Source organism: Jatropha curcas, chromosome 3, assembly GCF_041381405.1.
Source record: "Jatropha curcas cultivar XTBG-Jc1 chromosome 3, XTBG_Jcur_1.0, whole genome shotgun sequence".
In the NCBI taxonomy this organism is placed as follows: domain Eukaryota; kingdom Viridiplantae; phylum Streptophyta; class Magnoliopsida; order Malpighiales; family Euphorbiaceae; genus Jatropha; species Jatropha curcas.
The window spans coordinates 12,296,140-12,365,704 of record NC_143153.1 but is presented as its reverse complement, the minus strand read 5'-3'; the positions used below and the strand labels follow the sequence as shown (position 1 = coordinate 12,365,704).

Here is a 69,565-nt window from a genome sequence, read left to right as displayed (position 1 = left end):
TATTATATGAATTAATTATCCAAAAATCAAGTATCATTATTATTATTGTTTTTATTGTTATGGAGTAAAATGGAGAAATGTTATGGAATCTAACTAAATTAATCAAAATAAATCGAACCGGACCCGAAATTCAAATCGATTTTTCGAAAACCACACGAATAACCTGAAAACCAAGTGAAAAACCTGCAAACCGAGCAAAAATCAAGCCAAATCGTTGAATCAGACCAAATCGGTTCGAATCGAACCGGAATGATCTAGAAACCGACATAATTTCTTTTTTTTTTTCCTCTCTTCTCCTTCTTCTTCTCCAGTCGCGCGACAGCCTCCTCCTCCCTTATTCATTGCGTTTTCCGGCCATCGACCACAGATTCCGACAACCAAGCACCCAAACTGCAAGTGCTCAACGATAGGAACCCACCTATGGTCTCCGTTCACGCAGTAGACGCCGGAAACGAAAGGAATCAGGCTCAAAGTGACGTTGCCCTCCGATTTCTCTTCTTCGGCGATTCTCGCCGTTTCGGGCAGATACAGCCGGCGAGAGGACCTTCGATCGACTCCTCTTGGTCTTGCGCGTGTTTTCCATCCCTTGGTTTCGACGATTGGGCTTCGGTGATGAAACCACCATTGATGGCGGCATTATGCTTCGGTCGGCGTTGGTTTGGGCCAAACGGACCATAGACTCAACGATTGGAGCATGGATTTGAGTTCTTGGTGAAATTTTGATTCTAAAGGTGTATGAAGTGCGTGATTCTGGGCAAGAACGACTTCTGGCCACTGTGCACGGCAGCTGGTGGCGGCGGTTCGGCGACCGACCGGCGACACTCCGGCGAGGCCCCGAGAGACAGAATTCTCTTCTCTTCACGCTGATCACGGAATCGTCGCCCGATTCTCAATTGGTATGTTCTAAGATCCAATTCTCAATTTTTGTATATAAAGAATTAATTGATTAATGAATTTAATTGAGTAATTAAATAGATTAAATTGAATAATAAGAAATTAGGTTATTGGAATAGCTTAAATATATATAGACATCTATAGTCTTTTGTAAATAAATTAGATTGGTTAATGTGCGGTAATTGCGATAGCGAATATGAGTAGTTAACTGGTTTAGGATTTTAGAATAATGTAATTGCAAATTCGTTTAGAACATTGTCAAATAAATTACATGAACCATAATTATAATTAGGAGGTTTAATATTGAGATAAGAATTCCTAACTAATATTGATGTAAGCTAATCTAGGAGTTTTAATAAATATTGTTAGGAGAAGTTATAATCTAAGGCTTAGACAAGTATATAGTTATAGGGTAATTAATAATATCATTGAATCATGCTTGGAGGTTAATATAAATTGTTAATTAGTTGATTTGGAATTATTAAGTGTATATATGTGAGTGTGATGGATGATATATGTAGGTTGAAGCGGATGGGTTGGTTGGATTGATTGCCCGACGGATGGGTTGTCTGAATTGATTGATCGAATGATTGATAAATAAGGTTATGGCGGACGGGATGAGTTGATTTGAATTGCCCGACGGATGAGCTTAGATATTATATTGTTGAATTGTGGTTTAGTCAAATTTTAGGGGAGGTGCTGCCGAAATTTCAATAGAACCTAGACTAGTTTTAATTAATGACATAATTAATAAGTTTAATTAGACTAATTCTATAACTTAATACATAATAAATAGAGTGCCCTGATTATTTATTATCTTTATTATTCATTGAATTATTTTCATTATTTTTTTTGTTATTTATTTTATTATCATTGTTTATTGTTAATACTATTTATTTATTTATTTACATTGATTTTGGATGTTTAATTGTGCATTGTATTACGATTTTTAATTGATTAATACGTCTACATTTGATTGCAATGTTTGATTAATTGTGTTGTGATAATGTTATACTTTGTTTGTGTGGAATTGGGATGAAGTGGGTCACCATGGGTTTGTGAGACTGTTACCGTTATATGGATCCTGATTACCGCTACCGTTATATACCGTTACCGCTATATGGATCCTTAGCCGGGTAAATGGGAGATCGGCGCCCCCGTGTGCACCTACCGTTACCGTTACCGTTAACCACAGCATGGCCTCTCGTCGTTGCGCACCTGATAGTCTAGATTTTATCGCAGCCCGCAGGGTGGCCTCCTGTTGTGTGCGCCTGATGATCTAAATTGGATGGAGACCACCGAGTTGCCTCCTGTTGGTATATATATGTATAAAAAAAAAGAGAGAATGGAAAAAAAAAATGAGAGGGCAGGTCAAGTGAGGATTAGACCGGTCGGCTAGTATGGGGGATCGGCTCCCTGGTGCACCTGTGAGTGGATGAGCCATGTGGGAGGACGGCTCATCGGGGTTTCGGTGACGCCACTGACTAATTTCCACGTGATGTGATTACAAGAAGATGTTAATGATTGTGGGTGCTGGTGATATACCATTTGTGTGACTGACTGCGTGAGCATATAACTAGTCGGATGACTAGATTGATATATTTATTCATTTGTGTGAATGCGTGTGTTGTGCAATAGGTATTACTTCTTAGAAGGCTCACATATCTTGTTTAATTTTTCAGGAAGTAAGTTTCTCTTTAATTCGGTTAAGTTATGTTCCTTTGCCGCAACGCTAGAAGAAAATTTTCCAGTTTCATAATTATTTTACTATGTAATTATATCTATAAAAAGCTATATATACCAAATAGTTAGTGACTCCGCAGTTGTAGAATTTACTTACATTTAGTCGTGTATTATCATAGAAGAAATTATTCTGTGAGCCCATATTAAAAATGTGATGTATTGTTAATTGGGCCTGAATTGTGGAATGTGGTAGCTAATAAATTTGGGCCGAGATGTAAATAAAATCTTGATGTTTATTTTTCTATAAATATGGGCTGAATGTTTAAAATTATATTGAGATAGTAAATTTTTAGTGTTTCAGGCTTACTACGGGCCTCGGGGGCCTTAAGCTTACCTGGGCTCTAGTGCCGGTCCGGCCCATGGAATCGGGTCGTGACAAAAGCCAAGTCAATAATAGAAATTACAAAGCAAATTAATCGTACTGACATCCAATATTGGTCAAGTGATGAGTTTATTCAAATATTTTGTTTCTCTATATTTTAAATTGTAAATTTAAAATTAATTAATTAATAAATAAATAAATAATATTAAATTGAAGTAAATTTCTATTCTCTACAAATAAACCCTCAATTTCACTGCAATAATACAAAAAAAAACATTTTTTTCTTTTTTCTCCTAAATAAAATATTATGAATATTTTATTTGAAAATTTATTTTTTAAAAAATATCTCCAATCAAATCATACAAAACATAAAGAAAAAAAGAATATATTTTATCTTTTTTTTTCTCTCTCCTAAATAGAATATTTTAAATTATAATTAAAATAATCATATAAAAATAAAATAAAATATAAAATTTTTAAATTCTCATTATCATATATATTTGTTAAAAATTAAATTTAAAAAGATAAAATATAACATTTTGAAATGCTTAATTATCTTTATGTATTTATTTAAAAAATTATTTTAATAAATTATATCCAATCAAGTAATAAAATATAATTTTCTAATTCGTCATGATTAAGGTTATGTTAGGATATTCAAATTTTATTGAGGGTGCTATCAGAAATCTCATTATTCTCTTATATTTTCACATTTATATATAGTATAGATTCTATGCAATATGTCAAAATATAATTTAATAAATTCATTTTATTTTACATATGTAATGTATAAGTAGATAGTACATAGCAAATATATATTGTACGATTAAATAAAATTGACCCTTTATTAATTAGTTAAGGAATAAAAAAATATTTTTAAGAAATATTTAATTTGATTGATTATATGAATTTTCTATTTAAAATTAAATTATATTTATGAAGATATAAAATACAAAATTATTATCTAATTTAATAAATTATGGTTCTATTATTTTGGAAATGCTTAGGAGGAATCCTATCCTAAGAAACGTAAAATGTTATATGCATATTACTTAAGGCTATGCATATATATTTGATCTCGAAAGCTAGTTATTTATTCTACATATAAAATTGAGTTTCTCTTTTGTTTTGCATATAAAAAGTTTTAAACTTATAAAAATTATAAGACTCCTATTAATTTATATTAACTAATAAAATTTGTCTATTAATACATATTATAAGGTATATATTAACTAATATTTAATTAGGTGGTAGTATAATTTTTTTTTTTTTGAAGAGAATAGGTGGTAGTATAATGTTATAATATTAGCTTGTGATTATATAATATTAGCCTGTATTTGTTCTATTTTACACTAATAATTGAAATTAAAATACACTCCTTAATTAAATAGACTACTAATTAAAATGAAATATATTATGAAAAATTTATTTTCTAAATATATAATATATTTTCTGTATTGTGAAAAAATCAATTAGTATACTTTTATTTCGATAAATTTTTTTACACAGAAGTTTTTCTTTTGACTCGAAAGATGGTTTAAATATTATTAGCCTCCATCAAAACCACGTCATGAATAAAATAGGGGTAGTTTGAGAACCAAACCATCGAATCAGTCGTAGAACCAGCAACTTGAGCTAATAATAAAACTCTTCAAATAGAGATTTACGATCAGCTACGATAGAACCAACATAGGAAAAATCTGCTTGCCGTGTATTCAAAGCCTGTATAGCCAACAAACTGTCACTCTCAACTACCATTGGGACATGCTGAAGTTATAACATCAAACACAAAAATAACTTGTGTTATATAGCATTTAATGCATTTGGTATCCATCACAATAGTGCATTTATATAAATAATTAACTAATAGATATTATTTAAAAATATATATAAAACAACATTAAATTAATTAAAGTTATACAAATAATTAATTAATAGAAATTATAAAAAATATTGTAAAAGAACGTTAAATTAGTTAAAGTAATGTAGAGAAATCGGAACCGAAACCGTTCGCCAAACCGAAGCTGGAACCGTCAATTTTCGGTTCGGTTCCGAAACCGTTGTCATGTCTATCTCCATTATGAACCAAAAAAATGTGACACATAAGAGAGTGGAAATAAGAATCTGAACAAAAAAAAAAGGGAGAGAGAGAGAAAAGAAAAGAATGAAAACAGATACTGAATGTATAACATTAATAGAATTTATTAATTCTACTGCCTCAATAATGGCGTATATTTATTTATTTATTTAGATTAATCTTCTCTATAAGAAATATTCATGGGATTTTCTACAATCTCCACCAAAAAAGTTATTATAAATGGTATAAAGTTATAGTTTATGAACCTGTTAAGTCTTTAATCACTGTCTTCAAAATTTGGCAAAATGGTGTGGATAAGGTGTGTCATATTATTACCTTTTTCGTTCCACTGCTTCATTTTTCGTTCTATCCTTTTTCTTGATTAAAATAGCTTATAGCGAGGATTGATTAAGTGGATTAAAAAGAAAAAAACTTATGGTTTGAAACAATTAAAGTTAAGGTTGGTGTAATTTAATTTTTTCAAATTTTAAAGGTATTTGTTTGTATTCTTTTATATTATTGCAATTAATTATTGCATATAATTTGGTATGTAATTATAATAATAAATTTGTTATCATTCAATGTTTTAGGATCTTTTCGGTTAGCTGTTTTGATAGCTATTAACTATTTATTAGCATTTAGCTGTTAGTTATTTGAGCAACTTTTTATAAAACGCTAAAAGCTACACATTATACAGTTAACATTTCATAAAACATTACTTTAATCTCTAAAAGTTAGTCTAAATGTTATGTTATCAAACAGTATAAAAAATTGCGACTTGAAAATTTTTATCGAACACAATCTAAATACTTTCTAGGTTTCCATGATTTTTTTTTTTTTAACCAATCAGACCTTAAATATATTTAGATTTATTATGTTTGTTTGTTATAAATTCGGAATAAAATTTATCAAGAATTGACCGTATATAAATATAGCTACGTTTGGTACTACTATATTCATTGGTTGTGGATACTATTATCTATATTTAAACAATTTGTAGACAGCCACCACACATGGCCATGTGTATATGTTCTATATACAGCCACGAAACTACAATATTATAACTCAAAATTCTATTTTAATATTTTTAAAAAATAATGTGAAATTAAATTCCTCAAAATTTTATTTATTCAATGTTGATTTTTTATTTTTATTATAAATGAGAATCTATTATATATTTTCATAATTTCATTTATTTGACTAAATTTATAAACTATCTCTTAAGCATTATATATGAAAACCCTAGATTATAAATAAATAAATCATAATTATTTATTTAAACCTTTTAAATAAATAAATTATAAATAAACTATATACGTACCTGGTTATTTATTTAAATAATTTAAATAAATAAATCATAATACATATAATAATAAGATTTTCAATTTAATCAATTATATTTATTTATTTAACTATTTAAATAAATAAATCATAATTAAAATAGAGTTATTTAATCTAAAATTTATCTTAATAAACTTTAAACATAAATAAATTAAGTTAATACTTAATAATTTAGATAAAATTGTAATTATATATAAATTACAATTTTGCGCTTAATGTCAAAACTTATTTATAATCAAGTCATACTTGATTTGATTTCTTGCTTTCATTTTCTCATATCCATTCTTATGTGTGTGACCTTCTAGGTTCTAAATATATTGATAACAAATATAAATTAAATTAACATTTAAAGTTCAAGTATATTGTTTAGCAACATGTCACGACTACTCAAATATTTGAAAAGTCAAAGTGGTTTGACTTATCCATTCAGTGTATGATTTATCAGTGTAATTAATATCCCTTCATCATTAATGTTATGATTTCGTAATTAGGCATAGAGTGTGTTTGATTTATTAAATCATGTTAGTTCTTTTAATCTTAGTCATTGATCATATGAATGAAATTCAAAATGTGATTTGCTAATTTCATTCTATCTTGTGCAATGATTTCTTAATCAATATTAATAAAAAACAGTTAGAACATTTTTCCTAATTTACCTAGGATAATGAATTATATCTTAATTACACAATTATCTCCATACAATTCCTACTATGTCCAATTAATCATTGCTTATTGAGGACAAATGAGATTTTTAGCCTTTTCGCGAATGACTAAAAACTAAAAACGGACTTGGTTTATTTTAATTTATAAAAATCGATTTAATATCCTCAAGTAGGTGATTTGAAAAGTTTTTTTTTATAAAAGACGACTCTTACTTTGATAAGAGCCTTATTTTAGAGTCATCACCCTCTTTAGGGAAAACATCACGAGTCAATCATTTCTTTGGAAATAATTAACTCGATTTTAACCAGATGTAGGTATGGGAGTTTGTTACGATCACGAGAAGGTGTTAGGCACCCGGATCGCCTGATCGGAGACCGACCTTCTTGGTTGTTCATTCATTCACAATTTTGATAATATGACTAACTTTAATTGAGATGCAAAACATGTTTTTATGCATTTTTTTAAACATGGCAATCAAGCACATTGATCCCAAACATAGCATGCTAGTCCAGTAAAGAAAGGGAGGAAGGATAAAAGAGTACAACCCATCACCTAATTTACAATCTACCCGTTAACTCATTAAAACTTCCAACCCATAAATAATACAAATAGCCAATATTAGGACCCATTATGGATCCTTTATGAGGACTCATGGTTTTCCCAAAAGTGATTTGGAAAGAATCGAATCGAATAAGCTTGATTGATTTTATTTATCAAAATGGTTTCTTTTATTAAACCCGTCTAATCCTCGAAAAAGGTTCTCTTACTTTGGTAAGAGTTTTATTTTGGAGTCGTCACCCTTATTTAGGAAAAATTCTCGAATTAGTTGATTCTTTAGAATTGACTAATCCGGTTTTAAACCAGAGACGGGTTCGGGAGTTACGTATGAAATGGGAAGGTGTTAGGCACCCATTTCACCCGATTAAACCGGCCTCCACGTTGTCCAAAAATTCATAATAATTAATAATGAGATTAACTTTTAATTGAGATGTAAAACGATTTTAATGCAATTTTTAGAAAGCTATGTCATTCATACAAATTATTATAAGCATAATAAACATGAAACATAAAGCATACACAAAAAATGAGGGAGGAGAAAAGAGTTACAAAACCATCCTAATAATACAATCAACCTTTACCCCTCTAAATTTCCCAAATCCAAGTTAATATTACAAACAAGCTTTAATGAGATCCATTACGATCTCTTACATTTTGTAGTAATAATTAATAAAGCACAACAAGAAATGGAAGATCCCAACAAACAACTTTTACATAAAGATAAACAATATTAATAGAGTAATAGAACATACTCTCCCAATCACTCACACTCACACATTCATAAAATGAAAATATGATGCATGTTAGAGGCATGAGATTAATAAATAAAGGGTTTAGCACAATAACAATTATAAAGCATTAAATTAAAGAGCATGAAATTAAATGATAGAAAAGTAAAATGCTTGTAATGTAAAGAATAGTAATCTAAGGATAAGAAATTAAAGGTTAATCAAGGTTTAAGCTCATGATCTTATTGTTCATCCAAGAAGATGAACAAATCCGTCAATCACAACCCTCAACCTTGTGTTGATGTTTATTTGATCCATCTATGACCAAATACACAACCCAAACCTTTAGGATTAGAACTAGGTCACTGGATCTCCGAATCGGAATATTTATTGAGCTTTTATACATTTAGAGCCCCCTGAATCGAAGGGCCTTACGCCATAGGGAACTATAGTGTGCGCCTTATGCTTATGACGCACGCCACATGTAGTGGCGTAGGGCCTTTCCTAGTTTAGGGAGGCTTTTGGGTTTAAGAGGGTAAAAAGAGGGGAATTTGAGTGCTTGTGGCATGAGCCATAGGCATGTGGCGCATGCCACAAGTAGTGGCTTGCACTATTAGCTTAGGCCGCTCACCATAGAGAAATAGAAACCCCTTTATGGTTGATCCTAGGTTTTCCTTACAACCAGGCTTAGACTAAATGTTTGAAATGCCGAAAAGAAAAAGAAAAGGACGGAGAAATGAAGTTGAGATTCTCAGAAACTACCTCTTGGGGATTCCCTTGAAGATTGGATAGAAACGGATGGAGGAACCCAACCCTTAGGTCCTTGATCCAATAGTCCGAGATTGAAGATTAAAAACATGTTTTTAGGATCCTTTGATTGATCTATAGGGTTTTTGTGATTGAATAAATAAAAATCTCAACTTTAGATCAAAGGGTAACACTGTTTGCCTTTGATCTTTTGCTTGAGTTTTGAAAAAGCAATAGTTTTCCCTCTAATCCAAAAAATCCTCCTTTAAGGCTCACCTCCATAAGGATGTGCGATTTTTCCCAAAAGTTATTTGGAAAGAATCTTGTCGAACGGGCTTGATTGATTTTATTTATCAAAATGGTTTTTTTTTATTAAACCCATTTAATCCTCGAATTAGTCATTTTTTATAATCGGCTAATCTGGTTTTAAACTGGAGACAGGTTTGTGAGTTAGGTACGAAATAGAAAGGTTTTAGACACCCATTTTGCCCAACTAAATCGACCTTCATGTTGTCCAAAGATTCACGATAATTAATAATGAGATCAACTTTCAATTGAAATGTAAGACAATTTTAATGTGATTTTTGGAAAATATGTCATTCAAGCAAATTATTACAAATTTGATAAATATGAAACTGTTTTCGTACCACGCCCCCCGGGTGACTCGAAAACATCCTTTTTATTTTTTTATGTTTATGTTGTTTATTTTGATGTGGAAAGTAATCTTATTATGAAAAGTGGTTATAAAACATTTTATTGGATATGATGCCGATAAATCGGTCTCATAAACAGTTTTTGAGTCGTCACCCATTATTTTGGCAATGGGACCGTTTTCAATTTTATTTTATAAAAAAAATGACTCCATTTTAAACCCAATTTTATTTAAGGCCAAATTATTAAAAAAACTGGTCAGATGCACCAATGCGATTCTGGGTAAGGGAATTGGATACGCCGGCCCGTTAGAAGCCGACGCCGGAAAAAACTGGCCTCTTTTAACCTATGATTTCTAATTTATTTTAGTTAGAAAAGCCAAATTATTTATTTAGTTAAACCCAACCCAAATGAATCGGGCCGAGTTCTTATATGGAAAATTACTTAATCGCCCCAATCAAATCCAATTATCGCATTTATAATCATTCAAACCAAAGCGATTAAATCAAATAAATGAAAGACTCGCTCTTGCCTTATGGTTCAAGGCGGGCAACAAACCGAACCTAAAATACATTCTACCCGATTCAAAATTAAACCCAAAAACCAAAAACCAAAATCATGCATAATTATTATTTAGCACCTAAATCACATTTTATTTTTTAATTTAATCCTAAACATGCAAATTACTAACAAGCCCATAAATTTAATTTCATTTTTCATTCAACCTAAAATTGTAAAATTCATACAAGTAAATATGCAAAATTACATTTTAGTACTCTAAACTTAATTAACTTGCAATCTGTTCATAATTGGACATCTTCGGATTTATTAGAGAAACTAAACTTTATTTTGTGCAAAATTTATTATTTTTTTTAAAAAAATAAAAATTATTTCTGGAATCTTAGAATAGCTGCGTCACGGATCTTCCAGTTCCGTGACAGATCTAATAGTTCCATAACGGAACTGTCCCTAAAACTTCAGATCCATTAGAAACTTATTTTAAATCCACAATCTAGAAAATAGAACACTGGGTATAGAAATAAAATTTTGGATATGAACAGATCCGTCACGTATCTTCTAGATCCATTACGGATCCGTTGGTTGCGTGACGCAACTACTCTGGCCCAAACTTATTTTTCAAATGATTTGTTTAGATCATTTTTTTTTATCTAAATATGCTTTAAGAAAACCTAAAATGACCAAAGATGAACAGAATACAGTTTAAAGAAGCTTAAACTACTAAAACCACATAAGTAAATAAAAATACAAAGAAGGGTAAAGGAGTTACCTAATCCTCAGATTGAGGAATGTAAGTGGCTTAAATGCCTTAACAAATGATAGTTAAGGCCTCCTAGAAGCTTTATCACCAAGGATTCAAACACTTATTCTTTTCTCTCTTGATTTTTTCTTTTTTATGATTTTGTTTTTACTTAAATTGATATCTAATGGCAATTTTTCTTCAAATGAACTCAGAAGAGTCTCTGCAGAAAAATATAGCCGAAAGTGAGTTTTTCGAAAAGCCCCTTCAAATGAGAGAAAAAGATCAATTTATCGATGTAGGGCAGAAGAGGATAGCTGCGTCATGCAGCTTACGGCTAGGTGACGGATCTGGTAGATGTGTGATGCAGCTTCCTTTCTAGACCATAGCCACGTGTCGCTCAGACAGAATAAAAAACCGTTATGTCGTCATTTTTGGTGACGTCATACAAATCCGAATTACATTTGGATTAGAGCTGCGTGACGCAGCTGACAGTGCTGTCACGCGCCTGTTTAACTGCGTGACGCAACTCTGACCCAACCAGAAACTTAAAATCAGTTTAATTTAAATCCTTGGATTAAAAGACTTCTATATAGCATTTAACCATTCATTCTGCATCCTCGTATCCTCATCGGATCAGGCGGGGGCATAAAGACACGCGTCAACAGTTTGCCCCCCCACTTTATCATTAATTTTGTAAACAATTAATGTTAAAGTGGCTCACTGACGCGCCTTCAATCTTGGGTTGAATGAAGTAGTTGTCTTGATCATCTGGTCACGTCCAAAGCTCAGTCTGATCGGCTTTGTTGGCTCCAGTCGGATCTGTAATCATCTCCAAAGCTCGGTCTAATTGGCTTTGAAGTCACCTCCGAAGCTCGATCTGATTGGCTCGAAGGATTTTGGTTATGTCCAAAGCTCAGTCTGATCGGCTTTGTTGTTCACCTCCTCAGCTGAGTCTGATCGGCTTTAGAGGGTTTGGTTGAGTTGACTTGAATGCTCTACTTGGATCTGTAATCATCGCTAAAGCTCGGTCTAATTGGCTTTGAAATCACCTCCGAAGCTCGGTCTGATCGGCTCAAAGGATTTTGGTTAGGTCCAAAGCTCAGCCCGATCGGCTTTGTTGTTCACCTCCTAGCTCAATCTGATCGGCTTTAGAGGGTTTCGTTGAGTTGACTTGAATGCTCTAGTTGGATCTGTAATTATCTCCAAAGCTCGGTCTAATTGGCTTTGAAATCACCTCCGAAGCTCGGTCTGATCGGCTCGAAGGATTTTGGTTATGTCCAAAGCTCAGTCTGATCGGCTTTGTTGTTCACCTCCTCAGCTTAGTCTGATAGGCTTTAGAGGGTTTGGTTGAGTTGATTTGAATGCTCCAGTTGGACTACATCAGCGTTCTAAGCGTCAGCAGTCATCTGGTCATGTCCAAGGTTCTATTGACCAATCAGTTTCGTAATGCATCATCACTAATTGGTATTGAGATTGTCCTGATCAGCTTCGTAATACACCATCACTAATCAGGATTAGAGTCAGCTTCGAAAAACCATCACTGACTCGATTAAGGATTGACTGCATCATCACTAATCGAGAAAAGGATCCAAACAGCTTCGCAATACACCATCACTGCTTAGTGGGACGAAACGGCTTCGAGAAACCATCACCGGTTGGCCTAAAAATATTTTCAAGAGAAAAGAGCAATTTCTGTGTACAAACAGATCTCACCTTTGTTAAATGTTGGAGCGTCACATGCCCCCATGCATTAATAATCATAAACTTTGAAATTTGAAATTTTGCATCAGGGTAAAAGATTTTATTTTTGCCCCAAGTCTGGAATTCCGTCCCGAGACCAAAAATATTATCTTTTAAGCAAACCTTGAAAATCTTATTTTTATTTATTTATCTATTATTTTATTATTTATTTTTTTATTCATTGCAAAAATTTTAGCAAAAATTTTGTTAAGTTTTCCTAGTCCTAAATTTTCAGGTATACTCTTCCTGATGCGGTGTTGAAAGAAAACTTACCTGAGGTATTTTGGTAAATTTGATGATTTTGCCTCCTGTGTGGCGAGTAGATGGAATTATTAAAGTAGACGAGCAACACACATTGCCCTTCAGGTCACCAACTTCAACGTTCACCATCGGGGTTGCCCGATGTTACTGCAAGCCTGGGCTTTAGATAAACTGAGCATGATTCCTCCAGTCCCAGCTCGTTCAATCCCAACTTATGGTCCTGCCAATTTTCGCACCCGCTCCTGAGGACACTTTGATTTTGGAGATACCTCGTGATTCGGTGGACTTGCCCTTGGTAGAGGATTGGACTGGTCACTGCCAGGAGCATGAACCTCAATTATGTGCTATATGCTAGTCTTGATCGCTTCATGGCCTACTTTCCAGACAGAGTCAATCGCCAGTATGGTGGCATTCAGCATGTTCCCAAAGTCCATTACTTCGAAAGCAGTCCCATGATGCAGAGTCTGTTGACCAACCTAGTTGATCGTTGGCGGAATTGGAATACCTGGTACATGGGTCAGGGGGGTGATGCATGACACCGTGACACCCGAGTATGCTGATTGGTTTTATTCCAAGTGATGAAACTGGGTCTTGGAGGGGTCGGTGTTTGATGATCCAACCACTGTGATGACTGCTGCTGCTGCTTTTTTTTTTTTGTTCAATTTCCTATATTTCGGAGGGCTATGAACTCCCAGTCATTGCATCCTTTTTTCTTTTTCTTTTCAATGAATAATTCCATCGGTTCTCTTCCTATTGATTCCTGTTTTCTGCACTTAGAGACAGCAAAAGACAATAACAAATATTTTCTTTCGAAATTATTTGCTGGATTAGCATTTGGGCCTCTTGCCCTTAGATTAAGAAATGAAAGCACATTAAAGTGGATTATTTAACTAAGGACGGAAACTTACATTTTTGAAAAAAAGATGGGGTGACCATTTTATCACCTGCAATATTCAGAAAGAGATAAAATATACAACTCCCTCATGTATGCATGAACCTATTTAAGTGCTAGGGATTTTATTCATGGTTTTTCTTTGTCGATCCTTCCAAGGAAATCACCGAGAAAATAGCATTTAACCTCCTGGTCGCCGTCCAAAAGAATCCAACACTCAGGCAGGAACAACAGCCAAAAATCTTCAAAACAAATGAGCAAATTCTGACCAAATAAGTAGAGAGGAAGGTCTTATAATCAACAATCATACCCCAGAAACAAAAGGGAAGAAAAACCTGAAAATCAAGCTCTTTATTGATCTTACTTCTTTCAACATCATACAGAAGTAAAAAAAACTATTTTAATACAATAGTCGTTCATTCTAACTACTCATTCGCCTATTCTCCTTCTAGTTAGGTTGATGGCATTGAGCAACCAGTCGCAAGTATGTCACAAATGCATGGCATAGATTTCGCATTTAAACACTAAGCACCATACGTTAATCTCATTTTTTTTTTGATGATCGAAATCATCATCTCAGACATAGAACCTTTTCATCTGGTCTTGATTAACGATCCGATTAAAAGGCTTCCCTTCCGTAGTGACCAATTCAGCGGCACCCTTGGCCAACAGCTTTTGAATTCTGAACGGTCCATGCCAGTTGGGTCTGAATTTCCCTCCAGGATGACTCTGGGCTTCGTGGTCTAAAAATCTGACCAACACTAAATCTCCATTTTTCAAAGCCCTTGGATGTACCCGCTTATTATAGAAACGAGCAATCCTTCTCTTTCTCATCTGATCCTAGAATCTGACATTCAATCTTCTGCCATCTAAAAGTGTCAGATCTTCATATCTTTTCTTGACCCACTCTTCTTCGGTCAGACCAGCTTCCACAAGAACCCTGAGAGACTTCTTTTTGAGCTCTACCGGTAACACTGTCTCCATCCCATATACAAGCTCGAAAGGAGAAGCTTCATTCACTGATTTGGAGATAGTTTGATGCCCCCAGAGTGCGAAAGGAAGTTTCTCAGCCCAGCTTCTATACTTCTCGCACATTTTGGACAGAATTCTCTTAATCTCCTTATTGGCGGCTTCCACTGCACCATTGGCTTGAGGCCGATAAGGAGAATAATGGTGATGCTCAACCTTATATCTGTATAACAACTGACTGACGTCTGCTTGGAAGTGAGAACCATTGTCTATAACTATGTGATGAGGAACACCATAGCGACAGAAAATGTTCTGCTCAATAAATCTAGCCACCTGTTTGGCAGTCAAAGTTTTGTAGGACTGAGCTTCAATCCATCTAGAAAAGTAGTCCACAGCGACTAAGATATACTGATGACCATTTGATGCTGCCGGCGTGATCTTGCCAATAACATCTATACCCCAGGCTGAAAAAGGCCAAGAAGGAGTTGTTGGATGGAGCTCAACAGCAGGCAAATGATTTTTATTATAGTGGTACTGACAGGCTTTGCAATGACGAACATAGCTGACACAGTCACCTTCCATCTGCACCCAAAAGTAGCCTTGCCTCATAATCTTTCTGGCCAAACTCATGCCACTCAAATGAGTACCACAGACTCCATCATGGATCTTCTTCATTATCTCTTCTCCTTCCTTCTTGCCTATACATCTTAGAAGCATTCCATTCCAGGCCTTCCTATACAGTTCACCATCGGCTAGGACATACTTCAAAGCCATTTTCCTTAGAACCGATCGGTCTTCTTTTGTTGCATCATCAGAAAAGGTTCCATCTTTCATGTACTGCAAAATATCCGTAAACGAAGGTTCTTCCTCTGACTCAACCTGATTCACAAAATGTTCTTCATAGCATGGCATATTTGCTGCGGTAATGATAAATGGCTTCTTTGGGATCTTACTCAAATCCTGCCACGCTGAGGCTAGGTTTGCCAAAGCATTTGAGATTCTGTTATGAGTTCTACTTATGTGAGTAAAAGTGATCTTGTCAAAGAGTGCTGCTTTCTTTAACAAGTATTCAATATAAGGCTTCAGCCTATATTCCTCAACTTTCCGTCTTTCACTGGCATGTTCAATAACCAACAATGAGTCTCCTATCACCTCAACCTCCTTACTGCTTGTTGCAAGAAGAGACTCGATTCCCATAATACATGCTTCGTATTCTGCCATATTCTTGGTGACTGGGAACAACAACCTTTTGCACATTGTTGTCACCTCGCCATTGGGCACTTCTATCAAAATACCAGCTCCAGCTCCATTCCTATTGGCTGATCCGTCAAAGTATAGTTTCCAGACCCCTTTTTCAACACATAACAAATGTTCGTCTGGAAATTCTAGTTACCATGGTTCATCATCTGCGATGGGATTCTCAGCTAGGAATTCTGCAAAAACCCGACCTTTGACTGTCTTCTTTGTGACAAACTCCGCATCTACACTAGACATCTGAATTAACCATTTGGACAATCGTCCTTCTAGAGTAGGTGTTTTCTGAAGATACTTCATAGGATCAATTTTAGAAACAAAGGTGATCCTGAAAGAATCAAAATAAGTCCTCAACTTCTTGATCGACCACACCACTGCCATACTTGTCTTCTCTATCAAATTATACTTCTCCTCAATAGGCAATAATTTCTTACTGATATAATAGATAGTCTTTTCTACTCCAGCAGCATCTGGCTGTGCCAACATAGCTCCAACTCCTGCACCCTCTACAGACAAGTACAGAATCAAAGGATCTCCCGGTCTAGGAAAACTTAACACTAGTGGATTCATCAAGTACTCCTTTATATGGTTAAAGGCCTTCTGACAATCCTCGTTCCATCTGACCGGCTGGTTCTTCCTAAGCAACTTGAAGATTGGAGCACAGGTAATAGATAATCTGGAAATGAACTTGCTGATATACTGGATCTTCCCCAAGAAGCTTCTCACCTGACGCTCTATTTTCGGCGGTTCCATATCTTGAATGACTTTTATTTTATCTCGGTCAATCTCAATCCCGTTAGGTCCCACAATAAAACCGAACAACTTCCCCTTCATTACTCCAAATATGCACTTTTTGGGATTGAGTCTTAAATTGTATTGTTTGACCCGCGCGAAGAACTTTTCCAACATCTCCGTATGTTCTTCTTGTGTTTTTTCATGATCACCATATCATCCACATATACCTCCAATCCTTTATGGATCATATCATGAAACAAGGTTGTAGTCATTCTCTGATATGTTGCTCTGGCATTCTTCAACCCAAACGGCATCACCCTATAACAGAAGGTCCCAAAATCGGTAGTGAAGGCGGTCTTGTGCTTGTCAATTAAAGCCATCAGGATTTGGTTGTACCCAGAGAATCCGTCCATAATGGAATAACATCCCATTCCTGCAGCACTGTCGATCAGAACATCTATATGTGGAAGTGGAAACTCATCTTTAGGCGAGGCTTTGTTTAAATCTCTGTAGTCGACACAGACTCTTAGTCTCCCATCCTTCTTAAGCACAGGGACTATGTTTGCTAACCACTCAGGGTAATGCACTACCTCCAAGAAACCTACATCTAGCTGCTTCTGAACCTCAGCCTTGAACTTGTCTTGCCACTCTGGTCTGACCCGTCTTCTTTTCTGCTTTACTGGCTTGATATTCGGATCGGTAGGGATGAAATGCTCTGCAATTGACCTGTCGATCCCCGGCATATCAGCATAACTCCAAGCAAAGACTTTGAATTTCTCTTTAGACATTCTTGGAGATCCTTTATGAGCTCAAGCTTAAAGTCTGATCCGATTTCGATTATTTTGGGATCTTCGGCGATGCTTAGGTTAAATGCGAAATGATGCAATGCATTTATGTCAAATATGCGTGTGGTATAATCAATGCCATGAACACGACAATCAGGAAAACAAGAAAACAAGTAATCAAAATTCACTTCCATTGATTGAAATAGTAAAGGAAATCCATCCAGATCGTTCTCAAGGCAACATTCATAAAAACAAAAAACAGGATTAAGAGCTTGTTCAATACACTCATCATAGCTATCTTTAATGGTTTGTACTACTTCATCGGCACCAAGAGCATCCTCAGTCTTTGGGGCAGCTTTTTCTTTCATCTCTGTGCGCTTTGACATCTCCAGCATCTTCCTCTCGGCTTCCTCTGCATCTTCTGCTGCTAGCAATGATTGAAGGATCCTCGCATTGGACCTCTGCTCTTGAATCATCTTTGAAGCTTCGTCCCCAATCCCGAGAAAGTCTTCAAACTCTGGCATCTTCTGGGACCATTTTAAGCCACTTCCTGCTTGAACCATGCCAATCATAAATTATGTACCATCCACTAATTGCTCAAAGGAAGGCTCTGGAGACTTGATGATCTGTTCCTCAAAATCTGTCATAAAAATCTCCAAGCCTGGATATGTCTTTCCTCTGCTCTGAAACCCTCCGGAAGCCTCTGGGGTAAAGAAAATCTTGTTCAATCCCGACTCTTTATTCGGAGACTGAACTTCACACTTCTCTTTCTTCCTGTTCTTTGAGTACCCCAAACCGTATCCGTGCTTCTAACCACATGAAGATGGCACTGGTTCAAACCTGCCTTGCAAATCTCTACCTAACCCCTTACCGTACTTCCACTGCATTTTCTTAATCATCTTTCGGGAGAAAGGGCTCATTCTACTAACTGCACTTTTCTCTTCAGTGATTATAACATTTTCAATTATAGCCACTTGAAATCCAGATAAGGGCACAGCTGCCTGTAAACCTGCCACAGTAGCAACATTCAGTTCTTCCTGAGCATTAATCGTTACAACATCAGTGCCCCAAGGTATCTTGACCTTTCTGTGCAATGTGGATGGAATCACACCCAAAGGATGAAGCCACAACCTTCCCAACAGCAAAGCATAATTAGCCAAGATGTCCAAAACTATCACTTCACCCAACTCTCTACTACTTCTGTTGAAATCTTTGCTCTGAATATTCCCTTAGCACTACGCATGGTGTTATCATAAGCTTTTACAACCATGGTAGATGGCTCGAGCTCCGACTCTTCATTCTTGAACTTGGATAACATTTTTAGTGGACAAACGCATAATGCTGACCCATTATCAACCATCACATTACGGGTCTCTCTTCCATTAACACCAACTTGGATGTACAGAGATTTAAAATGGTTCCTACCTTCGGGAGGAAGGTCGGAATCGAAGAAAGTTACCTCACCTATCCTGCGCTGCAGCACGTTAATCATATCCACACTCTGAATTCTTGTAGGAACTCTGACGAACATCATAGCCTCCAACAGAGCTTCTCTGTGTTCTTTCGAAGCTACCAATAAATCCCATAACGAGATGTCAGCCTTAGTCCTCTGTAATTGGCTTAGTACTGAATTTGCTGTCACCCCGCTCGGTACTCTGTTCTGGCTACTTTCACCTATTTCAGTAACCTTCTTTTGTGCTTTATCCGCTTCAACTTCCTTTTTCTTCTCTTTGAGTTGCTCTTCACCCTTCTCTGATATCTTCTTTTCTATCCCATCAATGACAATTCCTTTTCCTCTGACCAGGGAATTGTGGTCAAGATTGTATACACGACCACTCCGGGTCAAACTCTGGACACCAACTTCATTCACATCATCATCACTACTGTAATACCACTGGTTCGCTTGATCAGCCAAACTGTTCTGAATTGCTAGCTGAACATGTTCATCTTCATTGTCTGGTATCTCCCCAATCTTGACTGTGATACTCTTTTCTATCTCGACTTTCACTGGCTTCCTTTCCACTTCTTCTTCACTGCTGCAGTCATCCCAAATGTTTAACATAGCACACATCCTCTCTTCCAACTCCACCTCTGCCAATACCAACTCTTCAGGCAAACCACTTTCAATTGCATTAACTGATCCACCTGTTTGAGACTTGTGAGATGGATAGTTATACTGGTACTGCGGCAAAGGATTATTCCGTGTGCTCGGCTTACTACGCTTAGAAGGCTTAGTGATCTTCCCACTATCTATCGAATTTTGTATATCATGTCTAAGCTTGAAGCAATCATCGGTAGAATGACCTTTGCATTGATGATACTCACAGCCTTGATCAACAAACCTACCCCGAATAGGCCTAGACGGATCAATTGGTAACTTTGACAACACACCATTCTTGATGCAAGATCTCATAACTGTGCTTAAAGGTCTACCTAAATCAGTGAATTCCTTTCTCATTTTCTCATTAACAGCTCCAACTGTATTGCTACTCGCCGACTAGTTTGTAGTAGCATTACCAGCATTTCTATTCTGATTACCGTAGGAAGACCGGTAATTACCAAACCCCCGGCTTTTCTTTTTCTCTTCGTTGTACAACTCTTCAATATTTAATCCAGCCCTTTGGACCAGAGAAAAGTCGGTGAGAGGTTGAGCTAACATCCTCTCCTTAAAGTAAGGTAATAAGCTTCGACTAAAAATCTGGATCAACTCTTGATCCTTTGGCCTTGTCTGGACCATAAATAACTTTGTCCTCCATCTTCTGTAGTAATCGGAGAAGCTTTCATCCTTCCCTTGCTTTAAAACTCTCCAAATCGCGGAGACCAAACTCATCACTATCATCTGTTTTAAAATGCTTGAGAAAAGCAGTCTGAAGCTTGACCCAATCTCTCTGTATCTCCACATTCAAACCTTCATACCATTTCCTATAGCTCTTGTGCAACGTCTGAGGAAATGCCCGTAACACATCCTCTTCATCATACCGGTTCATCTGGGCAACACGAATGAACTCAGACAAATGAGACCTTGGGTCATTATTTCCTTCGAATAAGGTATGTTTAAAGGTCTTGGAAGAATTAGAACTTGTGGGCTTCAAGACATAATCGGCCATATGAAAATTAGTGACTGGATCTTTTTCTTTCAAAACAGACATCTTCTCCACCTTATCCTTTAATTCTGCTAACTGCTTTATCAGATCATTCTCAACTGGACCAACATTACCAATTGATGCTTGGTTACCCAAAGTGGGTTCTAGAGCCTCCCTTTCCACAACTATAGGGGAAGACGGTTGATTACTTGAAGAAGGAGGAACCTGATTCTGTGCCCTCTCTTGAGCAAAAACTGTGGCTATTATATCAGATATAGCCTTTAACTAGGCCAAAGAAAAACCGGTCTCATTCACACCACTATCAACCATCTCAACTACAACCAGGTCTGAACCAGAAACCGAACTAGACAAACTTGAACTAACCACGGAACTAACCGGAGCACGCTTGGGGATTGGGGACACTCTGACCAGACGTTGACCAGGATGTTGGTGCCAAACTCTCGAAGTGATTTCCTGGGACGGGTCAATTCTAGCTGATAGATAAAAGGACCTGAGTTAAAGGGGGTTCTGCATGTATGCATGAAGAATATAGGCACATAGGATGAGAAACGCAAATCTACTGTGCTAATAACCAGTATGGAAATAAGATCTCGTTTTTGACGACTGGACCTAAAATTCGGCATGAATAACATAGTAATAATTTACTTTGTACTCAAACATTTTCGGCATTGTCTGTTGTCGACCGTTCCTTTTGGATTTTACAGTCGGCTATTTTCTCTCGAGTCCCTAATTTTTGCCTTGGAATGAAAGAATTTCCAAGCGGGATATTTCTTATTATTATTTTTGTTTTTGTGTCTTACTTTTTGCCTTGGAACAGATGGTCCCAAGCAGGATCTTATTTTGATTAATTACAAATTTTTGCAATCTCACGCTTACTTTCAAATAACGCGAGAAATGTGAAAATTCAAAGGAATCGCAACCTCCTTATAACTCCCTTTTCTTTTGGGTATCAATTCACTATAAACGATTCCATTATGTTATTCAAAAGAAATTAGAGGTCCACTCTCAAAATCAAGATCAAATGTCCATACCGAAAATTAGCTCTTATTAATGCATGGCTGAAACGAAAATATCACGTGATGCATGAATGTCACAGCATATGAACAGTTTATAACATGTAGGGAACGAGAGTTGGGAAATGCATCCCTTCCAACCTTATCTCTCCCGCACACGAATTCCGTTGGTATATTTGTGATTGGTTAAAGAGAGTTCATTGATGAACTCATATTATATTTGTGATTGATTCGTTGATTGATGGTTTGTATAATATGGATCATTTAGACTTAAGGGTAAATGACTCGGGTTTGAAATTGGGATTTTCATTGGCTAGAATTAAGTAGGACCGAAAAGGATGTAATTCTATTCTTCTCTCTCTTTCTATGGATATTTTCGGTTTTATATTGTGATTAGATTATAGTAATACTTTATAAAAGCCATAAGTTTAATAAAATTGCAGTTAAATTGGTTTTTACAACCCAATTAAGTCAATTCAATTCAAACACTTTTAAATGAATGTACAGGCAAATAGTGGAAGTCGGCCTATAGGTGGAGTAAGCTTTGGTGGTTAACACCTTCCCAAGATCGTATTTGACTTCCTTACCCAGTCTCTAGTATGTGAATTGGGTTCCTACTATAAGAGATCCGATTCGCCGTGCTATGGCACATTAGTATTTCTTAAAGAGGGTGGTGACTCTTTTATTCTTATTTTAGTAAGATATCCCACTTCTAAGAAAGCATCGATGACATTTAAAACAATTGAGTAGTATGTCGTCTTTTCGAAGTTGAGAGATTGAGGTTTGAGATGTTTTCTGGTGCTTTATCATCAATGAGTCTCATGTAACTACTCGAATCCGTCATCTTTAATGACAAACATGTTTCAGAAAGATTTTATGACATAGATAGAGGGGAGTCCTGGAAGACAAATCCCCACCATAGTTGAGTCAATTTGAGTATCATTAGCTTCAAAACTTCAATGTCCATGGTTGCACTAATATGTAGCTACTAATCATAGTCTAATGCCTTTACAGTGAAGCTCTTTGCTAATCTAATTTCCTAGCAATTTGATCGCTACCGAATTACTCCATTTCTTTTTGCCAATGTTGCTTGGAGATTCTTAGATACTTGCACTAAGAGGAGAGAACCTAATCGGCTAATAACTACAACATCTTGAGACACCACAAGATTATCCAACTCAAAATAATCCACCTCCATTTCGCACCCTGTTACTCAAGTTAATATATCCTTAAATGTGTTTCAAGGCATTTAGAGATCCTCCAAAGAACTAAAAACATTATCGCGACATTTCACTTTTTTGATTGCCACTATATTCAACGATAGATAAAAATTTGTAACTAGATTTACATTTTATCATTCAAAAATAAATGAGTACATGATAGTTAATTTTATGTAATAATATTTTCTTTCTTTTAAAATTTTTAGTTATTTTTTTTTAACAAAGATGAAAAATTATCATGGAAAGAAAATTAACAATATCTCGTTATTTTCCTTCATTTTTCTTTTTCTTTTTCTTTGTGAGCAAACAGCAAAGTGCATCTTCGCACGAGAAAAGGGGAAAAAGCAAAGTGATCCCCAACTTGAAATTATCCTACCCGACCCGCTCGCGTCTGCTCAATTCACCACTTCTAGACAGCGTCGTCTCGTTATACTCGATTTTCCCTAACGGCAGTCTTGGATTAGAGAACAGAGTCGAGAATAAAGTCGTCTGTTCTCCGCCCTAAGATACTCAAATCGATCTAGGGGTTTCTGATCTTTTTCTCTGAAATCAGGTAGCTATTCCTCAGTCTAATCTCTTGCATCAGAAGTATTTTCCTCTTAATTTTTCTGCACTTGATACGTACATGTTTTGATGTGGCTCCTTTTGAATTTTTAAGTTTTATCTGAGCGTCTTGATCTGGAATTTCGCAGTGGTGTTCAGGGATTGAAAAAGTAAGATGTCCAGATTCAACGTTGGAGGGAAAGTGGTGGAGCGAGTGGATTTGTTGAGGAAGAAACATTGGGCATGGCGTTTGGACGTATGGCCGTTCTCTATTCTATACGTTGTCTGGCTTACTGCTATTGTCCCCAGCATTGACATTGGAGACGCAGCAATCGTTCTTGGTGGCCTTGTAGCTCTTCATATTCTGACATGGCTTTTTACTGCATGGTCTGTCGATTTCAAATGCTTCGTTCAGTATGGTAAGGTATATGACTGTTTATATTATACGTTTGCGATTGTATTATCTGGACTCAAGCATCTTTACTCTTTCTATTATATACTACTTGATGCTGTAGTTTGTGTTTTTTGTTCTTTTTGCAGGTTAATGATATTCACCTTGCAGATGCTTGTAAAATAACTCCGGCAAAGTTTTCTGGTGCTAAAGAAATAGTGCCACTGCATTTTCATAAGCGGGTAGGCTTCCTAGCGTTCAATTCAATTCTTGAAATCAAATTTTGCAGTTGGAGTTTTAGATGTGAGGTTGGATGCAGTATTTGATCTTATAATGGATTACCTTCAAGCCAATGCTTATTTTGTTTCTTGTCAAATGTGAAATGAATTCAGAAGTTGAACAAAATTCTTTAAACAACCAGGTAGCAGGTTGATATGTCAATTTGATAATTTTAAGTTGCTAGAATCCCCATTAATACACCTTTAATGCCTATTAGCACTGTTGGGAATAGATTGAGAGTATCTCACTTATGTTGATAATGAGCCAAAATATCTCTTCTTTGATTTTTAATTACTAACTTGTTTCATTGGGAATGAATGCTAGTGTGTGTGTGTGTGTGACTATATATATAGATAGATATATTCAAGTTTTATCTCTCCCCATCAGCTAACTTTTTGTTGCACACCAGATTACTTGTTATTGCACATGAAAATAACAAACTTATATATATATTTTTTATTACAAACCTATGGCATTTTTCATGTTAATGTCAAGCTTTGGTTCTATCGCTAAATATCCTCAATATTTGTCCTCCTCCTTTGTGTGATATAGCAAGAATGAATAAATTAGAGAACCTCTATAGCCTCCAATTTTGCAGCACCTGATTCTTTCTTTGGTATTGCTAAAACTGTAGTGCATAGGTTCTTATGTTTGCCTAACATAGAACCTCTGAACCTTTTATATGCATGAGTTGTTGAGAGCATTTATAAAAGGAGGAATTACGGAAAGAAGCACCCATAATAAGGATATCATGGATGCTGGAAGCCTGTCCAAAAAATTGCACAATAATACAATTCCTGCAAGCCCTTCCATTTCTTTCCTGACTGAATGCTCCAACTCACTTAAAGCATGAGCCAATTCATAACTCCTGTCTCTTGTCAAGCTTCTGTACTTGGTTGAGCCTTTCATTGTTTCTTCAAAAATCCAGAAGGCCAACATCTAAATGAACCAAGAAAAAGTTAATTTACATGTAAGGCACACAAATCAAGCATCTTGAAATATTCACATATTTGTCTGAATCAACTTCTTCACGCTCTCTGTCTCTTGATTTTTCTCTACAATATTGTGGTCCGAAAATGCAAAGTCATTTTGGGTGAATTTATGGATGCTGCTATACAATTTTTATTCTAAGAAATAATTTGAGTAGGCCCCATGCAGGGGAAAAGTCTAGGGCAATTAATTCTCAACAATTAGGATAGAGTATGGTGATTTTGGTTGGAACAAAATAACATAATTGGTTTCATAGAAACCCTTAAAATTAAAATTCTGAATTGATAGGGAAAAGCATGATACATCAAACTGATTGCTACTGTCCTATTTATATTAGTTAGGAAAAATCCTAAGTCTATACTGAAAAGTATTCCAAATTAGTTAAGGAAACTTGAATACTGCTAATTAATTAATATATACTATAAATAGGAATCCTAATTAGAAAAGGAAAACTAAAACTTCTAATTTAGCTAGAATGCTCCTGCATCACCCCCGGTCTTTTCCTCTTCATTTATGTGCATAGATGAGAAGTTTTAAGTAGGGAGTTTTGATAAGGTCAAAGCATGTTAGAAAAGTTTGTTGTTCATGTTTACTTTTGCAAATTATCACTCTACTATGCTAAATTGCTAATCATCATCTTCATTCTGCGGTTCTTGGGTAGGTGCCTTCGTGGGTTATGCCAATGGTATCTAGGGTGAAAATTGACTGGAATAGAAGGCTAAGACAAATGAATATGTGATTATAGATGGTACAGTGGGAAGGGATAATTTAGGATAGTGACACTTATGAAATAAAGTGTTCATTTCACCTACATTGCCACGTGAAACAAGAGAGTAAGAGTAATTAAAGCACTTATATTTTTTTCTCTGTGTGAATTGTGATATTTTTGCAATTTACTACCAATTCCTTGGTTCTTTTAGTGATGTTTTCCTTTATGTCTATAGTTGGAAGGTTCATCCCCAGGGGAAACAGAAGAGATTTACTTTGACTTCAGGAAGCAGCGTTTCATCTATTCAAAAGAGAAAGAGACGTTTTGCAAGCTTCCTTACCCTACCAAGGGAATGTTTGGCTACTATCTTAAAAGTACTGGCCACGGCTCTGAGGCTAAAGTTGTATCTGCTACTGAAAAATGGGGAAGAAATGTGTAAGGCTTTTTTTCCTCTTTCTTTATCCCCATGCATCTGTATTATATAGTTAAAAAGTTATTACTCTTTGATTGAATTTTTCCCTTTAATAATAGAAAATGTGGTAATCTTGCTACAGGCAAAATTCTATATGATACGTTCCTTTTTCTCAAGTGTTCTCTAATTGTCATTGTTAATTGGCAATTTTCTTGTGGATTGCTGGTGCATGCTACCATAAGCTTCATTGTGTTAGTTTGTCATTCATAAGAATAATCCTGCCAAGCTGAATAAATTTTTGCTACTGTTCCCGTAAATGACCCCCTCTATATTTTCTAAATCTTTTTATTATGTACACTTATTAACCCATCCTGTAGATAGTTACCTCCTTAGATCCCAAACGTGTCAAGTTTTTCTATCATACATTGCTGTTGGCATGTTTGTTAAAGTAACAAAGGGGTCATTGAGCATATGTGCAAAGCTTGAGGGGGTTATATAATTTGCAAGAAAAACAAAGTTAAGATAAATTACTTATAATATAAAAAGACCAATATATTATAACTCTTCAACCAAATTGACTAAACTTAGCAACCTAAACAAGCATCAATCTAAAGTTAACTGTCTAACCACCAGTTTTATAAAAGCTTGATGAAACATTGAAAACTTTGAAAACGTAGAGAACTTAGAGAATACGTTTGTTTTTAAAGAATCAAAATTCATTTTCCGGTTGAGAAAAATGTAAAATATGTTTATACCATAGTCCATAACTGTCTTCTACAGTTAAATATCAGTAAATCTTTCCTATCATTGGGAAAAAAATCATTCTTATAATGAAGGAAAAGGAAAAAGTAGGAAACCCATGGGTTAAAAAAAAAGGTGAAGCCTTGAAAGTTCTCCATAAAAAGAGAAATAAAGAACGATAATAAGACAGGGTAGGGACAAGACATTGTTACTCAGCATTTTGTAACTATCGCAACAAATAAAAAATACATATAAAATAATAAATTGGCAAGTAATGGCAAATTTAAAAATGAACAGAGAAAACAATTGAATATAAATTGGTTGTCCTGGGATTTGAAAACCAGAACAGTTACACTGAGAAGAGAAAAAAACATTGTAACCAATGTGTTTTCCTAGTGGAAACAAAGAATTTCTAAGTTTTCCATTTAGAAAAGTACCATATTTGAACGCAAAATTCTTTTTTTCAGTTTCTTGAAAAAGTTCCTTTACGGTACTCTAGTTTTCTATGAGTAAATTTCCCCCTAGAGTTGCTAAATCTTGTGACATCCTTGTGTTATACCAGTTCTGCCCCTTGCTTTCTCTTCTCTTGTAATTATAAATTCACAATTGATATAGAAACTGAAAGCTATTACTCTGGTGATTCTGTAAAATTCTTCCACTTGCTAATTGTTATGTCTTTGTTTTATGCAAATGTAGTCCATGATGCAATGTTGTACTTTCTCCTCATGCATATGTGAACATCATTGTTGTTTTCCTGTTAACTATAACTTTAATCTAGGGAGTTTGCATTATTGATGAACTGATTATTCTTTTTTACTCATTGCGTTGGTTGTTCTTCGGTCATGTAGATTCGAATATCCGCAACCTACATTCCAGAAATTAATGAAAGAGCATTGCATGGAGCCCTTTTTCGTATTTCAGGTTTTATCTTTAAATGTTCTCTACTTCTCTCTCTCTCTCTCTCTCACTCTCTCTCTCTCACATACACATTTGCACACAATTTTGTTTTTTTGATCTCTACATTATGCTGTTTTCCAATATCTTGAGTTCTACTTTTACAATTCATTAGTTGTGACATTTTTTCCCTTCTACATTGTTGTATATAGGTCTTCTGTGTAGGACTTTGGTGCTTGGATGAATACTGGTATTACAGTTTGTTCACTCTATTCATGCTATTTATGTTCGAGTCAACAATGGCAAAAAGTAGGTTGAAGACCCTAAGTGAGCTAAGGCGTGTTAGAGTAGATAGCCAGACCCTAATGGTCCATCGCTGTGGGAAGTATGTTATAGTTAATGTCTTTTACATTGCTTAATAGTTGTAGATCTGTAGAATTAATGCATTGAATTTTACAATTTTAGGTGGGTGAAACTCTCTGGGACTGATCTTTTGCCTGGAGATGTTGTCTCCATTGGGCGCTCCTCTGGTCAGAATGGAGAAGATAAGACAGTGCCAGCAGACATGCTTTTATTAGCTGGAAGTGCCATTGTAAATGAAGCTATTCTCACAGGCGAGTCCACCCCACAATGGAAGGTTGTTCTCCTTTATATTCTTTCATATTATATGCTGTCGGTTAAAATGATCTTGAAGTTGTTGTGATGTGACATTTTGAATTGAGTTTGGGTTGCTTTTAGTTTCAAGAATTTGTTCCAGGATGCTGAAAAGTTTGGGCTGTAATATGCAGTAAGGTTTTAAACCATGTATGTGTTTCATGGCAAAAAATGCAACATTTTCTGTGGGCATTATCGTGAATTTGGTTAGAAAAATTTATGGTACGAGCCATGTCAGTGTGTAATGGTCATGTGATTCACCGTGAAGATTGTGTTGATATGCTATGTAATGGCTGCTACTCTCTATTGTTCTAGGATAATGTGCTTCATATTTAAAATGCTTATATTATCAACTTCCTCTTTGTCTAACTCAAACCCAAATCTTTTAATTAAATTTGATTTGCCAATTAACATATCTGTCTTGGTTCATGAATTTTGACCACTATATTTTTGGTTGTTGATTGAATAACTTGATTTCAAAAGTTATAAGAGTTTTTCCGTAATTATTTTTTATAAGGATTTCATAGTTGAAAACATGGCATGTAACCTAGTGGTATGGAGAAAATGATCTATAACAGTGGGCTTGAACCTCTTTCATTGTCTTCGATAATCTTCCAATGGGAAAGAGTTGTGTATTGATCAACTTAAAAGGATTGGTAGAGCTATCGTACCAGGTTCTATTTTCTCTGCATCATGGATTTCCTTTTGTTATGTTCTATTGATAATGTACAGTGAGAGATCTCATTAAGAAGGCCATTTCCCACCTGCATTACGTAGATAGGACAAGGCTAGTATGAGCCTCTGAACCATGACAGATAAATTAACTGCTTTTAGAAAACAGAAAGATACAGGAGGAAGCTGGGCCTTACTTAATGATTGATTACCTTATGCCCTTGTAAATACTAGGAATTCTCTCTTGAACCTAGAACTTTCGGCCCCAAGTAGCAAAAAGGGTTGATTCTACCATCTAGGAAATAGAGAATTAAATTGTCTGGAATTGGTTTCTCCTACCTTTTATCTAACAGTGGTTATGGCCAATTCTTGCCAAATCCATTAAATTTGACCTCAACTAGTTTGGCATTATCATTTAGTTGATTTTTCTTTTTAATAAATGATAACTGAAGAAATTTTATTGAGAAAGGAGAGTACATGGATGATAAGTTTTGTGGTCAAATTATTTTCTCAGGTTTCTATAGTGGGTAGAGGAACTGAAGAGAAGTTATCAACTAAGCGAGATAAAAGCCATGTTTTATTTGGTGGAACTAAAATATTGCAGCATACTCCAGATAAGGTTGGTTCTGTAAATATGACTTACTAAATCCCTTATTTTTTTTATCATTCTTTTGTAGTTGTTATGTTGTTCTAATCTATGCTTTTGATTTTTGTCCTGGATTTAGACCTTCCCTCTAAGAACACCTGATGGTGGCTGCTTGGCTGTTGTTTTACGAACTGGGTTTGAAACAAGTCAGGGTAAACTAATGAGGACCATTTTATTTTCCACAGAGAGGGTAATTCATGTTTCATATCAGTTTAGTGATTGATGAAGAAAACTATTTTTGTGTTCTGATTTATCGCTTGAATACTTTCTGTTTCACTTATAATTGTTGAAGGTTACTGCCAACAGCTGGGAAAGTGGGCTATTTATTCTATTTTTGGTCGTATTTGCGGTTATTGCTGCAGGTTATGTACTTAAAAAGGTAAACTAATGTTCCTTCTCGAAGTACCTGTGGAATTTTACATAGTTTGCTTCTATTAATGGTGGCATCTTTTATAGGGACTAGAAGATCCCACAAGGAGCAAATACAAGCTTTTCCTAAGTTGTTCACTTATTATAACTTCTGTGATCCCACCCGAGTTGCCCATGGAATTATCAATAGCGGTTAATACATCCCTTATTGCATTGGCTCGGCGAGGAATATTTTGCACGGAACCCTTTCGCATTCCATTTGCTGGAAAAGTAAGTTGGCCTGCCAAGAACTCTGCCTGTTTGAGATGTGCCTGTTTTCTTTGTTTCATCGAATGGCCTATTATATAAGATAGTGCTTGGTTTTGCATATTATTGGTTAGGTTTTGTGGAATTATTAAATGCAAATTATGCAATGGTCTCATCCCATCATTCTTTCTTGGCTTTATAGTCAAGTTCTGGCCTGCATGGTAAATTAATATATGCGACCTGTACATTGGAATTATTGTATCTTTATGTCAACTTATGGTAAATATTATCTTCATTTTTTCCCGTAGGTGGACATATGTTGTTTTGATAAAACGGGAACTCTCACGTCAGACGACATGGTATGTCCATGAGATGTTATAATGTTAAGGTCTTCATTTTAGTTGATACATATTTCATAATATGAATCCTTTCCTTCTTGCTCCTTTCCAGGAGTTCCGTGGGGTTGTTGGGTTGACTGATGATATGGAGTTAGAATCTGATATGACCAAGGTGCCTGCCCGAACTATGGAAATTTTGGCTTCTTGTCATGCGTTGGTGTTTGTGGACAACAAACTGGTATGCTGATATAATTTTATTATATGCTGCTCATAAAATACCTATATTTTGGTTGTTTGCAATTTTGCTTTACTGTAGGGGATGCCCGAGCCCTCCCAAAACTCCCTCTAATGGAAGCCGTGCCCTAATTGTGGGTGTGTTGTGTCAGAATGTTACAATTTACGTAGTATGTTTGGAATATAGTTAGAGCATAAAAAGGTTTTAGTTTTGTTTTAAGGAGGAAAAAGTTTTTGCTTTATTTACAATTGTATTATCATAGAAGGGTATAGACATGACAAAAGGCTTCCATAGGCTTGCCTGAGTTACAATCTGTTGCTTCCTAGCGTTTTGTCATGAAGAACTAAAATGGGCCTTCAAAATAGTTGTCAAGGGTGCACATAAGGCAGGAAGGGTAGAGAGGCCCCAAGCTTTGCACCTACTGCAGCTTGAAGTGAGGTGTGATCCTCAGGTGATTGCTATGCTTTGAGGCTTAGGGTTTGGCTATGCCCTTAGGGTTCGGATGAGTATATTCAAAAGGGTTGTTTTAGTACACCTTTTTTTTTTTTTTTTTTTTTTTTTTTTTTTTTTTTTTGTTGTGGACATTGGGGTTTAGAAATATGTGGATTTTGCATTGCAGTGCAAAAATACTATATGCATGAGTTAAACCGATTCCTCTAAGTTATAATGGGGCAGACTGATTGTTGTATCTAAGCTCATTCACCTTGTGGGTATTTTTTTTATATATTTTACTTTATATTGGTTAGATTTGGTGGGGCATTTGCCATTTGGAATGGCTTTATGATATAATTAGAGACTATTGCATATAATGGTACAATGAGATTGACCTCATAGAATTATGTTTGGTTTTTTCAGAAACACCAAAAAAAAAAAAAAAAAAAAAAAAGAAAAAAAGAAAATGCAAGTAAATTTTCGTTGTTGGGAAGTACATGGTTGTCAGGATTCTTTAAAGTTATATATGGACCATTTTGAAAGAAATGGAAAGCATGCCAATTCATGTAATGGCAAGATTTTGTAAGGATCCCAATTCATTGAAGGGAACATGCTTATGAAAATCCAAGATGCTCCCTATTTAAAAAAAGTTGTTTTTTTATAAATAGGGGATATTTCTTTTATTTTAGTTTTCCATGGCTCCAAGAAGTGAAATTCAAATGAAATTTTTCGTTTCTAACATTTATTCCAAACGCGTGAAAATTCTGTCTTAAAATCATATGAAGTGAATTCTAACCAAGAGTCATTTCAAATGGAGCGGTTAGCTTAAAAGAGATTTAGTCATTTCCTCCTCCACCCAAATTTTGGTTTTGTTCTGTTTGGAGGTTTTATGTTGAAAGCATCATATAGCTATATTCAAAGCATCATATAGTTGCCTTATGTATGGTTTTAGCACACAAGTGCCTCACATGGTTCTGCCTTATGATTAGGCTGTAATTTCCCTTGTGCTTTTGACAACTGTGGCTGTATTAGTGAATTACCCTAAAGCTGTCAGGCTTACTTTAGTTTTTATGGACCTAGTAGTTTCTGCTTGCTAACCTGATCCAGGGAAGTAAAATTTAAGTAGAGTGAATAACTAGTTAGCCCTTAGTTTTAGTCGAATATACCACTATGGACTTTTATTTTCAAAATTTAAGTATATAGTCCCTCATCTATTTTGAGTCTGTTACAGTATTTAGTCCCTCAGCTAGTTTGAACAACATTTTCTAGGAATTTTTTAGATAGTCTTCAGGCTAATTTAAATAGATAAGGTTGAGATCCTAGTTGAACGGGTTGGGTATCCAACCAAGATCCAATTCATCACCTCTCCCCACAATCACTACTGTTACTTTGTCAAACTTATTTTCGTTGTCTTCCATTGTCTCTCACTAGGTCCAACCCTTCCTTTGAACAACTAGCCTTACCTCATATTTTCAAGGGCCACCAGCAGCCATGGCTGCCATATCATCATCTTCAACACCATTACCAAATCTTCATTTAAACAAAAATGCATAAATTACTAACCTTAAAATATCTGAATCCTAAATAATCCCTAATATCTTCAAAATTATATATATATATATATATATTCTTCTCTCTACTTGTCCACTTGACACAAGCTAATAAAAATGAAACCTGAATCAAAACCAAAAACCAGATTCAATTGTTGTTTCTTAGGATTTTAGAGAGCTAATATGCTGTTATCTATAGTTTTAAGAAAGAAAGGAGTTATTACTACGTGTGTGTGTGTGAGAGAGAGAGAGAGAGAAAGAGAGTGAGAGAACATTATATTATCACTATGCAGTCCATGCCACTTATATGCAACGTCCTTTACTGGACATGTGATGGATTACCCTTACTCAACTCAATCCAACTAAGCCTTAATCCCAAAGTAATTGGGCTTAGCTATATGGATCAGTTTCAACCATTACACCTGGTTTGGGTTAAAAATCATTCATTAATAATATGTTTGCTGTTCTATGATGCATCCTCAACTTTCAGCAATGCTTGATGAAAATTAAGAAGTATGTTAAGAGTACAATATGCTTTAATATAGTTAATATATGCTATCCCTTTTTCCTTTGTACATCATGAATCATTGCTGTTAATCACATCTTCTACTCAGCATATGCAGACCTCTTTTTGGCATAGGTAGTGAGGTCATAGGGGTGAAGTCCAATTGATGTGTTCATATTCCTTTGGTAATGACATTTTGTAGGTGGTTGGTTAAAAGAAATTTTATATTAATTTGCCTTTCGTTGCTAACATTCTGCTATTGTTTTCAGGTTGGTGATCCTCTTGAGAAAGCTGCACTTAAAGGAATAGACTGGAGCTACAAGGCTGATGAGAAGGCCATGCCAAAAAAGTAAGTTATGTTTATTTGTTATAACCGCTCCTCAAAATTGATCTGTAGACTTGAAAATCCATTTTCCTGTTTCTTTCATCCTGATTCTGTTCACAAGAAATCCTAGCGTTCATCAGCGAAAGATGGAAAATGAAAGGCCAATGAAATAAATAGATCAGAATCCAGAGGAAGATAAGAGACTTTATTGAATACAAACTAGAATGAGCAAGCATTTTAGAGTGAATCTCTTCTTATGGAATATGGACATTTTGGAAGATTTGCTTTTAACTCTGACGATTCTAGCTCAGAGAGATATTTGCACCAGGTCATGCCTCATCAAGCATTGAGTTGGTTTCAACTCCCATCAAACTGAAATAGAGGACTTGTCGTCTGTTTTAGTTACATTGAAAAGACACAATAGAAGAACTAGTTGAGAGGTATAATTTTCTAGGATTTTTGGCAGGACTTTGTAAAGAGTACATTTGACTTTGTTTCATCTACGGTCTTCGAACTTGTCAATAATCTAAGTATTGTTGCTAGACTTCAGCCTGTATAAGTAAAATCACTCAACTTTCTTTTTATATCAGTAAGGTCACTATTGCTAGATTTGGATAGAATCTCAATTAGATTTTGACATTATAGAAAACTAATTCTAACTTAATTCTGTAAAATAAGGGCTATAAGACTTTTTTATCTAGAAGTTGGACAATACAAATTTTGACTCAGTAATAGTCAGCTTATTGAAGATAAACTTAGGTGATTGTTGATACTAATTGAAGTTCCATGACTATGCTGTAATTCACTGGTAACTTTTAGTTATTATGGATGAAGTGAAGCCAATAATTCCAGTCATTTGGTTGGGATATGTTTATTTTACTAGTGGAAAGTTTGGTTGTCCCATTCCTGTTAGAATGATTTGTCTGCAAGTTACATTTAGGTGATTATTTATGAGGATGGTTGGTCATTTCTTTTTGAATTGGACGGTAGGCCATATGCACGTCTATAAGATATATATATATTTCCACATTTTTTTCCTTTACTTATGGAATTGTGGTTTTGGTATGTACTATATGTGGATTTTTTAATGGGTAGCAAATTAATTTATTTCTTTCCTTTTCTTCTTTTTTTGAGTATTTACCAAATTTAGAGAAGATACTAGTATAAAAGAATAGATAAATGGAGAAAATGTGAAAAAATATAATAGAAACTAGTTAAGGCAAAAAATTGAAAGAATCTAGAAACTGCCTGAAGCATTAATGAAACATTATGCCTTTGGAGTTCATAAGTAATATATTAGAAACAGTACGTACCTATGGACCCTTAACAAAAGTTGAGAAAATTCATGTTTGTAAACCTGGCCAAGGTTTCAGTTCTGAACCGACAGGAATTAGAATCAGAACTGGTTCTATGAGAAGTACTAGGATGTATCTGGTTGGGAACCTTCTGGTTCTGGTTTTAGCAATTTCAAAAGGAACCTTGGCGTGAATTTTTTTTTTTTAATTTGATACTAATTTATTAAGTGATGAAGTAAATGCAAGTCCAATTATTTAATTTAATTTTTTCCCTTTAGCAAAAAGAAATTTTGAATCTCCCATTTAAAAATAATGAATTTAAAAATAGTATTATTAATTTTTTTTAAAATGAAATCTTATTTGTAATTTATTCTCATTATCAATTTGTTTATTTGCCTGATTGAAAAGTTTATAATTCCTAAAGAATTCATTGATGATTTTTAAGAAATTAATGTTTTTGATTTTAAACCAGAAATTCCAGCTGGTACTGGTCGGGAATTTTTCTGGCAGGTTCTCATCAGAATTGGCTAGAACTGAAACTTAGGCGTGGGTTTTGGAAAATTGGCCAGGTCTGCATGTGTAAGCAAGCGAATTTTGGTTTATGGAATTTTTGAAACAACAACATCAACCAAGCCTTATTCTCAAACTAGTTGGTGTGAGTCAGAAAAAATTTGGAATTACTTTTTGTAAAAAAAAATTGATAAAATAGGCAACAACAACTAATTAGGGTCTGCTACATGAATGTTTTGCCTCCATTTTATTCGCTTCATAATTTTATCCTCGCTAATATTCAAAGACCATAGATCCTTAGTGAAAACTTCCCTCCAAGCAATTCTAGGTTGACCTCTTCCATTTTTAGCGACCACTACTACTAAAGTGTCACATTTGCAAACTGAGGCATGCAGGGGGTCTACGTAATACATGACCATACTGTTTCAGACGTCCTCTCATTTTATCTTCAATTTCAGATACTTGCGCCTTTGTCTAATGTGATCATTTCTAATCTTGTCCAAGCTTGTGTGAGCACACATCCATTTCAGCATTTGCATCTCTGCAACATTCATCTTATGAACATGTTGCATTTTAAGTGCGCAGCAGGTACTCCCACATAGCATTATTGGTCTCACCACCGTCCTATAGAACTTACCTTTCACCTTGTTAGATATCTTCCTATCACATAGTAGTACACCTATAGCGCTCCACCATCTCATCCATCCTACTTAAATTCTATGAAAAACATCCTCATCTATGAGAATCCTTTTGGAACACAGCATAGAGATTTAAACACACAGCCTAGACAATGTTGAATAATCCTCTGATTATTTCATCTCAAAAGTAGGCTTAAATGCTTGATATTTGCAAATGAGAGCTACAGTTGATATCATAAATGGTGCAGAATATATTGTATTTTATGGATCGTAATATGCATCGTTTCTCGAAAACTGTTCAGTTATTGTTTTTGACAAGTATTTTAGGGCCTTGTGGAGGTTGCAGAGGTTATAGTCTTAACTTTTGCAATTCTAGTTTGGTTTTTCAACTTTTTTCTTAAGCCACATTGCCAAATTGGTAACTGCATTTTTATATTTTCAAGTTTCCCATCTGACTTCAAATTGTTAACTTTGCTACATCTTGTATGTTCATATCTAAATCCACATATAAGTCTAGATGTTGAGCTCCAATTTGTCTGTTGGTCTCTCTTTTTTTTTTTTTTTTTCACCTTCGTAATTTGTTTTCTACATTACTGGATGAGTTCCTTGCAGCTATTTCATGACATTTCTTATGTATGACAGGGGAGGAGGTAATTCTGTGCAGATTGTTCAGAGACATCACTTTGCTTCCCATTTAAAACGAATGGCTGTTGTTGTCCGCATACAAGAGGAATTTTTTGCTTTCGTGAAGGTATGCTGGTTACCAGTTTACATTTGCTGAAGCATTTATACTATGTACATAAAATTACTTATGTTATTTTGTTATAGAAGATTCTGGCATGCATTGATACATTTTCAATTAATTTATTATGATTACTGAATATCACAGAAATATTATGAGATTTATTTGTAACTCTATAGTTGTCACACTAGCAAACAATAATAATTCATTAAAAGTCCTATAGATTCAACTTGATGAAATTCAATTTGCTTATAGCATGTCTTATAAGAATTAATAGAATTTATAATGAAATTCCTCATTAGATTATTTTATTTTCGGTCTTCAATGCCCTCCATTAATTGAAGCAACAACCTAATCTCTTCTTAGCTTTTTCTCATGTTCTCTTTTCATAATTCGTCAGCGTGTATGTGGCACTTTAGGGGCAGAAAATGGAATGTTTAATTCAATTCATTGAGTGTTCCTATACAATCTTCATTTGAATTCAATTTAATTGAGATGCTGATATTTCAAGTACCAAACGATGCAATAGCTAATGAATTCTAGTATATGATGATTTGCAAATGAAATGAATCTCCAAATGGAATAGAATGACTGTTTTGGCACATTATCTCCTAATTGGTTGCTTTTCTGGCTTGATGGAATTACTAAATTATCTCATTGGTCATTTAAGTACAGAAGGTGGCACATTTGAACAGCTTATTGCACTTGCAAGCACGATGAGGAAATTTGAAAAGAATAGCTTTATTTAGGTGCTCATAGGATTTATTGGTTTCCTATTGTTTCAATTTCGGAAAGGGCCACCACAGGAGGCCTAGGTTGGGATACTGGGAGTAATGTGGGTCTATGTTTTGCATTTCACAATTCAAACCAGTCACAAAATGAACGGAACTTGCAAATGCTCTGGGCCTTGGAACATTCTGATATTTTTATCTCATGAGCAATGATCATTATTTGATCTCCTCATCTGTGTACTTATTACTTTATACTATGATTCCATGGTTTCTCTTTCTCATTTCCTGTAATCTTTTGTTTCCAGGGGGCGCCAGAAACTATTCAGGATAGAATCACCAATCTACCACGGTCTTATGTTGATACTTACAAGAAATATACACGTCAAGGGTCTCGGGTTCTGGCCCTTGCATTCAAGCCCCTTCCTGACATGACAGTAAGTTACTCAAAAATCTAACTATTTCTAGAAATAAGCGTTCTTATGTGACCTTGGATTCATTTAATATCTGATCTTTTTTATCCTGGCATAATAAGCCTCAATTTTTAGGACCTAAAACATCTTTTCATTGAAGAATTGCGCTATATATTGCTCATGCTTGTCTGATGTGAGGAATGGGTTTTGTTTATTACTATTTGAGTTGCTGATGATGCTGACATTTTTAGTCTGACTCCTAATGCAGTTATGTGCTTATATGCATGATCTCATCTCCTTCCCTCTTGTGCTGTTAGGTTATATTGAAAATTTTACACATTTGGTATTTCTTGAATAGAATTTATTTTGTTGTCTTTGTGGTATATTTAATCCTATATGTAGCTTGCTATATTCCTTTTTATGTATTTCATAACAATTTTTTATTCATTCGACTGGTCAGTTCAAAGTATAAAATACCCTATAGTCTAAAAAGGAAATGTGACTTTGCCTGGCCATTTTACACGAGTCACAATTGTGATTGTGCTAAAGTTACTCTAAGGAATATTGATTCTAAAGTTCTGAATATTTTGAAGTGTGATTTATGCTTAAGTTGTTATTTTTCATTTTTTCACTTGGATGAAGGTTAGTGATGCTAGAAGCTTGGATAGAGATGTAGTCGAGAGTGGTCTTACTTTTGCTGGTTTTGCGGTAAGCAAATGACACCACAATTAATCCCTCTTTTAGCCCCTTTCCTCTGCTTCTCTGTCTGACCAATTTACTGCTTCTGATATATTGAATTGGTGTTGAGTTTGCTTTTTATAATATCCCTTCCATAACTTAAATGTTCATAATTTAAATCTCAGGTATTTAATTGCCCTATGAGAGCAGATTCAGCCACCATTTTATCCGAATTAAAGAATTCATCACATGACTTGGTAAGAACAAGATTTCTTTCACTACTTTAAGTTGCTTTTATTCACTTAATTAAAATTAGAAGTTGCAATCTGGTTGCATTTGGGGACACAGTTGGGATTTGAAAATGAACGGATTTGAACTTGATATGCTAACTAAAAGCTCAAATTCATAACCTACTAAAATTTGAAGTATTAGGTGGGAGTTTAAGAGAAAGTAATGGATAACTTAGAAGAAGTGCCAGTTCCTTATGAGTTGTTTTGCAATTGAATTGTCAAGAATGTTAAATAATCTTTTAGACTTGGCTTTCAAAAGTGAGTGAACCTAGATGCCCAAGGTGTCATTTTACCCAAATTCAAAAGCACATGCCATACCTTCTCAAATTACATGACATGGCTTGTGTCTTCTTCATAAAAATTTCACATTAGCATATTTAAGGGAAAGGAGAAGCGTTTTAAATAATCTTTTTTGTTGTTAGGAATTATTGTTGCATGTTTGAGCCATTGCTTTTGTTTTTTTGATGTATATAATTTACAAATGCATAAAAGACAGATGCTCAAAAGCCTTATTCTTTGACATTTACATCCCACACACACTGCATGTGGTCCCATGTTTTTAGCTCCTATGCAAAAGGAAAATCCTGTTTATTTACTTTTGAATACCTGTTATATATATATATATATATATATATATATATATCATTTAAAATTTATAATTTAATTTGAAATATCCTTCTGAAGAAATATTCTGTATTAGGTGATGATCACTGGTGATCAGGCTTTGACAGCTTGCCATGTTGCTGGCCAAGTCTATATCATATCAAAACCAGTATTAATTCTTACCCGTTCGAGGTATACTGAAGGATATGAGTGGATATCACCAGATGAGGCAGAGATAGTCCCTTACAAGTAAAAACTTTCATCTTTTTCTTTTTTCTTTTTTCCCCTATACACTTTCAAGTTCCATCTCATATAATCATTCAAATATTTGTCATTGCATTGTTTACCAGAATTAAATGTAATTACACATTGAAAGCCATGTTAAGTTGTATCTTAGAGTTTTATCTGCCGTATTATGGGGTCGTGTTTGTTTTCAGCCAACAAGTTATTTTTTAAGTTGCTGTTTTACTATGATCATTGAGGTGTCTCCCAGTTTCAAACCCTGGCAAATTTCAGAGTTATAAACATTATTCTCGATGTTTTATTGACTATTTAACCACTGCAGTGCTTGATACTTAAAAAGTATTCCTTAAATCTGCGTGCTCTTCAAAATGTGATTCTGACTTTTAGATAAATGCCATTAATTTCAGTGACAAAGAAGTTGGAACTTTATCAGAAACTCATGACCTCTGTATAGGAGGAGACTGCTTTGAGATGTTGCAAGAAAGTTCTGCTGTACTTCGAGTCATTCCTCATGTCAAGGTTTGAAATGATAATTTTTGTTAGACAATGGTCTTTTATGATGAAGCTCTTGATGACTTATTAATGTACATCCCCCTATTATTATCTCAGGTCTTTGCTAGAGTTGCTCCTGACCAAAAGGAATTAATCATGACCACTTTCAAAATGGTGGGAAGGATAACATTGATGTGTGGTGATGGAACCAATGATGTTGGTGCTTTGAAGCAGGTATAGATGGATAAAACTTGCCTAGACCCAGTCTATGGGTGCATCTATAGGCGAAACCAATGAAAATAGAGATTTTTTTCAAAAATTATTCCGATTTTATCCTTTTCTTCAATGAATGGTCAAAAATACTCTCTTTTTCAATAAAAAAGAAGAAATATTACTTTTCATTGGATTGGCCCATGGGTGGAGCTATAAACCGGGTCTTGACAAGTCATTCTCGGTATATATACATACATGTACAACATTTTTTTCCTCTTTTATGGGTATGCATGCAATCCCATCCTTGTTTTTAGCTGTGCAGTTAGTGTGTTCCAATTCACTCCTATATGCCTAGCTTAGAAGCCTAATATTTCTTAGTTATTGATTAATCTTTGCTTGATTCCATTATCTTGGTTCTCTTTCAAAATAGTGAAATGCTATTTTAATTCATGCTGATACATGATGAATAATAATCTCAGCAGAATGTTAGACTGATTAGGTTAGATTCATTAATTGACAATTTTTTTTGGACTATGGCTCTCAGAGTAATCAGGCCCTATTTGTAATTCTTTATTTTCCTGCATTTATTTAGCCTTTGTATGTTTAACTTTATAGAGAAGTAACTTTTGTTGGGGATGCAGTAAAAGTATTGCATGAAATTAGACAGTAAAATAGGCCTTTATCCAACTTAGCTAGCTTGGAATGTTCAAAACTCTGCCCAGTCACGCATCCTTAACTTGTTACAGCCTTAAATTTGTGAATTGCTCTGGCTTGCAATCTTTCTTTAACATGCACACAGACATGTGCATGTGCACACGACAGATTTCTGCCTAAAATAATTTCCAGCTTTAATGCAATATATATATATATATATATTACTCTGGCGGATGTTCCCAGAATCGGAAGCAGCAAGAAAGTAATAAGAATGTAACACATTTTTCAGGCACATGTAGGAGTTGCACTATTGAATGCTGTGCCTCCTGCACAAAGTGGAAACTCTTCTGCAGAAGTATCTAAAGATGGAGATGTGAAGTCTGTCAAATCAAAAAAATCGAAGCCCACATCAGAACTGGCAGGAAAAACTAATAATCTAATTGGAGAAGGCTCTTCTCGAGGCAAGGTTGTTCCAAAATCAGAGTCCAGTAGTCACTCAGTTGGTAACCGCCATCTTACAGCTGCAGAGATGCAAAGACAGAAGCTGAAAAAACTAATGGATGAGATGAATGAGGATGGTGATGGTCGCTCAGCTCCCATTGTTAAGCTTGGGGATGCTTCAATGGCTTCTCCTTTTACAGCAAAACATGCATCAGTTGCCCCAACCACTGATATAATTCGTCAGGGTCGCAGCACCCTTGTCACTACTCTCCAGATGTTCAAGATACTTGGCCTCAACTGCCTTGCTACGGCATATGTGTTGAGCGTTATGTATTTGGATGGTGTTAAGCTTGGTGATATCCAGGCCACAATCAGTGGTGTCTTTACAGCTGCATTCTTCTTATTCATCTCACATGCACGCCCGCTTCCTACCCTTTCAGCTGAACGGCCCCACCCCAATATTTTCTGCTTGTATGTCTTCCTTTCTCTTATGGGACAGTTTGCAATGCACTTGTTTTTCTTGATATCTTCTGTAAAAGAGGCTGAGAAGTATATGCCGGATGAATGCATTGAGCCAGACTCTGATTTTCATCCAAATCTGGTGAACACAGTTTCTTACATGGTTAGCATGATGATCCAGGTGGCCACATTTGCTGTGAACTATATGGGTCATCCTTTCAACCAGAGCGTCACAGAAAACAAACCATTTTTTTATGCCCTTTTGGCAGCTGTAGGTTTCTTCACAGTTATCACTTCTGATCTGTTCAGGGACTTAAATGACTGGTTAAAATTGGTGCCAATGCCATCAGGATTAAGGAATAAGCTGTTGATTGGGTCCTTTGTCATGTTCATAATCTGCTATATGTGGGAGAGATTGTTGAGATGGGCTTTCCCAGGTAAGATTCCAGCTTGGAGAAAACGGCAACAGGTTGCTGAAGCTAATTTAGAAAAGAAGAAACATGTATGAGTGTCAGTCCAAGCTCAGAACCAGTAACGCTTAGATTCCTCTCATTAAGAAGGAAGGTATAGAAATTTTTGTCAAATTTAGTTGATTATACTCTGGAGAGGGATGAATTTTTTGGACCATTGCTTTGTAATGCAGTATACCATCTGTTACTGAACAAGCGGTTGACACTCAGATATTAGATACTGTATTTTTACCATTTTTGCAAGTTAAAAAAACTGCATTGCTTTCTTTGACCGAGCTTTTTGTGATTCTGTCATCATAAGCATGGATCCTGATTTTCCTAGAACTATCGTTTAAGATCATTCGGCTTGTTATTCTACTCTTTCTTTCTTTCCTTTTTTTTCAATGCTTCTACTTTGTTTATTGGTTTATAATTATTATGGTTTACTATTTGTCCTTACATTACAAGTATTGCACTATTTTATCTTTGTAGTTCGTCTTTATCAAACAAATTATCCTTCTCCTGAGACTCTGTTTGTTGATTGATGTTGATTGTAGGGGGGCTTTTTGGCCTCATGTTTAGAGTCCTTTTCCATTAAAAAAAAAAAAACAATACGGACAGCAATTAATTATGTAAAAATCCTATTCTATTTTTTGGGATAAGACGGGTCTATAGGATACAAGGAATGGAAATTTGGGTCTATACGATAGGACGGAATGTGTCAGATCGGGAATCAATCGGGATTTTCTGTAATTTTACTGAATTATTTTTTATTAAAAAGATAAAATTACTATATTCATCGATTATAATAAAATAAAATTTATTTATATAAATTTGAGTAAGAAAATATATCAAATAATTAATTCAATCATTGATGATCTGCTACTAAAGTTACTATAATAAAAGATTTTTAAGTAATTATTTTTCAGTTAATAAAAACGTTAAATATAATAAAATAAAATAATGCAAAAATATATACAATTTAAATTTACACATTTTTTTCTGAATTTTAGCTCATCATTGTTTTTGTTACTGTTGTCTTTAAGCTGATTTAAATTTGATACTTAATTTAATTTCAAATGTCATCTGAAAAATAAATAATGAAAGCATTAAGCATAACTAATAATCCAGTAATTAGATTAATTAAAGTTAATCTTTTTTCTTCTATTGATTATTTTTTTTTTGTTTAATAGAAAAAATTACTCAAAAATATTTACTTAACACACACTGTGGAACAGCACAAGAAAAAACTATGTTAAAAAAATATGTTTAATTATTTGATTTATTTTATATTTTAAAAATGCATAATTATTATTTTTTTATTATTATTACTTTAGTAGTGATTGGTATCATAAGAGACTAAAAATATAAAGGATAAAATGATTTTTATGGACATATTTTGATATTCATAAAAAAAGACATTTAGAATTTTAAATGGAACGAGAATTTCAGATTTTTAGGACAAAATAGGATAGGACAAAACTTGTATCAATATAGGTTGATTTTAATTAAAGAATCAGTCTTTTTTCATAATTGCTTCCGGGACAGGGTTCGAGATGAAACTATTAAATTAATATTAGATTTTTCTCGGGATGAACGAATATTTTCTCGAGATGCTAAAACGCTAAGAACTGGTAGGAACCGAATAAGAACCGTCGAACCGATTTGAATAATTACTAACATTCAAATCAAACCAACAAATAAAAAAAAAAAGAAAAAAATAAAATAGAGAAGATTATAGCGTGTGAGTTGCTTTGAAAGCGGATTGTGGCTTGACCACCTTGCCTGAAGTGGATCGACGATCTGCTTCGCCTTGGCGTCAACGGTGAGACTCACCTCCCGGAGGTCAAACTCAATCTACGATTGAAAATTTCTCTCAAGTTTTTTTCAACCAGTCAAATTTCTCTCTTTTGGGTATTTATTAAACAGCCAATTGACGTGTATTTATTAAACAGCCAATTGACGTGAACATCAACTTAGGCCTTAATCCTTTTCTGTCCGTGTTTCCATGTTTGACTTTTGTATTTGGCACGTGGCTTCTCAAATATTGTCTTTTTCACATGAAAACAAAATCAACCATGTCTATTGTTTTTATTTTAAAGATTATATTATATGATAGATGCACATTAAGTTTATTAAAAAAATTATTTATCTCTCCATAAGTCATGTCTTTTGAAATAAAAGATTATGTACTTTGGGATGAATAATTATATCCTTTAATATGTAATGTTATGACCTTTATGATGAAGGATTATATCCTTTGGTGTGTAAAGTTATGCCTTTTAGATTTTATTTTATATCCTATAAATAGTTCCTTAATCCTATAGATTGGTAACTAAGATTCTCTATAGAGTTACGCTTTTCTAATGAATTAGAATTATTCTCTCTATATTCTCTTTATTCAATTTCATTATATTCTATCTATTTTTTGTATTTTATAACAATTTTATTTTTATTATATATTAGTTTACCTTTTAGTTATAATAATAATAATAATAATAATAATAAATTATTATTATATTTTCAAAATAAATTAAAATTTTATTGTGTATTATTTATAATAATTAGTTAAAAGTTCTTATTATATATATATATATATAAGCTTATGTGTGTTAAAGGATATATCATATATAATTTTTTTATCCTTTTTGTAAAAACTATTTTGTATTTGTAAATTCTATAGTTTTAATTATATTTGGTATCAGAACAAGATGGCTGGTTGTTGCTGGAGACGGCTGGCTTTTGTTAGAGACTTGTGTGCAAGTTATGTTAGCTGAGACGTACATTCCGGATTAATGGTAATAGAGGCGAGCAGGTGATGCGGGCTATGGATGGCAGTATCTGATAGTTGGCATCATGTCTCCCTGAGTAGTACACTCCTTCGGGCACAGTTGTAAGAGGTGGTATCAAGTAGCAGAATGGATAATAAAATGCGAGCTATCAACAAATCTCAATGGGAATGCATAGCATGCCTAGAGTAGAGGGGCAATATACGTAATTGAGGTGAAGATGCAAGGACATGGACCCAGCTGGTGCGAGAGCCGTAGATAGGAACAATAGAGTGTAGACTGGATATGCAAAATTTAGGCATAGATCCTCACGGAAGCATACACATAAGAAGTTGAGATGCCATGATTAAGACGAGCGTTGTCGGCTATGAGTGGCCCAGGCAGAGTTGATTGATCTAGATAAAAGGATAATGGTGAGAGGCACCATTCGAGCTGAAGCATCGTGGATGGACATCTAGTGACTGCACAGTTGTACAGAAAATAAGAGATATAAAGCAAGTTGGATTGAGTATATATAGTGAACCCAGAGTCGGGGATGCATGCGCTTGGAACTAACTTGAGCAAGCAACGTATGCACATAAAGGCGCTCAGTAAGAAGCAGTGGGTGCGAGAGTCCGCCATGGATGCAGAGATGATCACTTCATGTTATAGTTGCCTATGTGAGGTGGAAGTATGGAAAATTGGTGGAATTTTTAAGGAAGACTTACGAAGCACGTCAGAGATTGCTTGTTGAACATTCGATAAGACTTGTTCCTACTCTTTGAGATAGGAGGCGCAGAACACCAAACGAGTCGGTTGTTGGATATGTGATTGTTGCGGGGAGAGCTTGCCAAGAGAGTCGGAAGCTGCTCACAAATGCTTTATTGAGATGTGTTTAACGGAAGGAATACCAGACTGCAGCTAGTATTTCAGGCCGTGAGCAATGCTAAGAATGAGATAAGCTCGGCGGAAGGAATATCAGGCTGCAGTTGATATTTCAGGCCGTGGGCAATGTTAAAATAAAAATCTTTTTTACTAACTCGATGGAAAGGGGGAAATGATGAGCCAAGATACTTATGTTTTGCCCTGAGATACTTGTTTGTTGTTTTGTGCTTACAGGACTATTTAGTTAAGAGTAGCATGCGAGACACTTTCCAATGGGACCATATGAGCAAAAGTGAGATGACAAAAGAAGTCAGGTTTTGATCATGTATGGTAAGCGAAGAAGGCTTGATATGTCACAATCAAAATAATGTTTTCGTATATTTTCATGGAGTGTTATAGGCCCTAGCAAGTTAAGCTTGTATAAAGGGGGTAATAGCCATGAGAACAAAAATGATTTTATATATAGCTTGTGCACCAATACAACATGAGGCTACCAACGCATAAGTTAAGCGCAAGCTGTGGTGAGTGAGGTGACAAGAGGAAAGAGCAAAATGCAAACATCAAAATGGAAATCAAGACGGGTTTTGGTGTATCATAAGTGATTTGCTTTTATTAATCAATTGCTATACTATTGTTACATTACTACTGTTACACTAAAAAAAAAAAAGGAGGGAAGGAAAGAAATGTATGTTATGCATTGTGGTTCCTTGTTTTGACAGGTACAATGCATAGAAAAACAACTGCAAATCAGCAATGACTCTAAAGAGGAAGTTGCAGTCCATCAAAATTAGATCGAATGCAAATCAATAAGGTGTTCAAATGATGGCACAGCTCTAGAATAACAAGATGTTTAAATTATGGCATAACTCTAGAAGGACAAGCCCATAATAATGAGAACCGAGATGGGTACTGTGTCGCGTGCAGATGGGTAAGAAAAGTATATGTGTAAGTTGTATTACTTCTTACCTTGATGTGTTATTTCATTTGTGCTTATTGGTTCTAATGTAATGAAATATGAATATACATTAAGAAAAGGACTTACCAATTCTATCACATATATTTCTATCTTGTGGCTGCTTTGGGTTTTGTTGGTTGTATACTTATAACAGTGCCATGAAGTAGCATGAAGCATATAGCCACTCGATTAGTAATGGGCACTTAGGGATGCTAGTATACACGATGCAGAAGCAAATCAGTTAATGAAGAGACTATTCCATTGTAAGAAGAGGTAGATCAGAGAACAATTAGGGCAAAGGAGAAATGTATAGACTCCAAGCACACTACCCTAATTGATGGGACGTCGATTGTTTGAGTGGAAGAGAGTACACATGGGGATCCTATTTGGCTAAAAGGGGGAGGAATGATGTAAATATAGAGAATGTAATTATATAAAGTGTAATCTTCTATGTAGGAAGGTGGGGGATTGGGTAGATAATGATAATATGGAGTAAATAAGAGAAGGGATGTTGTATTAAGTATGACCCTTAATATAGAGAGATCAGTGAAGGGTTGGATTCAGTAAACTTAATAATAATACCAAATGTACCAAATGTCAAATGTATGACCCTTAATGATAGTACCAGATGTACCAAACGTCAAATCCTCCGATTCAGTAAACTTTTACTTTCAGTAGTTCAATGACTGGTTGGTTGGATTTCAAAACATTGGTATCTAGAGTTAGTCTAATTTTACTAGCACTTAACAACATAAATTTAAAATAATATTGTATGGAAGGTAATATCGTTTGACGGCTCAAACTACATAGTTAAAGGTAATGTAATTTTTAAAATACAAAGATAACATTTAATTAAGTTAAAATATAAGGACAAAAAATGTAATTTTATCATAATATTATCATCTAGTTTTCTGTACCAAACAAAATGGGGAACAAGAAAGTTTCTTTTTTTTAATCTAAATTGTGGATCCTCTTCCTGTTGAAGATAACATGACATGTAGTTGAATTTTGACACTTCAAACTATGCGGAGAATACTTTCTAAGTTACAAATTCTGGAAGAGCATGTATTTTCCAGAGAATCTATTACCATGAGGAAGGTTGATTCATCACAAGGTAGGATAATGCTTGTTTGGCTATTAAATCCGAACTCATCCGCAGCCTTTTGCATCAGTTGCCGAAAACTTGGATTTTCCAAGTAAGATAATGGAACTGTGTGTCTTCTTAGTTCATTGCCCACATAGACAACAAAATGACCTTTTGGAGCTCTTCTCCTTCCTTCATTAGCTTGTTTCTTTCCCATTTCGCAACTTTAAAAAAATCAGAATCTGATCGAATTTAGCTTTAACAACTCAGAATCTGTAGCATGTGTGCTTGTTGCTTTAAAACTCATGTTTGGCATCAAAATATATATAACATAAAAATGATTTTGTCCTATCCTGCAATGGAAGACGCGAAATTGAAAATGTTGACAACGTGCACTTTTCCTTAGTTTAAAGATAAAAAGATATGTTGACCAAACTATTCATAGAACTTATCCCGTTGCCAATTAGATGCATGGGACTGACTTATCTAGCCTGCTTTTATGGTTTCACCCATAAACAAAACCAATAAAAATAAAAATATTAATTAAAAGGAGAGTATTTTTGACCATGTATTGATAAAAAAAGGATGAAATAGGAAAAAATTTTAAAAAATTTTTATTTTCATTAATTTTTTCGGGCTATTAAATCGTAAGTATTATCTATATAATGTTATTTCTTTTTTTTTTTAACTTAAAAATTTCTTATATTGATTTTTTTTAAAAAAAAAGTAATATAAAGAATTAATTGAGAGATCTCATTGTTTACAGAACATTAAGAGTGTTCGTATTAGCATTCCCATTAATCATATACATGTGAATCCGGCAGTAAAACGATCCAAACTATTTGAACTGAGCTGGAGTTCCACACTAACTTATTTATTAATGAAGCTAAAGCGAATTTAAATATTATTTGAAGTTTCATTATTTTTCATAAACAAGCTTAATAATTTATACTCTGATTTGAAAACTAATGCACAGCCCCCAAAAAAAAAAAAAAAAAAAATAAAACCATCCCAAAAAGAAATTGGAAAACATATATAATTATGATCAATGAAATATCTCTAATTGGAGGTACCTCCTTTTGATGTAATAAAAACTTAGCTGCACCATGGGATTTAACTGAGAATTAGAAAGCAACTTTTATTTAAGAATTATCAATTGTATATGCATGCTTAAAAAATAAAAAAAAAATAAATAAAGGAGGAGTATGTATAAAAATACATGTGATGACAAGTAGTTGATATGACATTACATACCTAAGAAAAAAGCACATGCAATGGTTTTTGTCCACCTTAGAGATCATTTCTTGTTGGTTTTCCGCAATACCCACATGCACCACTCCTTTCTGAAGGTGCCCAACACGCAGACAATGAACTGGGTCAGGATACATCCCCATATTTTAGTTACCAAACTTTAGTTTGCATGCATCCCTCCCAGGCATCCAACGAAACTATAGTCTATAGCTTAGTGCTGAGACCTATTACAATGCTTTTGCTTCTACTGTTGATGTGCGTTGGTTGCTTTATTTTTTATTTTTTATTTTTTGTATACTTCCACGAGGTGTCTAGACCCGTGTTCGTTTTTACGGCCTACGGTAAGTCCAGCTAATCTCTATTTGTCCTCGCGGGAGTTTGCTTGCTGGTCTGGAGAAGTTTGCATTGCAAAAAATTAAATCCATAACTTAAGTCACGCTGATCAATTTCACAAATGCTCTTTGTTATTGGGCTATCTTCATTCGAAGTTGCTTTTATTATTTGTTACGAGGAAGGAAAATCTATATTACGATATTAAAAAAAAAATATTTCTTATAATAATTTTTTTTATTGTTATACAATTAACTTAATTTAGTGTTTTATTTTATTTTATTTCATATATAGATACCTTCTTGCATTTGATAGTTGGAACATAAATGTCACAGTTTGAACTCCCAAGCTCTTGATTGGGAAAAAATGTTATGAATCTTTCTAATCGAAAACTTATGTAAATATATATTTTAGGTTTGAAAATAAAATAAGTTACGTGTCATTATTTTTTTAAATATATCTGAAATACCCCACTTTATTAAGTGTAAAACTTTTGAATCTAAAAATAAATTACTAACTTATGTTATAATATAATAATATTTTAAGTTGCGTGCTTATTGAGCAATAATAAGTCAAACCAATAATCAAAGAAAAACCTATTGGAACTCCTGAGGGGTGAGATGGGATGGAGGGATCCCTTCTCCCTTAACTAGAGGTCTTGAATTCGAGCTCCGAGTATGGAATTCCTTTAAATACTCGGGAGGGAGCACTTTGCTCCCTTTGTAGGCTTGCCCCGCGCGAATCCAGATTAATCGGACCAGTGGGTTTCGGATATTGGATGATTAAAATATAAAAAAACCTATTGGAAATCAAATAAACGAAGGAAAAGCCAGCCAAAATTGAAACAAAATCCATCAAATTGAACCAAACACTTAAAATCATTTGGAAAGGGCTTGAAACGGACCTAAATCACCTCTCCTTCCCTCATGCACTCCATCCACGATTGCTTATCACCCTTCCTTAATTATTAACTTTATCTTGTAATTTCGTTCATCAATTTGTTTTCTTTGATACCTGATAGCTACAGAATTGTTATAATAGTATGAGAATTTGAATTCAGATAGTATTGGGTTATTCAATTGGCATTAACCTTTTTTAGAGGGAGAGTTCCCCTTTATATAAATGGTTTAGTTGTTTGGATAAGCCACGCAAATACAGGAGAGTAATATCTGGGCACTATCTCCTAATATTACGCCAATATCTTATTTCTATTATGTTGCGTTTGTTACATGGTTTCCAGGTTTGTTAGGATTGATGTTTATCATAGGTCCCCCCACTAGGAATACTTGACATTTATATCGGAAGTTTGAAGCTGGTCTAACTCTTTGGGACTCTCTTAGTTTTTAAACTTTTGGAGGAAAAGGAATGTCTGAGCGATATCGTATAAGGGGAGCTAACCTTGAGCATTGCTCGGTATCTAAAGAGCGACCATATCTACTGTAGAAGTATGGGCCTTTGTTTTTTTAAGGAGAAGAAAGGATCTTTGGGCCTAAATCCGTTTTACCTAGTTTAAGGGCCCAAGATTAGGTATAACCATTATTTTGAAGGTGGTTTTTGCATCTTGAATTTCAAAAGAGTGACTCTTCATTTGCTGTGGTGCTTCAGTTCCTGGCGACGGTTCATGGGATGTTCACCTATGTGTTTCAAGTAATCTTTACTTTGATTTCTTAGGAGCTATCCCACTGTCTTTCTATTCATATTCTTTTCTCACTATGAGTTCTAGTCGTCAATCCAAGGGTAAGTCTCCTGTCGAGTTCCAAAACTGTGAGGATGACTGAGCGGGATGTGAGGATGACAACTGTATTTTGGGGGTGGGTTCTGAGTCCGACTCTGAGGATGAAGCCAGCCTACTCCAATGGAGATTCCAAGGGGTTATTGCTTTAGGCAGCCGAGGTTAATCTTCCTCTGGTTTTTCGATTCCCCAACTGCGCAATGAGACTACACCCGAATAGTCTCTCGAGGTTAGGAGGACAAAGGCTAACCCAATTTCGCCCTCGTTAGGGAAGTGTATCTTCTCGCTCCCATCAAACTGACTCTATTGTTTGTCCTCGTCAAGGGAATGTGAGGGTGCTAGACTTGAGCTCTATACTGCCCGAGCATGATTTGGCTAGTATTCGGGCTCGCTATCTTATTCCTGACGAGTACCAAATTAGCATTCCGCCATATAAGATGAGAGCAAATGCCAACCTTGACAAAAAACTGTCATTGTCAACGCTGAGGATTATCGAGTTGGTGTTCGTTTCCCTCTTCAAAGGATCTTGTCCGAGTTTTGCAACGACTGGGAGGTGACAATTGGACAGATTGCTCCCAACAACATTCAGATGATTTTGGGAGCTTCCATTGTGGCTAAGCAGCAAGGTTTTGAGCTCAATGTACATCAGTTACATAGCATGTTTAACTTTTTCTGGAGGGGCCTCGAAGACCATCCCCATCTCATTACTCAGAAAGATTATAACATTTTCCCTTTGAAGAGTACTTTTCTGAAGGGGTGGTGGAAAGAGAAGTTCTTCCTTGTTGGTCACCTTCAAGGGTTTGGGATACAGAGTCTGAAATGCTATGCTCGTAACACTCCTCCTCTTGTTCCTTTGTTGGATGTGAACATCCCTCTAAGTCTTAAAGCTTAGCCCTCAAGGAAAGGGAGGGCTCGGGAGTTTGAGGGTGAGTTAATTTTTTTGGGTTTTTCTTCTTCTATGACTGACTTTTATTTTTGTAACTTTTCTCTATCTTGCAGATATGGCTCCAAAACTATCAAAGGATATGAGGATTCGCCTAACGGCAAATTGAGATCATAGACTGGCCATTAGGTTTGGTCAGACTCTTGGAAGGGGCTTAAGTGCGCCTCGACCTATTTTGAGACGTTCTGGGGTGCCCGTCACAGTGTCGCCTGTGTGTACTTTAGTGGTTCTGCCACCTACTAAAACTTCTCATTCCATTGTTTTGGATGCTCTATGAACTTCTTGTTGGTTTGAAAACCACCAAGCCTAAAAGAAGAAGAAAGCGGCAGTGAGGGGGTGACAATAAGCCCCATTCTCCTATCTCAGAGAAGGGCTTGGAGCTATAGACCACCTTGAGGAGAACGTATGGCAAAGAGGCTTTGGTGAGTGGTGGGGAAGTCGCTCGGTCTCTGGCTAGTCAATGCATTCTCCCTACGAATTTGACTTGCTTAGAAGGTTTGGGGGAGGATTCTTCCCTAAATCAAATTGACAGTGGACTTCTGATGGTATGTGTGTTGCTTCTTGCTTTTTGTATTGTTTCTATCTTCTCTCTTTTTTGCTGCGTGAATTTTCTTATTTTCATGTGTCTCAGTTGGTGAGTGCTCACAACAAGACCCGTTAGCGGATGAGAGAATTAGAAGAATTGGTTATTACCTTGATTGAGGACGTAAGGGCCGAGAAGCCTAAACTTGAGAAGCTGGAGAACTCTATTTTGTCTTAGATAATGGAGCATAGTCGCTTTGTGGGCGAGCTTAAGGATAAGATATGAGCTATCTCTTAGGAGAGTGATGCACAACTTTGACTCCTCTCTCAAGCTGAGTTCTCAGGTGGAGCAATTGGTTAAGCAAAGGGAGGATGATGCTGTGAGCATTTGTCAACTTCATGCGGACTTCACCCAAGCTAAAGTTCGTTGCTACTAAGGCCACTCGATCTGTGAATGACATGTTGATACTTCATCTGACTTGATCTTGGATGAGCTTAAATCACGATTCCCCAAGGACTGGGGTTTTATTATCCAGATTGATGTATATCAGCATTTGGGTGATGAAGAGGATTTGGCTATAGAGGGGCATCTTTAGGGGAAGGTTGTGCATGATTCAGTTGGGGGGATCGTGTGGCACTAGATGCGTTCGAGGCCATTGGTCCTACTAGATTACCAGTAGTTGAGGACGAGCCTCATTTCTTTATGCTTGAGGCGGAGGATTAACCTCCCATAGAGTAGCTTTCTTAATATTTTTTGTTGTTTATTTTTTTTTAATAATGCTTTGTAATATATAAAAGAACTTCCAATTCTCTTCTCTGGTATCGTTTGTTCTAGTGTGCACTGCATTTGTATCTTTACTGTGTGATGCTTGTTTATGTTGATATTGTGTTATTGAGCCGGTATGTAACTTTTAATTGTGTTTTACTTTATGTACTTAGGTATTTTCCCACTCTTATATGCTCTCTTAGAGCTTTAATTTTTATAGTGATAGGGGCTTGACCCTATTTATGTACTTAGGCAGTTTTTGCCTTCAAATGCTCTCTTAGAGCTTTAATTTTTATAGTGATAGGGGCTCAGCCCTATTTATATACTTAGGCAGTTTTTGTCTTCATATGCTATCTTAGAGCTTTAATTTTTATAGTGATAGGGGCTCGACCCTATTTATATAACCTGATGAACGCCTGAGCTTTGAGAATATTTTTACCTTTATTATCATTCGTAAAAGCCAAGGAAAAAACTTAGCTTCTCAAGATCTTTTGTTGCTCTAGTCTCGAGCCCCCTGGCTCTCCCTAATACATCCAGTTCTTATGGGCTTTGCAAGGCTAAGTGAAAAAAATCTAGCTTTTGTCTAAGGAAAAAAGATCAATTTGCCCCCTCAACTTGGTATGACTATTCGAAATGCACAAAAAGCACCTTTTTTTTGGCTAAAACCTCATGAACTTGCTATTTTTAAATCAAAACATCCATTTCTCCTCTGGGTCAGAGCGCATGAGAGACACAGAACAAGAAGCGTTTGGAATTGCAATTTGGGAGCCAAACGTTAGTGAGGGCAACAATTGATCTCCCTCAATAATGTTTAGGAGGGAAAATCACAGCAGAATCTCTCATAACAAACTCTAATTTGGGGTTGATTGTCTAAGTTGCAGTAGGAATTGAGAAAATTCAAAAAGCTAGAACTGATTGAAGTTGCATTCTCTATCAACTATATTGCCCCTCTCCAGGTAACGTTCTTTCACTTATATTTACATAAAAAGCTTACAATGGTAGATTATATGATTGTTGCATTGAATGGAGAAAGAATGAGATTTATATAACAATATTGGGAAAAATGATTTTCTATTACACTCAATATTTTGCATGTGAAAACCTCTTAAGGTTCTTTTTTATTTGTCATCAACAAGTCGTATGAGACTGGTGTCACAATTGGAGTTCATCACAAGGGTGTTTTTAAAGTAAGAAAAGGCAAAGTCAGTTATTATGGAGGTGAGGTTGAATCTTTTAATGTTAATGACATTGATGGGTTGCACTATAGGAGACTAATAAAATGGTAGGCCTTTGTGGTTATGGAGGTAATTTTAAGTTTTATTGGTTGCCGAAAGGAAGTAGTGTACAAGATGCTAGGTTAATTGAGGTGAAGGATGATGCTGCTGTTCATCACATGTTAACATTTGGTTATGAAAAAAATGACGATATCCACTTGTATGTTGAACATTTCGTTGATGAACCTAATGTCTAAGTGATTTGCAGTTTTTGCCTACCATTGAAAATGCAGGGAATGAGGGAAATCATGTACAAATAGAGGATGGGGGAGATAATGTTTCAAATGAAGATGGTTTAGGATTTCGGGAGATAGAGTTTGATGTTGGTAAAGCTCCTAGTGTCTTTGAAATTGAGGTTGGAAGTAACAATCCCGAGGCTCAACCTAATGAGAATGTGATTGGAAGCAATAATGAAACAAGATTTGAATCCAACGATAGAAACAATAGTCCAATCCCCTGAAGTTGGTACCAAGAGAAGCACTATTGGTATTGAAATTGAGGATGGTGAGTATAAAGAGACTAAAGTGGATCCTGACTATCAATCTAGCAATAAAGAACTACATAGAGCAACGGAACAAGTCAAAATTTTTTTTAAAATAGAGGTTCAACTGATGATGAAGATAGCATTGGCGATGAAGGGGAGGGTGAAGAGCAAAATGAGGATGAGGGTGAAGAGCAAAATGAAGATGAGGGTGAAGCAGAGATGATGGGCATGTTAGTGAAGTTTCAGCTGATGAATTGTGGTAAGGGAATGTGGGTGAGGGTGATGATTCTAATGATGAAGGTGAGGTAGAAGAGTTGTCAGGAGATGAGGGACATGGGAACTTAAGAAGGAAACCAAAAACAAGGGTGGGATATGATCCAAATTGCCAATTTCCTACTTTTGTTGTTAGAATGCTATGTAAGACTGCTACACAGTTTAAAGAGGCTTGTACCAAATATGCTGTAATAAGAGGAGTTGAGGTTGATTTTAGTAGAAATGAGAAGGATAGAGTGAGTGCTACTTGCACATTTGATGGATGTCCTCGGCAAATTTTTGCCTCTAGGGATGGTAACTCAAAGGATATAGTTGTCAAAACATACAATCATATGCATAAATATTTTAGGACTTATATGAATAAGAGGCTTACCACCAAATTACTAGTGGGTCATTTTAGAGATGCTTAGGCTGAATCTAAAGATAAAATTGAAAGATATGATGGAGAATGTAATGAGTAATCTTAGAGTTCATATTTCCTACAGTATGGAAATGAGGGTGAAGAAGAAGTTGAAAGTGAAATTTGAAGGAGACTTCAAATAATAATATGCAATGTTGGAGGACTATGTAGAAGAGCTTAGGTTAAGCAACTTGATAGTACAGTATTGGTACATTCAAATAGGGAAACAAAGAAACTTGAGGCATTTTATGTGTGTTTTGGTGCACTTAAGAGTGGTTAGAAGGTAGGGTGTAGGCCAATTATAGGAGTTGATGAGTGCTTTTTGAAAGCTAAGGGGGAGTTGCTAACAACTATTGATAGGGATGCTAATGAACAACAGTACCCCATTGCTTTGGCTGTTGTTGGAGTAAAAAGCACTGCAACTTGGAATTGGTTCTTGAATAAAGTAAAACAAGATCTTGAAATTGAGGATTGCAGAGATCTAGTAATTATTTCAGATATACAAAAGGTATAACTTTCTTTAAACATTCAAATAATTATGGGAAATGACATTTACTAATTGTTTATATAATTCACAAGGACTAATTACCAGATTTAGTAATTATTGCTGTGAAGACACAATTACCAAATGTTGAGCACAGATGGTGTGCAATGCACATATTCAACAGATGGCAAAGGAAGTGCAAGGGGAGTGAACTGAGGAGACAGTTTTGGATATGCACTAAAAGTACTTATTGACATGAATTTGAATATCAATTTAATGTTCTTGAAGCTTTGGCCCCTGGCAGTGTTGTTGACTTGCTAAATTATCCTCCTCCTAAGAGGTGTAGGGCTTATTTCACAATTGGAAGCAAATCAAATTGTGTAGACAACAACGTGAGTGAATCATTTATTGGTAATATATTATTGTATAGGACTAAACATATTATAATTATGCTTAAGGACATTAGAGTGTTTTTGATGAAAAGAATTATTGAAAGAGGAAGAGAAGTTAAAAAATGGATATGTGATATGAGTCCTGCAGCAATAGAGAAACTTGTGAGGAATATGCTTAGGGCTTCTAAGTGTCATGTTGAGTTTAGTGGTAAAAAAAGGTATGAGGTTTCTGAAGGTAGTGATAGGCACTTAGTTGACATGCTCAAAAAATCATGTACTTGTACATCATGAGATCTTAATGGAATTCCATGTCCACACAATATATGTGGAGTGTACTTGAAGAAGGGAAACATTCTTAATCATGTAGATAAATGGTATAGCAAAGAGAAGTTTTTGATGGCCTAACATTATCCATTGCTACCAGTTAGAGGGAAAAAACAATGGCCAAGAACAGGTAAAGGGAAAATTCTACCTTCCAAAGATATTAAAATGCCGCGAAGGCCACAGAGGAATAGAGTTAAGGATCCAGAGGAACAAAAAAGTGGTAAATTATCTAGGAGAGGTGTGCAAATTACATGCTTAGTGTGCAAGGAGAAAGGCCACAATAAGAAAGGGTGTAAAAATAAAGGCATGGCCAATGCAGATGCAAGTCCAAATGCAAATGTAGAGTTTCATTTTGTTTCACTTTTGGTGAAATATTGTTTTGAACATAATTTTTTTTTTTTTGCATGTTTTTTGGCAGGTTACATCTAAACATGGCAGTGGAACCCCCCTCTTGATCCTAATGTCATTCAATAATTTGCACCTTTGCTCCAAAATAGAATACTAAGGAGAAGGTACTTATTTACATATTGGCTTGATAATGTTTATGATGACAATGTTGCTCCTAATGGTGAATTGATTTACTTGTGTCCTGCAGGGAAGAAGAAACACTACAAATGATGGCAATGTTGCTCCCAGCCAAAATTTGGGTGGTATTCATATTGAAGAACTGAGTTCCCATGGCCTTATAAGACCCCTAAATCCACCCCGTGGCTCTAAAAGGGGAAAGGAGATGGTTGATCCAACAAGCACTAATAAATTCACCAAGAGAAAGGGCACTTTTGGCCTTGGGCTCCACTATGATGAGGTTATTGGAGCTGTCCAATGGAATGTAAGTGCAATGCTTTTGGCTTTGAGCTTCATTTTTATGCAAAGTATATTATTGATTTTCATTGCTATTTAAAACAGCTTGGCATGTGGAACGAGATGACCTTGAGGTCTTCAATCCAATAACTGCTGAAAAACAGAGAAAGGTTACAACAGACCCTCCTATGAACATATATGATTATAATCCCAGATATGGAGATTTTCAAGTAGCTGGCCTTCAATGGAATGCTTCTCCATGTGTTAATGCAAGACAATTGTCTAAACAACAACAAAGAGCAATTGGGAATATAACAAGAAGAACAAATATGCAAGCCTCATTAAATGCAGGATCTTTAAACATCCCAGCCTCTACAACCTCATCCCAGCAGTCCTAGTTCACTTAAATGCCAAGTAGAGAAGAAGAAAACATTCAAACACAAGAAATTATTTTCATAGGAACAATCCTACAAATAGTGCTTCAATTGATGGTGATTTGTAGATGCCAGCAATGTAGCAGACCAGGCAAAGGGTTCAAATGGAAAAAATGCAACCAATTAGGCCTGTATGGATGCCATGAAGTACTAAAGTTATTAGCAATTTTTGTTGTTTTTGTTTGTGTTGAAGATTTTAGATAATTTTATTTCATTTCATACTCTGGTTTAGCAGCTGCAGTTTTTTTTTTTTTTTTTGAATAAGCTGCAGACGATATTTTGGTTATGGGGTAATACAGATTTAATAGGCATCAACTTCTTTTTGTTATTGATGCAATAAAAATGGGATTTTGGTTATAGGTTATAGATGTAACAACAACTTCTTTTTGTTATTACTGCAACACAAATGGAATTTTAGTTATAGGTTCTATAGATGTAGCAGCAACTTCTTTCTGTGAGTGCTGCAACAAGTACTTTTGTTAAATTCTGGTTACAATGATGGAGCAATGAGTAAAGAATATTATTAATCAAGTTTTTGCATTTTGTCATTAAAACAAATTAGTTTAGCTTTGTAGGTTTTAATTCAATTTATTTGTTTTTCATTCCTTCTTTACTTGTTAATAGTGTTATGTTATGAGATTTAATAAAACCATTTCTAGTATTTCTCATTCCCATTGAAATCAAAATTCAATATTACATAATAAGTTCCTGCATCTAACTACATTGTGACAAGCTATGCAAAGCTAACAGAGTAATAAATTGTATAAAATAAGCTAAGCACAGGTCAGACATGCTCTACAGATATCTCCCATAACAGAGCAAAGTGCAAAACACCAACATTAACCCAAGACCAATCCATAACCAAAATACTCTTCCCTTGAGGTTATTAAATTCATTCTTCTGCTCAAGCAAATCACATAATACAACTTGCATCTCAACCTCCATTTCCTGTGCACGAATATCATATCTATCCCTTATCAATTGATAAGAATGTGCATTGCCTTCATTGACAGTAAAAAAATTTACCCTCAAATCATTTATGACATTCACAGCCCTCTCACTCATCTTCTCATGGTGCCACTCGAAGAATGACATCCTTTTGGCTGTCATCTAGAAGAAAAAAATGAGAATTTATCTGTAACACTAATTGATAAAAATTTCAGAATACCTTAAAATATCCATATTCAATTACCTTAAATATTGACATGAATAGAACCTTCTTCTTGGGTTTGATTCACTCCATGAAACCCATTTTGTTGCCTTTAATCCATAATTGCAGAAATTTGGTGGCCTATCGTAATTAAATTCTTGAGGAGAATTTCTGCGATCTCTCGCAAATACGTAAGAAGAAGAATGACTTGATGAATTCAAGCTCAATTCCTCACCTTTCACATCCTAATCTCAAGATTTTGTTTACTGATTTGAGAAATGCGATGTGAGGAATTGGTATTTGTATTAGAGGATTTTCGCGAGGAGAGGGATAAGTGATTTAAGGAATTATGGATTTCAATACCATTAGGGCTTTTTTTTTTTATTTTCAAAATATTTAATTGAATAAAAAATATAGTTTGACCATATGAGATACACAACCAAAGGCTAGGGGGAGAAATAAGTATTTTGATTTAAAAATCACAAGTTCATGAGTTTTTAGCAAAAAAAAGGTGCTTTTGCGCATTTCGAATATTCATGCCAGGTCGAGGGGGAAAATTGAGCTTTTTTCTTTATCTAATACCTCGATATTTACATGAAATAGTGTCTAAGATTGTTTGAGTTCCAAGTCCGAGGGAGTTCAAGTCCATTGAGTGTTTTGATTTTGAACGTTCTAGGCCCCCATTTCTGTGTAATCTCAACACAGCAATCACATCACATTAAATACAAGCAACCATTCATAGAATTTATTATGTATATAAATATATATGCATATGAGAAATGAAATTAAAAAAAAATGAATTATGCATTTATGAGTTTGGTAAGGTATTATATATTATTACTCACTGAGAGGTACGAAAATCTTAGCCTTGCTAATAGAAAGAACGTCCCTCTCTATCACCAGCTAGAAGAAATAAACAAGCAAAAATTAATAACTATTTCTACTTATTTATAGAATTTAAATTCGTATACTTAGAATAATATTCTAAAAATTCTACTAAAAATTCAGTAGAGTTTTCCCTAAAAGTTTGACTTTTCCCTTGATAAAATATCCACAGTTCATAATAATATATAACGCCCATCCGTCGAGCAACATCCATATTAATAAAACTTGTCCACCATTAACTCACCCATAATAGGGCCCCTCCCATTTGGGTTTAGTTTGCCAACCCCTGCCGATCCTACTTTTATCTCCTTTTTCTTCCATACTCGGTCCCTACTTCAAAGGTTCTTTTCCTGACTCTTCCATTGTGATATTTTTCCATTTACTGTTGTCAGGCGGCTGCTTTAATGGATGCTTCATTTCTTCTTTCTTCGGCTAAGTCTAATTTGATTCTTAGGGTTTCATAATTATGGTCATCATTGTAAGATTGTATTCTTCTGCTTGACATGCCAATTTCGACTGGTATGACCGCCTCTACTCCATATACTAGGGAGAATTGTGTCTTGCCTGTGGAGCTCCTAATGGGTAGTTCTATAAAACCAGAGTACATTGTTCAATTCCTCGGTCCAGTTGGTACCTGTGTCTTTTAGCCTCTTCTTGATACCTTGCAAGATAGTTTTGTTTATGACCTCTGTTAGGTCATTAGTCTGTAGATGAGCGACTGAAGTGAAGTGTAGACTGATATTCCAATCAGAGTAGAAACCTTTGAAAGCCGAGCAATCGAATTGTTTGCCATTGTCTGTGACCAATCTACTCGAGATTCTGTATCGAATAATACTTCATTCTTGAAAAATTTTATGATGCGTGTTCGGGTTATTCTTGCTAGGGCTTCTGCTTCTACCCACTTCGAGAAATGATCGACTGCCACCGGTATAAATGTCCTCTATCCTGTGGCTATTGGGAAAGGTCCTAAGATATCCATGCCCCATTAGGCAAAAGGCCAGGAGATTCCAATAGGTTGCATGTTGGTGGCTGGTTTTCTTGGTACTTTACTATGTTTTTGGTATGGGATGCACTTCTGTATATAACCCCGCACATCCTTTTTCATGGTGGGACAGTAATATCCGAGCAAGAATCTTTCTTAGGGTGTCGTCTACTCCTTCACGTTCATTGCAAAGCCCTTCGTGAATTTCCCGAGTGACGTAGTTTGCTTCTTCTTCGTTCAAACATCTTGCCAAGGGATGAGATTTAGATCTTCTATATAGTATTCCTCTTTCTAGGGAGTAGTTTGTTACTTGCCTAGTGATCTGTATTGCTTTATTTCTCTCGTAAGGTAGCTCGCCTGTTTCTAGATGTTTTATTGTAGGTTTCTTCCATTTTGATTCTGCCCTTATAGGAAGCATCTCCTTGCCATCGGTGCTCAGGCTCGTCTGTGGCCACTACATCTGCTGCGTGGTTTTTTAATCGAGGACTTGCTTGATTTCCTAAGTAGTCTCTTCTTTCTCTAGCTGGCTCAACAATGCTAAGACTTGGTTCACGACTAACTGTGAATCAAAGAATATGGTGATTTCCTCTGCTTAGACCTCCATGGCTGTTTTTCTACCGGTATCAGGGCTTCGTATTCAGGCATAATATTTATGCAAGGGAAAGCCAACTATATTGCATATTTGAGTCATATCCTATTCGGTCCTTCTAGGAAAATTCCTGCTCTTGCGCCGGCTAAAGCATAGGCTCCATCTATGTGCATTTTCCATTGATGTGACCGGTGTTTACTGTGTTTTGAATCTCCGGTATGGTCATTTCTGCCACAAAATCGGCTAAGGTTTGTGCTTTCAGGGCTAGGCGAGGCGCATATTAAATGTCAAACTCCCCTAGTCTAATAGACCACTCGACCATCCTGCTTGAGGTCTCTGCTCGGTGCAATACATTTTTAAGGGGAAGTTGGTTCTGACCACTTTGGAGTGAGCCTGTAAGTAATGCCTTAGCAGTGCTGATGTTGTGAGCAAGGCGAATGTCAGCTTCTCTATTCTCAATTGTTTGAGCTCAGCTCCACGCAATACGCTACTGACATAGTATATAGGAAATTGTTCTCATGCTTCTTCTCTACTAGAACTGAGGCTATAGTGGTATCTGTAACAAAAAAATACAAGTATAATGTTTCGCCTTCTTATGGTCAGCTGAGGAGTGGAAGAGAGGTAAGGAATTCTTTTAGCTCATCCAAAGCTGCCTGGCATTCTTCAGACCACGAAAAGTGTTTCATGTCTTTCAGCGTTTGGTAGAAAGGCATGCACCTCTTGGCCAAGCAGGATATGAATCTTCCAAGTGCTGTTATTCGCCCGTTCAACTACTGTACCTTGTTTATGCTTCTTGGGGATGTCATGGCTTTAATTGCTGCTATCTTCTCTGGCTTAGCTTTGATTTCCCTTTGGGAAATTATAAACCCCAAGAAATTTCCTACAGTAACACCAAAAACACATTTATCTGGGTTAAGTTTCATATTATGCTTAGATAATACATGGAATGCCGCTTCTAGTTCTTTGGTGATTTCCTCTGCATGTTTGCTTTTCATTATCATGTTGTCCATGTATACTTCCATTATTTTCCCTATTTGGTCTTTGAACATCGTGTTAACTAGTTGCTAGTCTGTGGCACTAGCATTTTTAAGGCCGAATGGCATTACCTCATAACAATATATCCCGTGATCGGTATGAAAGCAGTCTTTTCCTTTTCGAGCTTGTTCATCTTAATCTAGTGATAACCTCCTGATGCGTCCATGAAGCTGTATCACCTGGCTGTTGAGTCTACCAGCTGGTCGATGTTCGGAAGTGGATAAGGATCTTTTGGGCATGCTTTGTTGAAGTCTATAAAGTCAACACAAAGACGCCATTTGCCATTTGATTTTGGGATGAGGACTACATTTGCCAACCACCTGGGGTAGTGAACTTCTTTGATGAAACTTGCATTAATAAGTTTGTCAATTTCTGTTGCAATTGCCTTCTGCTTGATGTGCATGGTTTCTTCTTTTTTGTTTAATCGGTTTGGTGCTTAGGTCGATGTTGAGCTCATGGTTTACTGTGTTTGGGTCAATTCCTTTAATGTTTGATGCTAGCCACACAAAGTTCAACTTGTTCCTCAATAGCACTTCTCCTATGGAGGTGAGTGCTACCTTTGGGAGGTCGACTCCCACTTTCAGAGTTTTGCTCTCCTTGATAAGATGTATGATAACTCGCATTCTAGTTATGGGTTCAGCTCGGTCCGATCCCTCAATTTGTTGAAAGTTTTAGCCAATTGTGGCTCCTCTAGAATTATGCTCGGCTTTTCATTATTGATGTCTAGGACCAACTGGAAAGGAAGGGTGAGCTGTACTCCTTCGAGGGCCACCATGTATGCCTCTCTGGCCACTTTCTGATTACCCCTGACTATCGCAACATCTCCCGAGTTAGAATAAAATTTCATAATAAGATACCTAATTGATGTGCAGGTGTCGAGGATGTAGAGTAACGGGCGATCGAGATGGCATTATAGGGAAATGGGATGTCCACTACTACAAACTCAGTCTTTTCAATTCTAGTATGCTCGTCATCTTTAAGCTCTTTGGCAATTTCCATACTCCTTTCTACTGACACTTGCCATCCTGCTAGGCCATAAGGGGTATTCGTACTGGTTTCAGCTTGGTGACATCTATCTTTAGGGCTTTGAATACATATAGGGTTATTGAGTTTACTGAGCTGCCATCGTCTACTAGGATTCTCCTGACTTTGTAATGCTCTATTACTCCTTCTACCACCAGTGCATCTGCATGCGGGAAGTGTACGTGCTTTGCGTCTTCTTTCGAGACAGTGATGGGTTTGCATAGGTGTTCTTTCCGTGCTTCTGTTCGTATAAAGTATATTTCCCTTGTATGGCTTTTCCTTATTGTCGTGCTATCACCCCCTATGGCACCATAAAAATCATGTTAATTATACTGATGAACTTCTTTAGAACTCCTTATTGAACTAGGCGCTCTATTTCGTTTTTTAGCTGCCAACATTGTTTGGTGTCATGACCGATATCCTTGTGGTACGCACAGTATTTATTTTTGTCCCTCTGCTCATTCGACTATTCTCTCAGCTTCCTCGGGTAATTAAAGTGGATCTCTTCCTGTTTGTCTTTCATCCACTGCAGGATATTCACTCGGCTTTTAGAGAGGGGTGTAAACTCGACTTCTCTTATCACGGGGGCACCAGTGCGTGAATAGGGCAAGCGTATTAAATAACTAAGTTGGTTTCTGCTTGGTCTGCTGACCCGAGAAAGGGAGGACCCTCGGGGTTTTTTTATCATGCTTTTGGGTTCACCGTCTTTGTGTTGTGCTTGCTGGGCCTTCCAAGCCTCATCTAGCCGAGCGAAGTTGTTGGCTTCAGCCATCAATTTTGGAAAACAATAGGGCCTGTCAATGTTCAATGAATCAAAGAGCTTATTATAATTACAATTTTTAGCCATCACACTAATGGCGACTTTAGTGTTGAGATCTTTTATCTGCATTCGCCCTATTAGGTTTGAAGATATCTTCTTGCTCGGAATGCAAGTGATGGAACGTGTGACATCCTACTTAATTGAATCGTTGCATTTAGAGAGTCGAGTTGAGTCGGGCCGAACCAGAACTCAGTTCGAGCCATTAGAGTCCAGAGTGGGGTAGAATGGGATTTAAATTAAATAATTAAAAGAATTTGACTTAATTGAATTAAATATAAAGATTTAGACTCAATTGAAATAAAGTATAAGGATTAGGACCTAATTGAAATAAAGTGTAAAGTTTAGGTATTAAACTATAAAATATTGAAAATTTAGGTACTATTTGATAATTTTTAACATAACATCAGATATATATTCAGAGTTTTACATGAAAATTCCATTTCACTTTACCTTCTCCATCTTCTCTTTCGTATTCCTCACTTTTTTTTTTCCCTAACCCTTACTTTCTACCTTACTATTCAACCTCTTATTCAGGCATTAAATTCAACATATAACTATATCCAAGTAAGTTGAATTTCATAATTTAGTGATATTTTGGATTATAAATTGGATCATAATAAGATGTTATTATGTATAGGAGAAGTGAGCTCAAAGTTAGAAGAAAAAGGAAGCTAAGAAGAAGGTTAAAGCTTTTTGGTTGAAGGTTTGATATCTCTTTTAGTTTAATGAATGTTTTGTATATTTTTGCACGGTATTATGTGTAGTGTGATGATATTAATAAGATATGTTGCTAAAATGTTGAGTAATAGGTCTGAAAGTGTTGGTAAAGCATGGGATGAATTGAATAAATGAATTGGATATTGATTTCATGCTGAAACAGGTTTGTTGGAAAACTGACCAGTAAATTCAACCTGAATTTGAACCTGTTTAATGATGGAATTAGGAAGTGGTATAAAAGAGTTATTTGTTCCTTTATGTTTAGCTGTCCATGAGCTTTGGAATCATCTCAATTGGACTTATAAATTGAAAGATATGACCAAAATGGTACAAACTGTGCAGGCTGGAAACCAAAAGCTGGGCAGACTGAAGTTACTACTTTAGCTCAATATTTGACTACCTGACCAACATATTTAAGAGATGTAATAGAAGACATATTTGTACCCTAATGTGTTATCTAACCAAAGAATTTAGAATTACCTTAATTGGACTTATGAAGAAAGAGTTATGCTAGAATTTGTGAAACATATACAGGCTGCCCTGACAGATTTCAAGGCTACATTAGAAATGATGTTGGGATTCATATGTAGATTCATTCAGCCTAAGATTATTAATGAATTTAACCTTATGAGTTAACTTAAATTAAAATCAAGAATTTCCTTAATCTGAATTGTATAAATTAAGTTACATAAAGATTAGTAAGAGTTGCATCGTGGGCACAACAGTCAGATTATTTCCATGCGAGTTACTTTACATGTAAGTTATCAATTGTTTGCATTATTACTCATTAGATATTACTTGTATTTAAATCCTCTTAAAGCATGAAACAGGTTAGAAACATATAGAATGAGATAGCGTATAGGTAAACAGTATGGTTTATGAATTTTATGAATAACTTAATATGTTTATTGTATTATTGAAATACAGACAATATGCTCTACTGAGTTAGGTAGAAACCACATAGATAAGGCTATGTCACGACATAGGATAGCATATCTGTGCGCCATACAATTTGGTATTCCGGCTACAGGCCGTTGAGTGGATATGATTATATAGGGGTCATAGCAGCCCAGCCGTACAGTATTCATCTAGTTTCATATAATTCTCCTTATCACTTAGGTTTCACTGTAACCTTACGGAGCCATACAGTTATGAGATTGCATTATTCATAAATTATACTATGTTTAAGAAAACTTGCATAATTCATATAGCATAATGAATAGCAGGTAAGATCATGAAAGTATAATGATATATGTGATTACATGTCTATTTATTTATTTCTTATTCAGTTGAAATATCCACTGGGCTTTATTTGCTCAGCGAGTTTTCTGTTTTAACTCGCAGGTTATAGGTCTGGACCATAGAGAGTCATCTTTACAACTGCTGCAGTTCATCTTTTGAAGACCCAGTCTTCAGGGTAACTACACATTTTGATATTTTGGTTCTGTATATACTTATCATGGCATGTACAGGGCACATAGTTGGGCCCATTTCATTTTGAAAAATAGTATAATGTCTTATAAATATTAAGTAAATACTTGTATATAAATGATGTATAAAGCAACAACATGACATAATATTTAGCATACAGGATATTATTAGCATGACAGGATATAGGTTCAACCAGATTGTAGCGTCTCGACACGGTTCGTTCGGGTTATCGGTGGACCGGGAAGGGACGCTACAAATTTTTGTATCAGAGCCCAGTTTGGTTCCCCGGGCTTGAATGCATATGTCATTATCGTGTACATGCCATGACTACCCTGATGAACTAAGTAGCTGTTATTTTTATAAGAGGATGTCATAGGAAGGTGAGAGCGAGTCACATGCCTCCAGGATAGTGGAGGGTGAGGCTCCAGTAGCACCAGGTCAGGAAGTGCTGTTAAAACAACTTTCGGATACTTTTAGATAGATTGCAGGGGTGGTACCTCAGGCACCAGTGGTAGTAGATATAGAAAGAAAGTCACCATTAGAAAAGATTATAAAATACGGTGCGAAAGAATTGAGAGCTAGCAAGGATGACAGTCCAGAGACAGTTGAGTATTGGTTAGATGGTACTTTGGGAGTCCTGAAGCAGTTACAGTGTAAACCAGAGGACAGTTTGATTTGGGCCACGCATTGCTGATAGACGAGGCATACATATGGTGGAATACTGTTCGGCAGAGGGTGCCAGCGGAGCAGCGTACCTAGCAATTCTTTTTGGATGAATTTAAGAAAAAGTTCATCACAGAGGCCTACCTTGATGCTAGAAGGAAGGAATTCTTATACTTTAGGTAAACAGAATGTCAGTTGCAGAATATGAAAGAGAATTCACCAAACACAGCAGGTACGGTGATCAGATAGTGGCTACAGAGGCAGAGAGGTGTAAAAAGTTCCAGGAAGGCCTGAACGATGAGATTCAGATAGGAATGGTAGCTTCTAGATTCAGAGAGTTCTCAGCTTTGGTAGAGGCAGCTCAAGAGATAGAGCAGATTCAAGTCAGTCGCCGTACCAGGCACCAGCGGTCTCAGCAGAAGAGAGACCAGACTCAGAGTGCACCTAGTACATATCAGCCGGAGTGCAAGAGATTCAGAGCAAGAGATTCAGAGGTGCTAGTACTTCAGCTGGTCCTAAGCCTCCCTTTAGCCAAGGCACAGCTAGGGGTGCTAATGCGCCAGCGGCATTAGTCGTGGCTAGTTCTGCCGGTAGGGGTAGAGGATCAGGCAGAGGATCTGGTAGAGGCACCGGTAGAGGAGTAGGTTCATAAGGTTATAATTTTCCACTTTTGGGCATTGTGGCAGACGGCATGGTGGAGATTGTTGGATGGTGACTGGTAGATGCTGGAAAAGCGGAGCACCAGACCATCAGAAGAAGGATTCTTCGAAGAGGGCAGAAGTTCCTACATAGTTCACAGCAGGCAAAGGTAGAGGTCGAGGTAGAGATGAGACCTCCAGAGGGCAGAGACAGCAGTCAGAGACTGTGGACAGATGCAATACTAGAGTTCCAGCTAGGGTCTATGCCATGCGAGCCAAGGAAGATGAGGAAGCTCCATATGTCATAGTTGGTGAGTTTTCTTTATTTGATTATACAGTTTATGCTTTAATTGATCCTGGATCATCACATTCATACATCATCATACCTAAACAATGGGTTAAAGGGTTAGCAGTTGAGCATGTGAGTCAGGGTATTTTGGTTACTAATGCATTAGGAGATGCAGTAATAACCAATACAGTGGTCAAACGATGTCCAGTTATTATTCATGGAAAGGAGTTTCCAGGAGATCTTATGGAGTTGCCATTCAGAGAATTTGATGTTATTCTGGGTATGGATTGGCTATCCAAACATCAGGCTATAGTTGATTGTGCAAAGAAAAGGGTGATATTATATACAGTAGTAGGGGAAGAGATTACAGTCGTTGGAAACAGCGAGATTTTCTGGGTAATGTGATATCAGCCATGGCAGCAAAGAGATTAATTCAGAAGGGTTGTGAAGCATACTTGGCATTTTCACTGAAAGCAGAGAAAGAAAAGTCAAAAGTGCAAGACA

The 69,565-nt window shown here is 35.7% G+C and overlaps 1 protein-coding gene and 1 long non-coding RNA gene across 5 annotated transcripts; both read left to right on the top strand.

The window, feature by feature from the left end:
- The first annotated feature begins 23,258 nt into the window (after positions 1-23,258).
- Positions 23,259-43,029, top strand: PDR2 (phosphate deficiency response 2). Of its 3 annotated transcripts, none has more exons than XM_012216024.4 (22): positions 23,259-23,511; positions 23,661-23,925; positions 24,042-24,134; positions 26,106-26,305; positions 27,872-27,944; positions 28,130-28,302; positions 28,383-28,554; positions 29,758-29,862; positions 29,969-30,079; positions 30,182-30,268; positions 30,346-30,528; positions 30,813-30,863; positions 30,955-31,080; positions 33,834-33,913; positions 36,975-37,083; positions 38,111-38,239; positions 38,858-38,923; positions 39,079-39,150; positions 39,884-40,035; positions 40,437-40,548; positions 40,639-40,755; positions 41,678-43,029. In XM_012216024.4, exons 2-22 carry the CDS (start codon positions 23,677-23,679, stop codon positions 42,794-42,796), a joined length of 3,579 nt encoding a protein of 1,192 aa, XP_012071414.1. In that variant the 5' UTR covers positions 23,259-23,511; positions 23,661-23,676; the 3' UTR covers positions 42,797-43,029. The 3 variants fall into 3 exon arrangements, with proteins under 3 accessions (XP_012071414.1, XP_012071413.1, XP_020534686.1); XM_012216023.4 differs by having other exon boundaries at positions 23,260-23,511; positions 23,651-23,925; XM_020679027.3 differs by lacking the exon at positions 23,259-23,511 and having other exon boundaries at positions 23,784-23,920.
- An 8,484-nt stretch (positions 43,030-51,513) lies between these two features.
- Positions 51,514-54,089, top strand: LOC110009389 (uncharacterized). 2 transcript variants are annotated; one of them, XR_002284280.3, is made up of 3 exons: positions 51,537-52,668; positions 52,742-53,230; positions 53,317-54,089. It is a non-coding gene; the product is annotated as an uncharacterized LOC110009389 (long non-coding RNA). The 2 variants fall into 2 exon arrangements; XR_016319930.1 differs by having other exon boundaries at positions 51,514-53,230.
- The last annotated feature ends 15,476 nt before the right edge of the window (positions 54,090-69,565 follow it).

What these genes read in the sequence shown, in the direction of transcription:
- PDR2 (XM_012216024.4), top strand. Translation starts at nt 23,677, where the DNA reads ATGTCCAGATTCAACGTTGGAGGGAAAGTGGTGGAGCGAGTGGATTTG. An exon ending in GAAAAATGGGGAAGAAATGT is followed by an intron (nt 26,306 to 27,871) that starts GTAAGGCTTTTT and finishes TCGGTCATGTAG; the next exon opens with ATTCGAATATCCGCAACCTA. An exon ending in AGCCCTTTTTCGTATTTCAG is followed by an intron (nt 27,945 to 28,129) that starts GTTTTATCTTTA and finishes TGTTGTATATAG; the next exon opens with GTCTTCTGTGTAGGACTTTG.